The following is a 72,089-nucleotide window of genomic DNA, read 5'->3' as shown; positions in this document are numbered from 1 at the left end:
ATCAAAAGAAAATGAAATTAAAGAATTCAAAGAATGTCTTGAAAAAGATAAACAGTATTATGAAAATCTTGAGAAGAGGATAAAAGTTTTGGAAAATGATAAGAAGAAATACGAAATTGACTTGGCCAGATATGAGGAAGAAGTTGCTGATCTAAAGCGAACCTTAGAAGAAAAGGAAAACAAACTGGCCGACTTGAGAACTGTTCTTGAGCAAACTGAAAATGAGAAAGAGGAATTGATAGATGAATTAGCAGAGTTAAAAGGTGAAGTCAATAAGCTGAAGGCAGATAAGAAGAGACTGGAGTCAGAGAAAAAGACCTTGCTTGGCAGATGTGTCAAACCACAATGGAACCAGGGTCCACCTGGTACCGGGAGACGAAATATGTTTAAATAATTTTGTTAAAAAAACAGAAATGAAAATTTAACATTCACATGAGTTACAATAATATTCTTTTGTACATAAGCTCTATGACCTATGCAGCAATTTTTGCATAAAAAGGATATATTTCAAAACTTTTAAGTGTTAAAGGGACTCCACTGAGGATTTTTTTGAGCACATATTTCAAACTTTTAAGTGTTAAAGGGACTCCACTGAGGTTTATTTGAGCATATATTTCAAATTTTAAGTGTTAAAGGGACTCCACTGAGGAATTTTTTGAGCATATATTTCAAACTTTTAAGTGTTAAAGGGTCTCAACTGAGTTTTTTTTGACTTATTGGACTTGTACATTCTTTTGGTATCTGGAAACCATTTGATGTAGGTCTAGATCAACTTGTGTGCAAAATTTCAGATCATTCTATCCAGAATAATTATTGTGGAAAATGTAGACTGGCAAAATTTTCAATATTTTTTATGGTTTATATATGATTCAAAATTATCATATGTACATGTATATATACCATAAAAATTTTTTGGTTGAGAAGCTTAGGATAGACTATATTTTTTGTCTTTTCCCCACAGGTCATCAAAGAACCCAAATATGTTTCCATGATCAATTTAACCCTTTCGCTGCCAGAGGGTTATTGTTTTATTGTTCACCTATTTGCCAGAGGATTTTCTAAGAAATTACTATATTATTAATTAATATAATTATTATTATTTATTATTAGATCTAGTATTATAATAATAATATATGTTTCCAAATCTGTTAGTATAATAATAATTATTGTCGATGGTATAATTTTCTTTATATTTATTATTATCTTTATTATTATTCTTATTAATTTATTATTATTACTATTATTATTATTGAAACAGCTAAAGCCGTCCATATGGCAAATACGCCGAAAATAACAGGGACGGCTTAAGCCGTCCCTATGGCAGTGAAAGGGTTAAAACATTACAAAACCATAAAATTATCAAAATCATCGCCTCACTCACAGGCTACAAAAATGAACAAATGTTAGAAATAATTACCAATGAAAATGATTTCACTCTGAACTAATTTTGTCTAGAAATTTATTATCACTTGGAAAAAATTAATTTACAGATTTCTAAGAAACTTTAAAAACAGCAACAACAAAATTACATTACTTTTTTTTTTGAAAACAATAAACTGCTTTCTAAAATGTAATGGTAACACAAGAAATACTTTGGTATTATTGACACAATAAAGGTTAATGGATGAACTTTATCCCTGGCTAAAAAACTAATAAATATATTTAAACTTTTAAAAAATATACCTATTGGTTGATAGAAATGGAGAAAAAATATGGAATTGCTAAATACACCCAAAATGATAAAATTAAAAATGTTGCAGACTTGGTTTTATTTGGCTAGTGGTATAATAAATGTAATTGAAAGCTACAGTCTATGCCCTGACCCCTCTAGCACTAGCATCAACAGTAATTTAAACGTTTAAACCTGTAATGTTTAAACATTTTAAAGTCAAGACAAATATCTTTTGTAAAAGAGAGTAAATATACTTACTTACCTTATCTACAGGATTAGATTCTTGTTGTGTTGTTATCTTGTTTATGTTAACTATACTTTACATATGTTACTTGTTTACCTTTATACAATCATGCACTTACTTAATTTATCCAATGTTTTCATTTGATCTCAAAGTCTAATGCTTGATTCTTGTGTTTTGTTGTTTAATATATTTTTGTTTTGAAGAAAAATAAAATCTGTATAAAACCAGAATTTAATGTTTATATGATTTTTTTTCTCAATATTTTCATCAACAAAATTTGGGTCGTATGGTACCAAAACAGGAATTTGATTTTGGCTAACCTTGATTGTTACAAACTTAAAGCAACACCAGGGGTCAAAACCACCTCACCTGGTGGAGCTAAGAGATGCATAGAGGCCAGTTATTCAATCCCATTTAGTTGCCTCTAACGATCACACAGGGATAAACAGTGGCTTTTATTCTGATGCCTCAACCCTTTATGGCAACCCCTCAGCCAAAAGCGTGTATAACGCTATATATAGGCTGCCTTTAAATTACAAAAGTCATGTTTGAATTTTGCTCTTTTTTATAAGAATTAATCCCAAATATGCCCTGACCTCTCTAGCACCAGCTTTAAAAGTAATTCAAACATTTAAACATGTAATGTTTAAACATTTTGAAGTCCAGACAAATATTTTTTTTCTAAAGGAGAGCAAGTTAACTTACCTAATCTACAGGATTAGTTTCTTGTTGTGTTGTTATCTTGTTTATGTTTACTATACTTACATATGTTACTTGTTTACCTTTATACACTTACTTCATTTATCCAATGTTTTCATTTGATCTCAAAGTCTAATGCTTGATTCTTGTGTTTTCTTGTTAAACTATATATTTTTGTTTTGAAGAAAATTAAAATCTGTATAAAACCAGAATTTAATGTTTATATGATTTTTTCTCAATATTTTTATCGTCAGCCATTCAAGAAGCTGATTAGGGGATTGTCTGGGTTGCTTAGCTGGAGGCCACAGGCATGTTTGGTTAATTTACAAAGCAAAGGAGGTGTTTCAAAGTCACCTCTAGTTGACTTTAAAGCACTTGTACTGGTTCCGATAAAAGACATGCCTGATTTTTAGCCAGAAAGAGGTCATGAATCACCAATATATGAGGCATGCTCAGAGTTTACTCAGCAAGCATCTGACTTGATTTATTCATGTTTTTTATTTCATGAAGGATTTTCCAATCACTATTAATTTTCAAAATAATATGCAAAATTACATGTGTGTATGTTTATTTGAAATAATAATAAATCCACAACTTATTTCAAATTTTGAGGGCCTGGCTGAGGTCTCCGGGCAGACAAAAGATACTTGACCTGTTCTAAGAGATCGTATTCAATTCAAACATCTAAGCATTTAAATTAAACTTTATTTTCAAATGCTGTTCATCCTAATTCTAATAATTTGAACTTCGAATAGGAATAATCCCAATCATATACTTATATGTAAAAACATACACTGATAAATCAACTTTTAGAACAATTGATTAAAGACATATAAATAATAAAGTCAATCATTACAGAAGTGTTTGCTTGTCCAAATGGTTTATTCCGGTTAAGAGGGTAAAAAAAATCTCACACACGGAACTAACATGTTTGATGCAAATGTGAAACAAGCATGCAGTTATCAATTACAAAAGTCCCTTACTGTTAAGAACCTCACAAGAAGTATGTCAACAAACATTTTGAAGGGCCATTGTCTTTCAATTATTATGCCATTGTGGAAGTCATGAATGAACTTTTTTTTTTTTAAAGTTCTTAAGTAGACTTTTAGAGTTTGTATTATCGTAATGAAAGTCAAAGTCATTTAGAAATCAAGGTCATACTTAAATTATTCAACATGTAGGTGTTAACATATAGTATTGTGTGGTTTCAATATGAATCCAATCTCTCCATTATAATAAATAATAATTAATAACAAAATTATGTCAATTTAGATTTGATTTTTGGGTTTAATTTTACGTAACACCTACACAGTATAGGTCATTTGGCGATGTTCCAGGTTTACTGGTGGAGGAAGACCTCAATATGTCAATTTCAGCTAGATACAATACGACCTTGAAGGTCAAGATCATTCAAAGGTCAAGTTCACATTTAAATAAATGATCATGTCAGTTTTGTCATGAGTAGTTTTTTTTCGTTTATACATTGTCCACTTAAGTATGAAAACATTCCATTATTAAACAAGCATTTGATAGTATTGCGGGCAATACAGTAGTCCCCTACCGGTCCCTCAAAAAGTTCTTTAATTGTCATACACTCCTGTATATTGCCATTTATAATGAATTTGAGGATGAAGTCTGTATTTGAAAATATCAACCACAAAACATAATAAAATAAGTTTGTCTATATCACAGTAATGTGTTAAGTTTCCATGCTTAGTAAGGAAATTATGTTTATACAACCTTGTCATATTATTTAAAGTAAATCCTATAAGGAATGAAGAAGTTGGAGTGAAAATACCAGTTTCTCGAAAAAAATCTAAGTTCAAGGGGGACATAATTCTGGAAATAGTCTTGCTAGAGTATTTAACCTTCTCAAAAATGTCGAGTGATAATAAGAAACATATATATGAAGTTTGAAGTAGATACATTAGGAAATAAAGAAGTTATTTAAAAAAGACAACATTTTTTCCCCTAAAAAATCTAAGTTCAAGGGAGGTAATACTGATATTTTTTGTGCTAGAGTTATAAGCCTTGTCACATATGATGTGGTTGATGACCAGAAACTTATATTTAAAGTTTGAAGTAAACACCTTAAGAAATAAAGAACATATAGTGAAAAAGCTGAAAAATTTAAATCAGAAATCTTGAAATTCAGGCTATTTGTTGCCATAGCAACCAGAATTTTCAACATAGGAAGAAAAGAAAAAGATGTGCATAATCTCCAGACTGCCATCTACCAATATTTCAAGTTTCATAAAAATATTTTCAGTACTTTTTGAGTTATCACTGGATCCAGTTTATGTGCTAAATTTGCCATATTTTCAGACTATTTGTTGCCATAGCAACCAGAATTTTCAACATAGGAAGAAAAAAAAAAGACGTGCATAATCTCCATACTGCCATCTATCCATATATCAAGTTTCATAAAAATATTTTCAGTACTTTTTGCGTTATCGCGGGATCCAGTTTTGTGGATGGACGGACTGACTGACGGACTGACAGACAGACAGACAGACGGACAGACAGACGGACAGACAGACAGACGGACGGAGGGTAAACCTAAAGTCCCCTCCGGTTAAACCGGTAGGGGACTAAAAACCAAGTTATAGCCAATAAACATCCAGCAAAATCCAATACATGTATTTTGACCTTGAAGGTCAAGGTCATTGATGAGTGATGCTTTCGCTCATGTCGAAAAAAAGGTCTAGTCTAAAAGGATGAAGTATGAAGACAATCCATTTATAAATAACATGATTATAGCTAATTATAGCAAAATCAAGCAAAAAAGAAACATTTGAACTTGAAAGTAAAGGTCATTTATGAGTCAGTGTCAGCTTTATTCTAAACGATTCTTTTAGAGAAATCAATAAAAAAATAAACAAGAGGGCCATGATATCCTTTATTGCTCACCAGAGGATCTAGTCTTTATGGGCAAGCTTGAATTACATGGGCATTCCATAAATTCAGTTTTATCAATATCATCCAAGGGGTAGAGGAGATGTCATTTAAGGTTTTTTTTAGGAGATGTCATTTAAGTTTTTTTTATGTATTAAGCATGAAACCATTTCAGCAAATTTTGTATAATGGACAACCTAAAGATCATTCATTCAGAGGTTCATTAATTAATCTAAAGTATGGTTGAAGAGTAAATGTCACTAAAAGCTTATTTCAATATAAAGCAGATATAACAATAACTTCTTGCATAGAAGACTGGCATTTCCCTTAGCTTTACCCATGCCGGACATTTCATCTGGCATTTGGATGACTATGAATGTAGTTGTAATTTCAAACGCTGTTGTAAGAAAATAATCACAGTTGTAATGACATATTTCCATGGCAAGAAGAGTTTTAAATATAATGGAATATGGTAGATTATGCAAGAAAAAGTATCCGACATGTTTACAGAATATCTGTCCCTTGGGAACCAGCCTATGGGCCTTACAGGTCAACTTGTTATGGATATATAACAGCAACATATGACAGATATTGTTATAGATTTTCCTTACCTTATTAGAGTCCGGGAGGTAGTTCAGCTGTAGATCCTGGTGTTTTTTCCGTCACTTTCAATCCTTAAAATTTCAGTAGGATGGATACATAATTTACGCTCACCATCCTATTGCCTCTAAAGGTGATTTCTAGATAATATACATTGGGTTAAAATGTCAGCTGCATCCCTCCTGACAAATTTGTTTGTTTCTTTAGTTTTTATGCCAATTTATAACGTGTGATGTCATATCTCGGCAGTCAGTCCACTTACCTTGCTGTCCAGATTGACTAACCAGTTGCCTTTCCAGTTTTTTCCAGTTTTTAGCAGTGAAAACGCTTAAACCCTGCCTTTTCTGATCTTTTATAAGCCAATTGCTTACAAAAATTACATGTATTGCAAACAATAACAAGTGTTATTTAGTGTTAACCTAATGCTAACCTGAGTGACTATGTATAAATATCCAAGTGAAACAATCAGTGTGCCAGTTAACCAATTTGCATAAAATTATAAACACAATAAAAAGATCAATTAGCAACTATACCCAATATAGGCAATTTCAACTATACATTATTATAACATACAATGTGGCAAAACTTTGTTGCTTTGTTAGTGTTTTCAAGTAAAAGTGATTAAAGCTTATGTTTAGGTAAAGTTTAGTAGTTCTCTTAAAACTGCTCAAATCAAAGCTGTTGGTAGTTAAGCTCAACACTTTTTACATTGCAGAAAAAGGTCTTTAGGTCATATTGATCTTTTCATCTTACTGAAATGATATTTGCTATATTTGTAAGTACCAGCAAAATTAATGATCAGTCCTTATAAAGTTTAATCAAAATGTTGAGTGATTCTTTTATTTATTATCAGCTCACTCAGCTGACCAGAATAGAGTGTTTTGAAAAGCTGTACCAGAAAATTATTCTCATTGAGTTTCATTATATGAGGACCAAAAATACTTTGTTCCAAGAAAAGTTAGTTATTGAAATAAATGTGCTTAAATGTGCAAATTTGCCTTACAATCCTTTTCTCAGGAAATCACGTTCACATCCAAATATGATAATAAAGGGAAGCCAAAAGTGAACAATGTCGCCACCTGGTGTTGTTCAAAACACTTTCTATCAATTATCGTCTTAACCCTGAAGATGGTAAAGAGTTGAGATCTCGTGATATTGCAATTTATTCATCATATACTAGAACATCCTTAAACAGGATAGTGGCCAAACCTAAAACAAAAGGAAGAACCATTTAAACATAAAAATTACTATTATACAGGTAGGGTGAAAGTGGTTAAGTGGTGGAAACGTGGTTATTAGGTTAAAAGGTGAAAATAGAGCACTCACCCTTTAATCTAGGTCATGGGTTTACATCACACCCCAAGGCAGGGAGATTCTTGCACATCAGACTGGTATTTCTTATAGTACTGGAGATTTCATCTGGCATGGGGGTGCCAGGGGACTTGCATGCTTTGAAGTCATTTTGGTGCATCAAGGAATAAAACTGCTTAGGATCATGTAATTTAGCCATTACAAATGCCAGAAAACAGCGATAAATGACAAGAGCACGGCTAAGGCCTTGCAATATATGCCTGAATGAAAATTTGTTTGAGTAATCAAATATAATTTCAATTAGAGAAGAAACTCATTCATGAAACTTCACCATAAAATATTATATCTTAATTATCCATATTACTAAATAACCCTCTGGCGCATGGGAGCATTTTTGACCCCAAGTGCATGGTTCATGTCAAATATGTAAGGTATGAGCACTGTAACTTCCTTATATATCAATCTACATCAAGCAAGTGACCCAAAGGGCAAGGAGAATTTTGAACTCAGGGTCCTAGTTAAGAAGACTACAAATTGATGCTACAAGCCAATATCACAAGTTCTAGGCTTTTATACGAGTAAATAATTTCAGGACATAAGTCTACATAAACTAAGTGACACCAAAGGGTGGGGCCAATCTTTACCCAAGGGTTACATTTATGTAACTTTATGTAGAGGTTACATGCCAAATATCTAAGCTCTGGACATTTCAGTTTCACATAATAAAAAATGTGTTTTCATTATATGATTATAAATGAAGTGACCCCAGGCCGGGGCATAGAAAATCATTAACACATGGGAAATGATATTTATGAGGTCCACAAGGCAATGCAACATGGACATGCCAAATATCTAAGCTCTGGCCCCCGTGTTCGATCAGGATCAAAGTTAAAAACTATATTCTCCATTATTTATCCTCATAGATTAAATATTCACTATTAAATTGATAAAACTGGACTTAAAAAAGCATGTTTATAAAATTTTAGAATAAATTTATTGTTATTTTTACAAGAAATGGGCATTTTAACAGGTTGACCCCAATCCTCTAAAACTTGAGATAGGCGCATCCATTTTGATCCAGTTCTATTTTTGTATTTTGTTTTTGTTTATAAATTTGATGTTTAATGCTAAAAATAGGCTAGTTTCTTTGCAAATAACCAATTATTTACAATTTGAATATGTACTATTTAATTCTAGCAATAATTGTTACAATCAATTTAAGTTTGATACAACAATGAAAATACAATAGCGATCAGTAATCACATGGGTCGCCTCATGATGGCCAATTTCATGTTTGGACAAAGTTTGTGACAGACGGACAGACAGTGCACAACTAGACCTGATACTGATCATTCCTGTAAAGTTTGGATAAAATTGCACCAATAGTTTATGAGGAGTAGTCCGGACAAGCTTTTGTGTATCTGGCAACACACAGAAAAAACAACTTTTGATCAAAGGGCCATAACTCGGCCAAAAATCATTCAACCGGAAAGCCCGTGCAATATGCGCAAGATCTTGAGCTACAGATCAATCCTGTAAAGTTTCATTGAAATTGCTTTAGTGGTATAAGAGATGTAGTCCAGACAAACTTTAAAAATAAAAATTGTTAAAGGGCCATAACTCTGACAAAAATCATTGAACCGGATAATGCTGATAATATGCACAACTAGACTTGGTACTGATCATTCCTGTAAAGTTTGGATGAAATTGCACCAGTAGTTTATGAGGAGTAGTCCAAACAAGTTTTGTGACGGACAGACAGACGACGGAGAAGTGATCCCTATATGCCGCCACTACTCCGTAGAGGCGACACAAAAATCAGGATCACCTGCTCCTGATCTTTCTTTGTGAACACGGTGCCTGGGCATTATAGTTTCACAAAATAGGACTTAAATGTAAAGCCTATATAAATCAAGTGCTCCCCCTCCCACCTTTTTGATCTGAGGAAGTCCAAACCTGGGTTCTGCACTTTGTCTGATTTTAAGTAACATTTCTGCCAAATAGTTTTAAAGCTGCATGCATCCAGATGAGCAAAAATATTTCTATAAAATCAAACCTGAGAAAAATGTACTGAGATTTTAGGAAAGGTATAAAGATTCAAAATTTTAGTAAAAATTTACATGTTATGTGCAATTAATGACCAAATTTTTCAGTATTAATAACTATATTTCTACTGCGTTACAAATGCTGTAATGGCTATTTTTGCATATTTTGACCTCTTTAAAGTCAATGCATACGTTGTAAGAACCACTGATAATGTCTAAATTGCATGCTTTTGGTAACTTAACAATATTATACTGTTAAATACATTTTCAAATTTTCATGGTAATTATCATGAATCTGGAAGCGTGCTGCTTTAATTACCTCTGTGGGTTTAAAAGATACAGAGGGGACACAAAATTTTGAAATTCATGCATAATGACTGTGTGACCTTGACCTGAGGAAGGTATGAATGAGATAATGAATGGAGAACTTGAATAATTTCATACTTATTTTACAAAGTGACAGGGGAGCAATCAACTTCTGCCTAAAAATAATTGACAAGTCCATGACCAAAATTTGAAAACTTGAATAGCTGCCATAGATACACTATTGAAAACGTATCCATTTGTCAAGTTTGAGTTAACATGTGTTGAACCATTGGGGAGTTAATGAACGGAAACTGAAAATTTCATATTATTTTCAAAGTAAAAGGGGCATAACTCTGCCAAAAATCATCGAACCATGACCAAATTTGAACTTGACCTGTATTTTCTCATGACATATCCATATGTCAAGTTTGAATTGAATGTGTTGTACCGTTGGGGAGAGATAATGAATGGAAACTGAAAATTTCATATTATTTTCAAAGTAAAAGGGGCATAACTCTGCCAAAAATCATTGAACCATGACCAATTTCGAACTTGATCTGTATCTTCCCATGACATATCTATATGTTAAATTTGAGTTCATTATGTTCAACGGTTACTAAGATAATGAACGGAAACTGATGATGACGGAAGGACGGCTTGACGGAACAGGGTAACACTATATGCCCCTGCCATTATATGGCGGGGGCATAAAAATCTCATGATTTAAACATGTATGATCAAAGCCCAAGTACAACAGCTATTACACATACAGAACTTAAAGAGAGGAGAGATGGCCTAGTGGTTAAGTCGTCTGCCTCTCAAACCAGGGATCATGGATTTGAGCCCTAATCGGGTCACAACTATGTTTCTTCATATGACACAAGTACTGGTTGGTTCCAGAAAGCGGACTCAAAAGTGATTAATATAAGTTACAAAAACTTTTTCACCATCAAGCATGAATAAATATGTTCAAACCAAAGACAGGAAATTCTTTATGAAAAACATGAATGGTCAAATAAGTACAATGTAAATTTTTGTTCTATTATTTATTGAACTGAACATTAATGTAACAATATAATAAAATTACTAAATGTATTTCACTTGTGTTAAACTCTGGCATAAATGAGATGTTGCCAAGCACGTTTAATAAAGTCCCTATCATATTTTTGTGTTTATCAGAATGCTATGAAACACATCTATGCAATCACAGCGAAACTAGCATTGTGATCGTAGTGCATTTTAATAAATTCAATAAATCTATAGTTCGAACTTTTGTATCAAATGAACGCGATTGGATTGCACAAAACAGTACTCTATTTATTTAATACAAGTTGAAAGTCACGTTTTCGCACCAACACCAATCTGATCATTTAAAAACAACCATAATCAAAATACAAACACATTACACAAAGGATGTACTCAAATTTAAGTTACTTGACAGTAAGGTAAGATATGATACAACTTTTTAGCATTTTCTTGTATACACCATAGAAACAAGAATTAATTTGGACTAGAGGATAATAGGAGAAACTAGAAACTTATACCACTTTTAAATTGTGTAATAATACCGTGCAATATATGTCATTTGTTTTCTTGGTGACATGTATTACCATCTTAATATCAGGACCCCGCAAGACTGCCCTAAGGAAATGAGGAAGTTACTAGTAACAGAATACCTTGACCATTATATGAAGTTGTATTGAATTCCAACTACTAGTTTTCAAGTTATGCACTGGACAAGAAAAGTAACAAAGGGCAATAACTGTAATTAGTCCAAATAATAATAGTCCCCTTTAGTCTTAAGGGTAAAGCTAGGAGCAGTAGTCCAGTGGTAGGACGCGCGCTTAGAGATCGAGAGGTCCCGGGTTCGAACCCCACTAGGGGCACTGCTAATTTCCTTGAGCAAGAAATTTACCTGCGATTGCTTCACTATACCCAGGTGTAAATGGGTACCTGCGAGGGTGGTATAAATCCATTGCGCCAAAATGTCGGCTGCACTAAGAAGAGTTAAAAGACTCCCCAGGGAGATTGATAGATAGATACCAGTAGCCCCATGACCAGGGGTAATAGCTGTAAAGTCGGTGAACGTGCGTAAGCATGAAACTAAGACTATAAAATGCAATTACTTTAAAGCTAAAGTACACTGACCTAGAAGGACAACATATAGACCTCTGGGGTGTACATTATAGGTAACATGTAATTCCTTCTACTGTAAATTCAGCAGGGGACTTATGCCATTAAATGTTTTAATTTTTTCAGAACCAACCTTATAACAAAAGTTATACAAACAAAAATTTACAGAGAGATAGATGTTGCAAGACAATGTCAAAATTTGCAAAAAAACTACTCTGTAACAACTATGTATGTACTACTTACAACATTGCACTTCATCAAAATCAAACTAAAGTGATATACAAAACATGTGTTTGAATACTAATCCATCCACTAGTCTTATCATTGGTCTATTTTGAAAGAAATCAAACAAACCTCATTCTGCTTAAGTAATCACTTTAACAGCAGTTTCAGTAATTTTTTTTTGGTTGGACTTCATGTCACCAACACAGTATAGGTCATATGGCCATTTTCTAGCTTTACTAGTGGTGGAAGACCTCAGGTGCCCCTCTGTTCATTATTTCAGTCACAAACGGGCATCGGGTAGAAACATCGATGTTTCATAAACCAGTTGGATAGCTTTCTCACATGTAGAATCCACTTGCTTGACTTGAACCTACAGTGGTGACAGGCCCTCGCTTTGAATTAACAACTTTAACCCACATGGATGCTCCAGTTTCAAAATATGTACAATATAATACTCTAAATAGACATAGGATGGTTACAGCATCAAACTCACAATACAAATTTTGCAGAGTCATTGTCAATCTATACTATCCCCTCCTAAAGAAATTCTATAAAACGTCTCGGGATGGCACCAAGTATTGATTTCAGTATTCAATTATTGTTCTGATCCCAGTACCTGGTTACTCTGAAGATTTTGTAAGACTTTGTAAATGTTAAGTGTAATAATATATACCGGTATATTAACCCTAAAGAATTTTAATTATTATTTCAAACCTTGTATGACTAAAACACTGCAAAAAGTGACAAACTTCTAGCACATTTTGCTCCTATAAAACAAGAAAAGTAAAAGCCTTTAATGCATAGCACATACTTACAAATCATTTCACTTAAAAAAATTATACATATTTACGTGACGCAAAAAACAAAACAAAGAGCCATTGTGGCCCCAGATCGCTCAACTGAGATCCATTGCTATAATAGAAGAAGTATAATTGTAGAGGTGAGGCTACATACTCTTGGGACTTTAGTTTCTGAGAAAACATTTACAACATGTTTATTATATAGGTCAAAATAAACAAGATGCCCCTATCCATATGGCCAAGCAACTTTTAACCCCATAACGATGAACATCGGACATGTTCCAATCACAAAAGCTTATCTCTCAGCACTGTATTTTGTAGTGATGTTCCGATTGTCGCAAGTCGCCGATAATCAGTTACTGTTATGTAAAACGACAACAATCAATTAACAAAAAAATATTCTGCGACGTCGTCCAAAATGTTCAAAGTATTAAAGGCAAATAATTCTGACAGTAATTTTCTTTAAGGAACACATTGCCGATCGCAAAAAAATCACTCAGAGACATTTTTTTAGTTGAACAGGATCAATAAATGATGTAAACATTATAGTTATATAATGTGATGTGAATGGTTTTATTTGACATCCATTGAAAAATAAAATCTATTTCGTAAAATTTTGACTCTATATAAGGTTAAGACTATGTTGAAAAGTGGTAAATGAAGTTCATGTTACTAAATATAATCAAGTGCCTTGGTAAGAAATGTTACCTCCATATTTCTTTTTGAAGCGACTATATTCGAAAGTTATCAATTATGTCCCATCCGACTGAACCGATGATCGATTAGGAAAAAATTTCATTTGATTTCCATCATTAGTATTTTGTGCTCAGGTGAGCTAATATTACAACAATCACTATACATACAAACAGAAAGAAGAGGGAAAAAACTAGGCTTGATCATGCTACTTGTCAAAATTTGTTATCATTCAATTTTTTGCTTTGTTTTTATGATTTTAATGGTGATTGACAAATAATTAATCATTAGAAATGTTTAGGATAAATATAAAATCTGCCTTAATTAGAAAAAGACTGCCCCACTCTTTTGATCAAATGAGCATAAGATAAATTCTGAAGGATATTTACAGTAATTCCTGTATGCCACATGGGTTATTGAATATTTATTAAAAAATATAAAATTGGAAAAAAATATGGCAAAATGCCAACTGATTTATACCCTCAATATTTACACTTAGATGGATATAATATCACTTTAAAGAATGTTCCTGTTTAACAGTGGAACATTGAAGTGTAGTAAGAATTCTTAAAGCAACTTTGGCTGTATTGTGCACAATATGACAGAATTTAGCAAAATTCTTCCCAGTTACTAACAAAGTAAGAGAGTGACCATGATTATGTACACTTGACAACATGTTTAACCCATAAAAAAATAAAAATGTTCCCCTATAAATCAACACAAATGTATATAGGGGTGTAACTTCAAAAATATACATACATGTAAATAACATTCTTTGCTAAAGAATAGAACAATATTCATACCTTTAATCATGAAATTAACAAAAAGCCTAATCTTAGAAGTCTCCAGTTCTGAAACATTGAATTTAAACTGTAAAGAATTCTTCAAAAATACTGCATCTATTAAAGGATTTGAATTTGATGTTTGATTTTGCCCAAATCATTTTGAGAAATTTAAGAAGTGGAAATTGGACTAATGCACATTATTTCATATATTTTTTCTGCTAGAAGATATGTGCCAAAATAAAATTCAATACTTAAAACAAGAACTGTCGGAGGACAGTAACGCTCGACTATTCCAAAATTTGTCACAAGGGTGTTTCATGAGTATAATAATGCTTACCTACATGAATACATAAAATTGTCCGAAAAGGTACAAACTCTTCAAGTTTCAATACATTCCCTTCAGTAGTTATGGAGATACAAGCTTACATGCAAAAACTTAACCAAGAATTCATGAGTCGAAAAAGGGGCATAATTATGCAAAAAAGCAAATCAGAGTTATGGGACTTGTACCAATCATCTTAGATAATCACAGAGACCAAGTGTGTGAAGTTTCAATCCATTCCCTTCAGTAGTTATGGAGATACCAGCTTACACGCAACAACTTAACCAAGAATTTCTAAGTCGAAAAAGGGGCATAATTATGTTAAAAAGCTAATCAGAGTTATGGGACTTAAGCCAATCATCTTAGATAATCACAGAGAACAAGTGTGTGAAGTTTCAATCCATTCCCTTCAGTAGTTAAGGAGATACCAGCTTACACGCAAAAACTTAAGCAAGAATTTCTAAGTCGAAAAAGGGGCATAATTATGTTCAAAAGCAAATCAGAGTTATGGGACTTGTGCCAATCATCTAAGATAATCACAGAGAACAAGTCCATTCCCTTCAGTAGTTATGGAGATACCAGCTTACATACAAAAACTTAACCAAGAATTTCTAAGTCGAAAAAGGGGCATAATTATGAAAACAAGAGGGCCATGATGGCCCTGAGGTAGCTCACCTGTATATAGGCCCCCCAACCCCCCCATACACATATAGTTAAAAACAATGACACCCCTGGGGCCGGGCCAGTTTTGACCCCAGGGCTTTTATTTGAACAAACTTTGTAGACACTTACTAGAAGATGTTTCATGCTTAATATCTAAACTCTAGCTATTTGGGTTTTTTCAAAGAAGATTTTAAGTTTTTGCTATACACATATAAAGAAAATCAATGACCCCCGGGGCGGGGCCAATTTTGACCCCAGGGCTTTTATTTGAACAAACATGGTAGACACTTATAAGAAAATGTTTCATGCTAAATATCTTAACTCTAACTCTTTTGGTTCTTTAAAAGCAGATTTTTTAAGTTTTTACTATATGCATATAGGGAAAATCAATGACCCCCTGGGGCGGGGCCAATTTTGACCCCAGGGCTTTAATTTGAACAAACTTGGTAGACACCTATTAGAACATGTTTGATGCTCAATATCTTAGCCATAGCTCTTTGGGTTCTTTAAAAGAAGATTTTTTAAGTTTTTACTATATGCATATAGGGAAAATCAATGACCCCTGGGGCGGGGCCAATTTTGACCCCAGGGCTTTTATTTGAACAAACTTGGTAGACACCTCTTAGAACACGTTTCATTCTAAATATCTTAGCTCTAGCTCTTTGGGTTCTTTAAAAGAAGATTTTTTAAGTTTTTACTTTATGCATATAGGGAAAATCAATGACCCCCGGGGCGGGGCCAATTTTGACCCCAGGGCTTTTATTTGAACAAACTTGGTAGACACCTATTAGAACATGTTTGATGCTCAATATCTTAGCCATAGCTCTTTGAGTTCTTTAAAAGAAGATTTTTTAAGTTTTTACTATATGCATATAGGGAAAATCAATGACCCCCCGGGGCAGGGCCAATTTTGACCCCAGGGCTTTTATTTGAACAAACTTGGTAGACACCCATTAGAACATGTTTCATGCTAAATATCTTAGCTTTAGCTCTTTGGGTTCTTTAAATGAAGATTTTTTAAGTTTTTACTATATGCATATAGGGAAAATCAATGACCCCCGGGGCGGGCCAATTTTGACCCCAGGGCTTTTATTTGAACATACTTGGTAGACACTCACTAGAAGATGTTTCATGCCAAATATCTAAGCTCTAGCTCTTATGGTTTTTTAAAAGAAGATATTTAAAGATTTTTCTTTAGGTTGCCATGGCAAAGTTGACCACCAAAGGAACATTCCTGTGAAGTTTGGATGAAATTGGCTTAGTAGTTTATGAGGAGATGTTATTTAAAGTAAAAGTTAACGGACGGACGACGGACGAAAAGCGATCACAAAAGCTCACCCTGTCACTTTGTGACAGGTGAGCTAAAAAAGCAAATCAGAGTTATGGGACTTGTACCAATCATCTTAGATAATCACAGAGAACAAGTGTGTGAAGTTTCAATCCATTCCCTTCAGTAGTTATGGAGATACCAGCTTACATACAACAAGAGCTGTCCGTAAGACAGCGCGCTCGACTTTTTTATTGCTTGCCAATAAAAAAAGTTTTTGCAGTAAAAGGCAATACAAGAATCTCTGTATTTTTAAAGTGAACTAGTTGTTTGATACCCTTGAATATTACAGCAATGTTTATATGACATAATTTATGGTAAAGTGAACAAGTGGATAGGAATGAATTTTTTTAGATTTTTTAAGTTTTTTAGTGCTTGCCTATAATACAAAACATTGACAGTTAAGGGCCATAATTCAAATAAAATCTTTGACAGAATTACCTTCTCCTGGACATGTTTGGGAATCATGATTGTAAACAAGTATTCCAACTTTCAAATTAATATCTCAAACAGTTCAGTCAAAAAGTGGACTGGTACTAAAAACTTAACCAAGATTCTAAGTCGATAAAAGGCCGTAATTTTTAAAACAAATCCTTGACAGAGTTACCTTCTCTTGCGTACAGATGGGGGTAATGATGTGAAATAGCATTAAAAGTTTCAAAGCAATATCTCAAAGGGTTAAGGCAATAAGTGGATTTTACCCATATTCAATGTATTTTCTAAGTCAAAAAGGGGCATAATTCTGTCAAAAACCTTGACAGAGTTATGTCCTCTTGTCTGTTGATGAAGGTCGTGATGGTAAACAAGTATGGTCAGTTTCAAAGCAATACCTCCAATGGTTTTGAAATAAAGTGAGGTGGTACAAAAAACTTAACCAAGCTCAATACACTTTCTAAGTCAAAAAAGGGCCATAATTCTGTCAAAAACCTTGACAGAGTTATGTACTCTTGTCTGTAGATGGAGGTTATGATGGTGAACAAGTATGGTAAGTTTCAAAGCCATACTTGTAATACTTCTGAAATAAAGTGGGGTGGTACGAAAAACTTAACCAAGGTGTGACGCCGACGCCGGGGCGAGTAGGATAGCTCCCCTTTTCATAGAAAAGTCGAGCTAAAAACTTAACCACAGGGACGCCGACAAATGGGTGACTGCATTAGCTCGATTATTCTGTGAAAAGTCGAGCTAATGACTCTTTTTACAAATCTCAATGCAGAGCAACAGATAAGCTTTAAAAGTGAATTGGGTATTACTCCATCATTTCCTTTGGAATTGGGTATTAGCTCCATTTAATTGGGTTTTCTAAAACTCGATACCCTATGATTTCAAGATCAATTGGGTATTCAATTATGAAAATATGAATTTTATGGTTTCAATATCAATAAAATTCAAACTGTTTTAAAAAGAAAATAGGATTAACAATTTACTAGAACTTTTCACAATTGTTTTATTTTTATATACAATGCTCATGTTATGTTTCATAATATTTTAACAAGTTCGTTTTCTGACTGATTTTTGATTATTTACGATTGTTTTGTTTCAAATCATTTTCCCTTTTGCACGATGCCATATTGCTTTCAAAGCGTCTATTGATACAGGTGGGACCTACTTATTGACGGTCTCCGCAAAATGAACGGTCTCTGCCGGTCTGTAAAGACCGTCGACCTGAGTAGACAAATCGACGGTGTCGCGCTTTATTGATATGACTTAGTCGGTCTTTGGAGACCGGGGACCGTCGAAGACCGGAGACCATTGATTAGTGAGCATTGATTCGGGAATATTCGGATAGCATGCATATCGAAATAATTTGTCCAAAACTACGAGCGTACGATTGATTTATTTTGCGGTGATGAAAATGACAATACGCACGGGTTTTTAAGACAATTGCGTATTTTATTTTTTTTTAATGGGTTTTGATACGCATTCTTAAAAAATCAATTGCGTATTTCATAAAATTAATTGCGTAAATACGCAAATACGCACCTTATCTGTTGCTCTGTCAATGTAACATCACTTAACACAATTGTTTGACATAAAGCTTTGAAAGACCAACATACTGAAAACATTTTTTTTTGTAATAAAATAGCACCATTGGACATGCAGACATATATATTTGCTCGTTTGTTTTGATTTGTTTTATTTATCTTTTAAACAGTAACTACTCGAGTATTCTAAATATTTTCATAGACTCAATTGCAATTCATCTTTGAAATAAATGTATGAATAACGCAAAACAGCATCTTAGCAAACTTTAAATAACAAGATGTATTTCAAAAACCTGCCTTATGTCTATAAATAAATATTTAAATTTCCTAACTTTTTAAACTTACTATTAATGGAGAAGTTACATTGGGGTCCAGGTCATATCAAAATAAACAATACTCCCTATTCCTTCATTTACTGACATGGAATCATAAAAATAAAAGCATAAACTCAAGAGGTTACGACCAAATAAAGACCTCAAAAAGAGAAACATGTTATGAGTAATTTTGCACTACTTTGTACTATACTAACAAACCTATATGAAATTTCTTCAAAGTTAACTTTATAATAAGCCATACATCATACAAAGATTTGGTATTACTATAAATAACACTATAGGTTACACATTATTTGACTGATCATAATGCTGTATAATACCATGATATATATTTGGCATCAAAGGCACTATAAACCATGTATGAATTTTGTATAAAGCACTATATTCCATCATAAATTTGGTATAAAGCACTAAATTTGGTACATTTTAGATGTGCTTTATGCCATACACAAATTTAGTCATAATAGTACTATATGCTACACATAAGTTTGGTATAAAAGCACTATATGCCATACATAAATTTGGTATTAAGTCTACATTGTCGTAATACAGCAGCAACTGGAAGCTCCTGATATTGAGCTATCTCCTTGGCAACCGTTATTGCTAATCCTGGGTTAGACAATGGAAGATCATCTTTCGGAATCTAGAAATAGACATAAAACTTTGGAGTATGAAGCAATATACCTATTGTAGTTTACAATTATTGTTTATTTGAATTTCAAAAAAGAATACTTCTGAAATACCTTTATGAAAAAAATAAGTTGGTATTGTTCCTTCAGAGCAAACTGGAATAGGCACGAATCATTGCTGTGAAGACAGGCAAATAATTGCTTAACAGTTTAAAATGATGCTGAAAATTTCAGCATAATATTTGGTCCTGATATTAATACTGTTCACAGACAATATACATATATGTTAAATAACACATACATTATATCTCGCAACTATTTTGTTAATCCATCAGATTATCATCAGAACATCATATTTTTTATAAATAATATTAAAATATTTTATCAGATACAGCTTGAAACCCTTATCTATTACCTTGAATTAATGAAATAGTAATTACTATTGTAAATGATTGTTAAGACTTAAACACAAACAGCCAACAGTACTGTCTAGTCAGACTGCATAGATGTGCTATCACTTTTACAGTAGCAAGGTAAATGATTGCCCCTTTATTGATCACCTGAATGACTGAATCTACTTTTTACTGAATTTAACATAGCAAAATAGTAACACAATAAAATTTTAATGGCTCATTCTGTCTTTTCTAGACAGTGTGCCATGATACATAATGAATCAAGAGCCTTGTAACAAGAATAGAAACTAGAACTATCACTAAATGTGATTAATACCCCCACAAGTCTGCTTCGGAAATGAGGATGTTACTAGTAACAGAATACCTTGTAATAGAATTGAAACATAGAGTTATGGTTGTGGGCAATTAAAGATAATTGTGGTTCATGTATGTTGCATTTCCTTTCAATGTGGTTGGCCATTGATGAAGTTTAATTGAATTACTCTGTAATAAGTCCAGAAAGACAAAGAAAAAGAACAAAGGGCAATAACTCTATAAATACTGAAGATAGAGTTAAAGTTCTTATGCACTGCACTTCCTCTTATTGTGCTTGACCATTGTATGAAGTTGTTTTGAATTCCAACCAGTACGTTTTAAGTTATGCTCCGGACAAGAAAAAGTATCAAAGGGCAGTAACTCTGTATTTTGTCAAAATGGAGTTATGGCTCTTGTGCACTGCATTTCCTTTTAATGTCCTTGACAACTGTATGAAGTTGTACTGAATTCCAAACAGTAGTTTTCAAGTTATGCTCTGGACAAGGAAAAGTAACAAAGGGCAATAACTCTGTAATTAGTCAAGATGGAGTTATGGTTCTTGTGCACTGCACTTCCCCTTATTGTGCTTGACCATTGTATGAAGTTGTTTTGAATTCCAAACAGTAGTTTTCAAGTCATGCTCTGGACAAGGAAAAGTAACAAAGGGCAGTAACTCTGTAATTAGTCAAGATGGAGTTATGGTTCTTATGCACTGCACTTCCTCTCAATGTGCTTGACCATTGTATGTAGTTATATTGAATTCCAACCATTAGTCTTCAAATTATGGTCCGGACAAAAAAAAAGAAGGCAATGGAAAAGCAACAAAGGGCAATAACTCTGTAATTACTTTAGATAGAGTTATGGTTCTTGTGCACTGCACTTTCCCTTATTGTGTTTGACAATTGTATGAAGTTGTTTTGAATTCCAACCAGTAGTTTTCAAGTTATGCCACGGACAAGGAAAAGTAACAAAGGGCAATAACTCTGTAATTAGTTAAGATAGAGTTATGTTTCTTACGCACTGCACTTCCTCTCAATGTGCTTGACCATTGTATGTAGTTATATTGAATTCACACCATTAGTCTTCAAGTTATGCTCCGGACAAGGAAAATGCAACGGACAAAAAAAAAAGCAATGGAAAAGCAACAAAGGGCAATAACTCTGTAATTACTTTAGATAGAGTTATGGTTCTTGTGCACTGCACTTCCCCTTATTGTGTTTGACAATTGTATGAAGTTGTTTTGAATTCCAACCAGTAGTTTTCAAGTTATGCCCCGGACAAGGAAAAGTAACAAAGGGCAATAACTCTGTAACTAGTCAAGATAGAGTTATGGTTCTTGTGCACTGCACTTCCTCTCAATGTGCTGTACCATTGTATGTAGTTATATTGAATTCCAACCATTAGTTTTCAAGTTATGCTCCGGACAAGGAAAATGCAACGGACGTCTGGACCGACCGCCCGACCGACCGACCGACCACCGAGTGACTCCTATATACCCCCCCAAACTTTGTTTTTGGGGGTATAATAATATCAAAAAATGCTTTTCTTTACACCATTATCATAACAGAAGCTGGTAAAAAAGAAACACTTACACATCTTGGTACAAAGTATGGAGCATCTGTCTCCAGCAATAGTTTGTTTATAGGAATGTTACATGCCAAGTCATGGGACGGACTTGCTGTTCTGTATGTCACAAGGGGAGTAACTCCGATAAATAAATTAGGAAAGGCATCTATCCATAGCTTAGCGTTAGAGTACGCATTCGTGAAACAGTGGCAGTGGATTTTCCAGTTCCTCGGTATCATCTGTGAAAAGAAGTAAACTGAATTCATTATCAACATCATTAATGTCACAGCTTAGTAGTTTTTCTTCTTTTCTCTTAACCTGTAGTCTTTAAGTCACAAATATATTAAGGTGAAACCGTAACTTTCGAGCTTTCTTAAATATAATCGATGGCCTAAGCTAGCTAGATAGCTTCCTAAAATAAAAGACTTTGTTCTTACCACTCAGTAACAAGATGCGTAATAAGGTATGATGTATATGAAGGGAGACAACTACAACTTTGCTGTAAATTCCAAACACTGGAAATTACCTCCCCTTGACATATGCAAATTTATATCGCAAGTATTATTAACACCAGACAAAATCTTTCCTTATTTTGCGTCAACTCCTAAGCAAGCTGCACACCAGGTTATTTATATGTTGTTAAGAAATGCGAATGAATATTTTTTCTACACCTACACAGTCTTGATGAAGCATGCCATACAAACTTCAAAGTGTAAAATGGGGAAAAATTTGGTCAGATTGAATGCATTTATTTATCTTACTGTTCTTTTTTTACCTCTTTCATAATCTCAAGACAGTCTTCTTCAGCTTGTCTACAGTGTATGACCAGGACTTTCTGTAACTCGAGAGCCATTTTTAACTGTCGTCGGAAAACCTGCTTCTGCACTTCTTCATGCTGATGAAAACTACAATCAATTACACATTCATTTTATAATGTTTACAACCACAAAATATGTGTCTGTGTATACAAAATGATAATCAGGTTTACAAAATTCCATTCAAAAGGGGTAAAGGATCCCATGTCAACAATCTTTGCCATCGCTCCAAACTTTAAGTGCCACTTAAAAAAAAAAATTTTTTTCTTTGGGTATTATGTCATACCAATTCAGTGTAGGTCATATGGCGACATTCCTGCTTTATTAGTGTGGTAAGACCTCAGGTGCCCTTCCTTGCATTATTTCAGGCACTGGAGTAGAACCACTGACGTTCCGTAAGCTAGCTGGATAGCTTCCTTAATTGAAGAATCAGTTCCTGTTGGGATACAAACCCACAGTGGTAAAGGGCAAGTGGTTTGAAGGAAACTACCTTAACCATTCTGCTATGGATGCCCCATACTAATTTGCAAAACAAAACTGTTCAGTCATTCTTTTATTCAAGAGCAATGTAGAGTAAAATTGAAATAATTTTATGGAACTTTTAGCAAACAACTTGAGTGGCAAACAGCTATGCGACTACCTAATTCAGCAAATAGGGGAAACCTTGATAAACTCTTTATTATTATATAGATTAAACTTACGTTCCGGAGTAGTCTAATCCGATTTCTCCCAAAGCTATACACTTGGAATGACGTAGACATTTCTTCAATCCCATTTCAGCAGCTGCTGTAAAGTCTGTAGCCATCTTTGGATGACAACCCATGGCTATCCAAACATTTGGTTCCTTAGCAACATCCAACCACAAACCACCTTGAACAACATTCTCAAATTTAAAGCAAATTTCAATAGCAACATTTACTTGTGCAAACACACAGATAATTTCTTCACTTATTGACATAAGCACTACATGTTTACAAGACAAGCTTTTGTGTCTAGCTTTTTTTTTTAGAAAATTCAAGGAACCTGTTTGTTTCCATAACTCCTTCAATTATATATACGAAAAATAGTTTAAAAGGTTACTAAAAAGAATTAAATATATCCATTTTCATTAATTTGCAGTTCCTAAGGCCAATGCAACAATTATGACATGACAATATATGTAGTTGCAACTTTAAAGACCAATCAGATCACACAAGTATGAAACTATCTGTTACTGTTGTAAACTATAAACACATATATTTACCAGTAGGTGTAAAGGTGCTTGGGTTACAGAATACAGCTACACAGCCTTCAAACATGTCTGGAAATGACTCTGAGTGTTTATCCATGTACGCCTTAAAGCTCCCCTTGAAACCTTCCCTCGAGAATAGAAAGTCCAGATGACAGTGAGTGTCTATATACTTCACACCAAAATTGTGAAATATTTTGAAATTTGTCATCCAGTCTGACCGAGTGGATTTTGATTCACTATCCGTTTCAGACGGTGAGTTCAATCCTCCTGCTTGCCCTGGGGAAAAAGAGTACCTTTGAGAAGGATTTTTCAGTAGCCATTTCCGTTGCACCTGTTGTACTGGTGAGTTAGCAGGTTTTCCCTGATCATCATCATATTCTTTATTCTTCCCAGCCAAGGCTGAACTGCTAGGTGTGGAATACATACTCCAAAACGGACTATTAGGAAATGGTGGTAAAGGGGGTAAAGGAGGTAATGGCTTCTCTTGTTTTAAATCATGTTGTCTAAAATCTTGATTTGTGCGATCTGTTGTATCACCACCTGGTACTCTTCCCTCTGATTTTCCAGACCTGTATGAATCTGCTATGATACCAGCAAGAGTTCTCTTCTTAAACTGATCTTCTATCATTTTCTTTGGTGCGTCTTCTTTAACTTTTGAACACATTGGCTGCCTTTCTGTCCCAGAAAAAGACTTCAATGTCTTTTGTTTCAGTTTTTTAGTACATCCTCTACTTAATTTCAAGGTTGCTGTGGAGTTCAAAGGCACTGTGCCTCTATTTTCTTTCTGAGTACCGTCACAAGAATCTCCGGATGAAAAATCATCAGGTGAATCAGTTTTGAGTTTCTTTGGTATCGGTGCCAACTGATTTACTTTGAGACCAATTTCCTCATCAGTGTCACGTAAACTGTCAATATCAAATGGTTCAATTTCTGATGAACTTCCCCCACTAGAGTCATACTCAACAAGGCTTAAAGAATGTCTAGCTTTCTGAGTTGTACCAAAATTCTTTCTTTCTTCATCAGGGCTGTTCTTGGTCAATTCCATGTGGCTATCTCTCTGTTGTATATGATAATATGGTGGAAAAGGTGGAGAAAATCTTGTAAATGGTTTGGCCTCATTTTTTCCGTACATTTGATGGTTGGCTTTAGTTTCAATGTAGTCTGGTCTTTTAGGAGTTTCCCTAGCAGTTTCTGGTCCATATACTGGCCCTGGACCAAACATTTGGTAGGGTGATGATGGTGGAGGCCAATGCATTGGAGGAGGCATACGCATGGGAAGAAATCTTGGATCCATTGTCCACTTTTCCATGTGGGAGAATGAAGGTAACCGTGGACGAAACTGGCCGCCTCTGTAGGGTGGCGGAAGACTCAAATATGGTGATCTTGGTCGAAAAGACGCTCCTGGTCTATAGATATCTCTCGTAAATTGACATGATCCTACAGGTTCTTCACCTCTGTGATCTTGAGTTTCCATGATTTCATTCACTGGAATTTTTTCATCACAATCGTTATTCAATTCGTATCTAGCCCTTCTCTCAAAGTTTTGATTCTGCATTTGAGAACTTTCTGCATTTTTCTTTAATTTCGCAATTTCATTTGTATTCCAAATGCGTTCATTGTCTGAGCTGTGCGGGGATTGTGTTAGAAATGAAAATTGAGTATTTTCATCTCCACTAGTTTCACAATAATCTGCTGAACTGGATTCACATTTGGACAACTTTAAACTCGAGACTGCTGACGGCACTTTTTTCAATTGATCAGTTCTTCCTAAATACACATTTTGGAACACAGAGTCATTCACTTTATTCAGACGATTAACAGCTCCCTCGTACAACCCTTTTTCCCTTAACTTTCCAATTTGACTTGAACCAGATATTGGAAACTCTTTTCCCTTATCAGACAGTTCCCCAGTTTCATTATCCTTTGCATTTTTATCATATGTGTAGTTCTCAACATTTGCATCATTTCTCACTTTATCATTATATCCATCAAAATCTTCAGCAATATCATTATTCCCCTCCAATGAGAACTTCAATCCGGGGATTGATATAACGCTATTTTTATCTTTGTCTTTCCCTACCTCCAATGATGAAGAACCCTGTAAAAGATGATGACTGTCTATCCTACCATGACAAATGGGCAAACTTTGCTTGTTATGATGTTTCAAATTGTTATTATAATCTTCAGACAATGTACACTGTTCTTGTCTCATGTTTCCAGCATTTACACAATGTCTAGTATCAACATACTGCCCATACTGCAGACCTTTCTGCTTTATAATACTTCTCAAAGAAGGTTTAGTTGCGCCATTGTCAGATTGACCATGTAGCTCACTCTCAGCATAACATCTTTGTCTGTACTTCTCATCCTCACTTGTTCCTTTGTAATTTCTGTTATTCATGCCTGAAAAAGTAATTTTCTTAAATTTCTCTCTTTTTAAATAACACCCCTTTCCCTGATTTAAGTTCTTCCCTTCAATTAAGAAAGTTATAAATAACAAACTAGAAATGTGTCCATAGGACACGGGTGCCCCCACCGCGCCAGTGTTCAGTCAATCTTTTTACTAAGTCAAGGGAAATAACTCTACAAATACTGGACAAATCCACAAGCGAAACCCCAGGTGCAAATCTAAATATGCTGAGCAACCTGCCCATTAGGTTTAATGACTATGTCAAATCCTTTTTGAGTAGCATGCGACACAAGTTGAAAATTGCAAAAAATTTCTAAGTGAAGGGCAATAACTCTAAAAATACTAAATAAATCCAGACAAAAATACCTGGTGCACAACTGCACATGCTGATCAATATTCCTGTAAAGTTACATGACTCTAGGTCAAATACTTTTTGAGTTACATGCGACACAATTTGAAAATTGCAAAATTTTACTAAGTCAAGGGCAATAACTCTGAAATTACTAAAAATATCCAGAAGAAAATACCCAGGTGCACAACTACACATAATGATCAACATTCCTGTAAAGTTTCATGACTCTAGGTCAAATACTTTTTGAGTTACGTGCGACACAAGTTGAAAATTGCAAAATTTACTAAGTCAAGGGCAATAACTCTTAAAATACTAAAAATATCCAGACGAAAATACCCAGGTGCACAACTACACATGCTGATCAACATTATGTAAAGTTTCATGACTCTAGGTCAAATACTTTTTGAGTTACATGCGACACAAGTTGAAAATTGCAAAATTTTACTAAGTCAAGCGCAATAACTCTGAAAATACTAAAAATATCCAGACGAAAATACCCAGGTGCACAACTACACATGCTGATCAACATTCCTGTAAAGTTTCATGACTCTAGGTCAAATACTTTTTGAGTTGCGTGCGACACAAAAGTGAACGGACGGACGGACGGACGGAAGGACGCACTACCGAATAGGGATAGGGGGCCATCTAACTGTAAACAGAACAAAGGAGAACAATAGAATTCATTCTGTAACAATAGAGTAAGGGGCCATTGGCCCTCTATTAAACAATAGAAAATAACAAAAGAAAAGGCCCCTTGTTCCATTTCGGCCGGACGGACGGACGGACAAGGGTAAATCTAAATGCCCGCCACTATCATGGGGGCACAAAAAAATCTAATCAACAGAAAACTTAAACATGCAAAAATGAAGGCAAACTATTATTGACATCTGTTCACGAAATTAATCCTTTTGCCCAATAGTTAAAAGATTAGATTCTTTCTTCAAGTGATTCAAGAATGGCTATTATTTAATGTTTCTTAAAAAAAGAATTTGTCTTGAGACTTGCTTCCGGTAGAATATTCCATTTTCCCTTTAGGGATTAAATTCCTTGTATACCATCTGGTCACTTAATAGCACAAACTTATTACTTTCTATCCACACGTGTTTACCTACTGTGCCGCTATGATAATGTGAGAGTGACGTTGCAATTTTTGTGTACACAAAAGTTTACAATCTTTGTCTGAATAGGTAAAACAGGGTATTTAGAAGTGAATATGATTCAAAATCAGAAATAGAATTTGAAAAGTCTCGATGGTAAAGTTGGTTAAGTCACTAGGTTGCCATACTAATTAAATTGTATCATGAGTTCGAGCCACACAAGTTGTCAACCCTTTTTCTTTCCCTATTTTCATTTTTACATGAGATGCAAATTAATTGGAATATAAAGGCAGTTTTGTTATAATTTCGAATAACTTATATATACCGGAAATAATAATTTTTATTCTGTGTAGTGTGTAATATATATTAGTAGTACTTTTGCAGTGCATAAGTTTTTCGTGCCAACTTAACTATAGTTGAAACAATTTATGTACATGTATGCATTCCGTATCAGGTTGCACCAACTTGCTAGATATAGCAACATTTAAAAACAAAAGTGAAATTAGAAGTTAATAGAAAATAACACAGCGCTAATAATCTGTACAAGAAAAAAAGAAATTCTTAATCGATTGATAATTATACAAAAAAGTTTGGGACCGAACCTAGCTGTCTTGCATTGATATGTAACTAAATATTTTCCACACAACCATACCTACTGTGTTACGCCGCCAGTTGGTAAATTTGTCGATATTTTAATTTATATGGCAAGCCTGCTTGACTTAAGATGATAACTGTTTTACACCGTTTAAGTGGACTTGACCACCGCGTCACTAAATAATTATCCTAAACGCACAGTACTTCAATATTTTGTGTTCATTATTTACAATGTACAGGAAAGGTAAAACTACCTAGAGCTGCAGCTTTCTGACCTTTGAATAAAATTTCAGTTTTGTATTTTTTTTGTATTTTCTATTCTTACCTCTTACAACTTTTTCAAAGCCAGGTGGTGGACAGATTTCAATATTCTTCACAGCTTTTTCTCCCTCTGATTTACATACAGCCAATTTTTCTTTTTCTTTGGAAACTGAAAATTAACAAACTAAATTCAGAGATGGTATCCTATCCTGTGGCAAGTAAATGAAAGTATGAACAAAAGGGCAAAAGACAACCCATTTACTGCTAACTTACTTGAAAGTATGCAACTCTTACATTTACTGCTCAGACAAGCTGTTTGTTTGATTGGTTGGTTGAACTTTGTCACACCATCACGGTAAAGGTCATTCAGTGACTTACCAGTTATACTGGTGGAGGTTATATCTTACATGCCCCTTTGTGCAGGCAAGAGCAGACTGAGAGTAAAACCATTAGTCTTCTGCAAGCTAGCTCATGAAAGAATCCAAATCCCTGACAAGATTCAAAGCCATAACAGTGTGGGGCAAATGATTTAAAGTAGGCAAAATTAACCACTTGGCTATGAAGACATGCATAACTAAATTAAGATATGTAGATATGTACAAATTTCTAACATTCTATCAATAAATTAACACTCTAAATTTTTTTAGAAACATCTGATTTTAGCCATGCATGGTGCCCAGAAAACTAACATGAGGGCCATCATGAGGTCGCTCACCTGTATATAGCCCCCCCTCCCTTTGGCAGGGCCAATTTCAACCCGTAGGCTTTTATTTGAACAAACTTGTTAGACACCCATAAGAAGATGTTTCATGCTAAACATCTAAGCTCTAACTCATTTGGCATTTTTACTATACACATATAGTTAAAAACAATGACACCCCTGGGGCTTTTATTTGAACAAACTTTGTAGACACTTATTAGAAGATGTTCTAAACTCTAGCTGTTTGGGTTTTTTAAAAGAAGATTTTTTAAGTTTTTGCTATACACATATAAGGAAAATCAATGATCCCCCGGGCGGGGCCAATTTTGGAATTAAATTCTTTTAACAGTTTTTAAAGGTGACCACCAAAGGAACATTCCTGTGAAGTTTGGATGAAATTGGCTTAGTGGTTTAAGAGGAGATATCATTTAAAGTAAAAGTTTACGGATGAACGGACGGATGGACGCCGGACGAAAAGCGATCACAAAAGCTCACCCTGTCTCTTTGTGACAGGTGAGCCTAAAATTCATGCTCTATGCAAGATCAATTGATTTCACTCGCTTGAATTTCTTTATCTTGACTGTCATAATTCAATTCATATTTCCATTATCTCTCATAATTCCAGTTTTGGTATCTTAGAATTTTCTGCATTATCATTCTATTTCCTTATTAGTCAACTTGGACCCAGTAATTCCATGCACTTGAAGGTCTGTCTTCACTTCAAGGATTTTTTTCATGTGTGAAATAAGGTACATTGGGAAAATCTTTTAATACATCTACCAAAATACAATACCTTTTTGCCCTCAAAAAGAGAACATCAAATTATTACCTTTCTTATGCTTTGGCAAATCTATGTTTTTATTATCTGTGGCTGGCGTAGAACACAATGGCTGAATTACAAACCCAGGAGCTTTACCACCTACTTGTCTAACTCCAGATTCATCATGCTCTGCAAGAATAAATACAGTTAATAGATTAAACGTAACACAAAAGGTGATAAATCATATATGTTGCAAAAAAATGATATCATGATCAGCTAGACATTTCTTTTCCTAGATTTTCTACAAATTCAGTAAGCACAAGACAAAAATAACAAAACATTTAAAATTCTTACAAACAAATCAAAATCCATACATCAATTGGTGAAATGCCAATTTAAAAAAAAATCTTACAAAAGAAATCTTTCAATACAACAGTCCCATCCATATAACAAAAGAAAGACAAACAAAATTCATTTGTTTTATAAAAAGTTTATTACCTAATGATTCAATAGATTGGTATCCATGGTCAAGACTTCTCTCATCAAAGCCAGATGACAGGATCTTGTGCAGTCTGGTTGGGTTGCCAGCCCCACAAGCACAGGCTCGCCACACCATAAATGTCACTTGGGAAGGTTTACATGTACATGAAGGCTCATACTTTTTACCCTCATTTAAATCGCTTATCTTTTCCTCAGTATCAGAAACATTTTTTGACTTTTCCTTTTGCTCTTTAACTTTAACACTTGAAATTTCTACAGACTTGGGTATAATTTTACCACTATGGAAGCCATTTGATGAAGTGTCTTCAGACTTCCTTAAATTCCGGTTATATTCATTCAGACTATTCTTAGAGAGGGGATCAGCCTCTGTAAGGTCGAGCCTTTTATCACTTATTATCTCAGGACTATGGTTATTTACCCACTGATGCATTCTTTCACACTTGTATTCTCTTAAGTTTAACTCCTCTGCATTTTCTAGGCAGCTGGCGGTAGTTTTCAATTGATCAGTCTGTTTAGAATGGTCTTTCCTTACATGATGACTTGGCTTTTTCCTATCTAGCCTTTTATTGATATTTTTACTTTCAACTTGTTCAATAACCTTGTCTTCAGTAGCATTTACAGCACTACAACTTTCCATCTTTGACTCATCTTGGCATGAATATGAATCACCATACCAATAATAAGGATCCTGACCACCATACTGCATTTGTCTATTGTACATGTCCCAATAATATGTCATTTGAATTTGCTCATACAATCTGCAGTAGGCTTCATAGTCGTATGGATAATTATGATGCCATTGACCAAGCTGCCCTCTTTGCATATAATCTGCAGTGACCGCATCTTGACCATACCAATATCTAACATACTGCTCATAAGCATCTCGACTTGACTCATACTCTGTATTTTTTTCTCCAATATTCGCTATGGCAGACACAGTATTTCCACTTTCTTGATCAGCTTTCTCACAACAAAAACCACCGCTTCTTTCATTCTCCCAGCACTTGTTCTCATCTAAAGGTAGATCTGAAACATCAGCTTCACTAGTCATATTGTCATTGGCAGAATAAACACAAACTTGTTCCTGATTCGCATAGATAGAGCTTAATGAACAACTGTCTTCAGCAACTTCTTTTTTGTTAATGTTTCTTTCATAATTTGTAATATCTAATTTTGTTTCATGTCCAATGGTTTCAAAATTATTTTCAATATTCTCTCCTGTTGCTTTATCTTCTGATAAACCTTGCATGTTCGTACTTGCAACATCATTTTCTGAGTGCAATTTCTTACTTTCAACATATTGACAAGGACTATTTTTATTTGAAAGGCTTGTATGCTCTTCTTGAACTGTAACAAAATTTTCTGCATTTCCTTCTAAACCTTGGGGCTTGATCTGGATTTCATTGAAATTTTCACTTTTTCCCCAATTTTCCTTGTCACCTGATGCAAGAACTTCAGCAGGTATAGGTGGGAGATATACATTTGGGTTTTTTGAGGCCAACAACTCCTTTGTTGATAAGGCACTACTGATATCTTTGTCACCTTCATGCTCCTTAGAATAGACTGAACTTCCTTCCACATCTGAAACATTTTGACACAAGCTTTCTTGCTCAAACTCAAATCTTTTTGCACCAGAATCTCCTTCCAAAGCAACAATTTCTTCAGGTATTGTTCCCTTCTGTTCTAAATAGTCTACATCTGGTGCACTTTTTGGAGGCATGGGAGGGAAATATTGTTCTACATGGTTATCAATTGATACTTTTTCAACAATCACTTTTTCGTTTAATTCAAGGCAATGTTCTTCAGGAATTCTTCTACTTTTGTCATCTATTTCATCATCAGGAATAGCATTTGCATCAGCATTAATAGCATCTAAATCAAGTAATTCTGACGACCAGTCTTCTGAGGCAGGCATCTCCCAATTATTTTCAACTTCATTTCTGCAAGCACTATTCATTCTATTGAATCCACTTCTTTCAGCCTTAAACTTTACAGGTGTTTTTATTTTCAAATCAAGCAACTGCCTTCTATTCTGATTATCAAAATGTTTTACATTTTCTTCTACATGTTTGCTATTGTTGACATTTCTTAAATGCCTATGTTTCTGAGGTCTATGCCAAGAGTCATTACCCCTTGCATTCCTAAAACTTACATCGGCACTTTCTAATTTATCACCATCACCACTACCACGATTATCTCTGAAACGAGGTGGCATATCATACTCAACATGATTTCTTCGAGGTCTCTCTGATAAATTCTTTGATGGGCTATTCCTACAATGACCATCTCCTCTTTCGAATGTTCTTGAAGCATTGTGAAAATTCCTCATTTTACTTGGTCCGTCAGAGCCGTTACCTTCTTCGTGTGTCACACAGTTGTCAGAGTCAATGCTACCTGTCAATATGTTCAAATCAGCTTTTACCTTCTCTTCAATCTGCTTAACAATCTTTGGAGAAAAACTATTGTCAGATTTATTTGAAAATGAACAACTTGTATCAAACTCCTTATCTAGATCATGGAAAGAACCACTCTTCTTTGGAGTACTATGAAATGGTAAACTTTGTTTTTCAGAAGTATATTCTTCTATTCTTTTAGCCTTTTCTTTGTCAGTACAACCAACAACTTTTACTAAATCTTTAGGACATTCATTGGTATTTTCAGTATGTTTTTTCTCCTTAAGATTCTCATAACCAAGAGTTGTTTCCAATTCCGTTTTGGATTCCAGAGTTTCTGTATAATCGACTTCTTGAATATAATTGTTGTTGAAATCAGATTGAGAATTAACAATACTTTGGTTACTATCTTTTCTATCTCCTAAAATATTCTGTAGATTATCTTGTTGATATTTAAAATTATATTCATTGACAACTAAGTCTACCAAGTCATTTTCCCAATCTTCAGATTCACCCTTACTGAACTCACTTACATTGTTGTCTTTCACACTAAGGTTAAAAACATTTTTTACAGTTTCTGTTGCTTCTTTAAAATTCACAATGTCATCTCCCTCATTTCTATTTTCTCTCTTATTTTTATTTTCATCTAAAACACTCCTGTGATTGAAACCTGAAGAGGCTTTATTTCTACAAAAGTCATGATCTCTTCTCTTTCTATATAATGAAGATTTAGAATCATTCCTTTTGAAACTGCCAACATTATTATTTGGTTCCTTTTCAGACACAAAGCAATCTTTATCTCTACTTTTAAATGTAGAGAATCTCTTCACCTCTTTGTGATTATCATCTGGACTGGTTTCTTTCTTCCCACAGACAGACTTATTATCAGTTTGCTGTTTTAAAGCATCTGATTCCTTTTTAAAATGTTTAAAATCCGACTTAGGAACTCGTCCTAAATCTTTTACAGACTGTTTAAAAATACGAAAAATCCCAGGTCTGCCTTTGGCTTTATCTGAACTAGATGGGGTATCTGATAGTGACATGATCTGTCAAACAATTATCTGAAAAAGGAAACAATACAGAAGTAGCATCCAGCAATCAATTGTAAAACTCTTCTTCTAACCTTATATTAAAGAGTCCAAATACAGGCACTTACCCCAGGATTTTTTTCAAGGATTTTGGGAACATGACCCATACCCATGGAATTCAGCGATGTTTTGTTAAAAACTTGGGAAAAATGAATGACTGAAATTTTGCAGTGATTAAATGAATTCAAACAATCACTGTGTGGACTAGGATGGCATTTTCAAACATTTAAGCACTATAGCATTGAAGAAGCCCTTATTTTCAAAGATTTCGGAATTTATTCAGTATTTTTATTTTGTAACTTTCAAATAGGATTTCTTTCACGTGAATTGGGAAAATAATATACTATTTTCAATTGGGAAAATGACCGAATATTGGCTATAAAATAAGCCCAAAAAAATCCCTGTACCCATCAGCAAACATTTGCAAAAATCAAGAAGATTCTTCCTAACCAATCTAATATCTGCATCTGATCAAGATATAGAAGTTAAAGAAGCTTTACATAAACATTAACCACCTTTATAGTTACAAATTAAATTCATCCTGTAAACTGAATAAACGTGATGCTCAAATTTAATGACTATTTAAAGATAATAGTATTGCCAGGCCATTGACAAGACTTAACAGTGTACAATACAGAACACACAATTGATGTTTCATGCTAAATATCTAACGTCTAGCCTATCTCTGGGCCTTCTACTTTCAGACAAGCAGATTTTCTAAGTTTTTACTATATACATATAAGGAAAACCTATGACCCCCCGGATGAGCCAATTTTCACACCACAGGCAAAATTTGAACAACAATTGTAGAAGTTGACTAAACGGAGTTTCATGCCAAGTATCTTAGCTCTTGCCTTTGTTATTTAAACAACTTTGGAAGAGAACCTATAGATGATATCATGTAACATATATCAAAGCTCTGGGCCTTTTACTTTATAAGTTTTTACGACATGTCCATAATGAAAATCAATGAACCCAGGGAAGAACAAATTTTGACCCCAGGGCTATACCTTGAACAATCTTGGTAGAGGTCTCCTACACATTATGTTTCATGCCAAATATTTAACCTCTAGTCTTTGTCATTCCAAGGAAGAAGATTTTTTTAAAGTTTTTACTAAATACAAGGAAAACCTATGACCCCCTGGGGGGAAGGGGGGGCCAATTGTGACACTAGGAGCAAAATTTGAAAATCTTGGACCTATAGATGATATTATATACCAAATATGGAAGATCTGGGCCTTGTACTTTCAGACAATTAGATTTTTTTAGATCCTTTTCTGGCCCGGTGACCTACTTATGCAACAGACCGGAACCATTTGAACAACTTTTAAAGGAGGCCACCCAAGGATCATCAATAGTTTCACAGGAGATGATGTTTAAAGACCAAGCATGACGACGGATGTAGGGGGATCACTGTAACTCACCATGAGCATGTTGTTTTCACATAACCCTTTAGTCGATGAGAACCAGTCTGGCTATAGTCAGAGCCAATCAGTAATATGTTTGTTCTCATGTTCCCATATTCAAAGCGCGGCATATTTTAACATGGCAAAGCTGGGGAGCCAATTTTGATTTTGTCGAAAGATTTTGTAAATGGAGTAAAACGGAGATAATCTTAATGTTTATTTCACCTATCAGGGTTCGACATTTACGGGATCCCGCGAGCCCGAGGATCGTAAAAACTCGGGAGGAATCTCTGCTGCTCAGAGCTGAAGATTCCGCCGGGATCGTTGTTATTATTGCCAATAAACTAATTCTAAATAAAGTACTTGAATAAACTAGATAAAAAATTAAGAAAATTGCAATCATTCAACTGCGTTTCAATATCGGGGATAGAAAAAAAAGAATAAAAAATAAAATTAGTTGCCTCCAACCCGGTCTTGATAATCTTTATCTTTTAGACGCTTTATTTAAATGAGTCGCCAACAACGGCAAGCGCTTGCCGATTGCAATCTATTTTCGCGATGTGGCGTTACTTAAATCAAGTGACAGAACCCCCTAAAAAGAAAACTAAAACTTCTGAAGAAAGGAAAGAGACTCAGCGCGAATATGACAGGCTTCAACGTGACCGCACCTTTCAAAATACATGGCTGACGCAATTTTCTTGGTTAGTATATGACGGTGAAAAAAAAGAAATGAAATGCAATGTTTGTATAAATTATGACAAGACAGGGTCGTTTATAACGGGTTGTGATAATATGAAATTAAAAAATATAAAGAGGCATGATCAATCTGAGTGTCACATCAATAATGTTAAACGTCAAAAGGCCAGTGTTGCTCCCGGATCATCAGCTGCAAACAAGGCTGTGAAAATGTTGAATTGTGCAGCATTTTCTAAGTTAAAACTTCTATTTAGAAATGCCCACTATATTGCTAAATCTGGCAAACCATACTCTGACTTTATATATTTGTGTCAGTTGGACATTATGAAAGGGATAGATGTTGGCACAACCTACATCAATGACAAATATTGTGCCAAATTTATAAGTGCCATTGCAGCTGTTAGGAAGCAAGAGCAAGATAGGATCATCAGTGAGGCTCCATTTATGTCAGTAATTTCAGATGGAGCCACTGACAGTTCATGTAAGGAAGCTGAAATCGTACTTGTGAGGTCTTCATTCCAGTGTCAGGTACAACTTAGTGTTAAAATTACTTTATTTCAAGTATTGGTTTTAGCAATATTTGGTCAATAAATGGCAGGCTGGTGCAGTAGATTTAAGTAATTTTGTTATTATCCTTGTTACAATATTAAGAGGAAATAGGCTTGAATTCTTAAATAAAAGTTTACTATCTTAACCATTTTTCATGAAGTCCTATGAAGCCTTCATCCATTGCTAATTTAATACAGAATATCAATGGTTCTAATGATCAACATTTCAGGTTCAAACCCATTTTATAGCTATTAGAAATGTTCAAAAAGCTGACAGCACACACATAACAGAAGCCTTATCTGATGCACTTTCTGAACGTTTCGGTGAAGCTTGGAAGAAAACACTGGTAGCTATGGGGACGGATGGAGCCTCAGTTATGCTCGGTTGCAAAACAGGTGTTGTACAGAAAATGAGGGAGCTGACAAAATCTCAGATATATGCAATTCACTGCTCGGCACATAGGTATCAATCTAAACAAGTTAATAAATAAGAGTATAACCTTTTCATTTATAAGACCAAATTCAAATTGTATGAATATTTGGGAAATAAATATTATAGATAAGTATTGTTCATTTAAAACTTTTAAGGCCACAAAAGTTAAGACAATTTTTTACATCATCTTATTCTTAGATAACTAGTACTTTTATGAATCCGTAACTTATTAGTCACTTTTGATTTACACAAATGCAAATAGTTAACATATATCACCATGTTTTTCTGTAACCAACAGATTGGAGCTTGTTTACAAAGATGCTGTGAAAAAGCTTCCCAGTAAGACCCACAACAAATGTGAAGCCCTGCTCTTGAATTTGTATCTGTTTTACAAGTAAGCATTTTTTTATCATTAACTGGTAATTTGTCAGCATAAGTAAGTTTACAAAATACTGTCATTTAACTGCTAAGGCTCATCATTCATTAGTAATTGCTTAACCCTTTCACTGCCATAAGGACGGCTTAAGCCGTCCCTGTTATTATCGGCGTATTTGCCATATGGACGGCTTTAGCTGTTTTTATAATAATAATAGTAATAATAATAAATCAATAATAATAATAACTAGAAATGTGTCCATAGGACACGGGTGCCCCCACCGCGACACTGTTCTGTCAATCTTTTTACTAAGTCAAGGGAAATAACTCTACAAATACTGGATAAATCCACAAGCCAAGCCCCAGGTGCAAATCTAAACAAGGAACATCGCAATGCGATGCAACCAGGTTTTCAGCAAAATATTTCACAGAAGCTTTGTCATGAAGGGGCATTTGTTTTTTATTGAATTTTTAGGAGGAATTATGGCTTTTTTAATATTCCTCAAACAAAAATGTTTGAGAAATTTTATTTTGTCTATTCGCCTTTTTTCCCCAAATGTTTTAGAAAGGTAAACAGTACTTTATTTTTGCTTAATTTTTGAAGTTGCGCACTGTAGAAATTGTTCACTATTTATTCTGTATAAGGAAAAAATATACAAAGGGCCATAATTCGGTCAAATATTATCCAATCATAAAACCCCGGCAATATGTGCCAGGCACTTGATAACAAAGCTTCTAAGAAAGTTTGGTCAAAATCCGTTGAGAAATGTAGGAGGAGTTGCGCACAGAAGAAATTGTTCACTATATATTATGTATAAGGAAAAAATATACAAGGGCCATTATTCGGTCAAATATTATCCAATCACAAAACCCCAACAATATGTGCCAGGCACTTGATAACAAAGCTTCTAAGAAAGTTTGGTCAAAATCCGTTGAGAAATGTAGGAGGAGTTGCGCACAGAAGAAATTGTTCACTATATATTCTGTATAAGGTAAAAAAACAAAGGGCCATAATTAGGTCAAATGTATACCAATTGCAAAACCCTGGCAATATGTGTCAGGGCACTTGATGACAAAGCTTCTGAGAAAGTTTGGTCAAAACCCGTTGAGAAATGTAGGAGGAGTTGCGCACAGAAGAAATTGTTCACTATATATTCTGTATGAGGAAAAAAAACAAAGGGCCATAATTAGGTCAAATATATACCAATTGCAAAACCCTGGCAATATGTGTCAGGGCACTTGATGACAAAGCTTCTGTGAAAGTTTGGTCAAAATCCGTTGAGAAATGTAGGAGGAGTTGCACACAAAAGAAATTGTTCACTATATATTTTATATAAGGAAAAAAAACAAAGGGCCATAATTAGGTCAAATATTATGTAATCGCAAAACCCCGACAATATGCGCCAGGGCACTTGATGACAAAGCTTCTGTGAAAGTTTGGTCAAAATCCGTTGAGAAATGTAGGAGGAGTTGCGCACAGAAGAAATTGTTTACGCCCGCCCGCCCGCCCGTCCGCCCATCCGCCCGCCGACATACCTCAATCTAATAACCAGTTTTTTCCTTCGGAAAACCTGGTTAAATATGCTGAGCAACCTGCCCATAAGGTTTATTGACTATGTCAAATCCTTTTTGAGAAACTTGCGACACAATTTGAAAATTGCAAAAATTTTCTACATGAAGGGCAATAACTCTAAAAATACTAAATAAATCCAGACGAAAATACCTGGTGCACAACTGCACATGCTGATCAAGATTCCTGTAAAGTTACATGACTCTACGTCAAATACTTTTTGAGTTATGTGCGACACATGTTGAAAATTGCCAAATTTTACTAAGTCAAGGGCAATAACTCTGAAAATACTAAAAATATCCAGACGAAAATACCCAGGTGCACAACTACACATGCTGATCAACATTCCTGTAAAGTTTCATGACTCTAGGTCAAATACTTTTTGAGTTATGTGCGACACAAGTTAAAAATTGCAAAATTTTACTAAGTCAAGGGCAATAACTCTAAAAATACTAAAAATATGCACACGAAAATACCCAGGTGCACAACAACACATGCTGATCAACATTCCTGTAAAGTTTCATGACTCTAGGTCAAATACTTTTTGAGTTACATGCGACACAAGTTGAAAATTGCAAAATTTTACTAAGTCAAGGGCAATAACTCTGAAAATACTAAAAATATCCAGACCAAAATACCCAGGTGCACAACTACACATGCTGATCAACATTCCTGTAAAGTTTCATGACTCTAGGTCAAATACTTTTTGGAGTTACATGCGACACAAGTTGAAAATTGCAAAATTTTACTAAGTCAAGGGCAATAACTCTGAAAATACTAAAAATATCCAGACCAAAAATACCCAGGTGCACAACTACACATGCTGATCAACATTCCTGTAAAGTTTCATGACTCTAGGTCAAATACTTTTGGAGTTACATGCGACACAAGTTGAAAATTGCAAAATTTACTAAGTCAAGGTAATAACTCTGAAAATACTAAAAATATCCAGACGAAAATACCCAGGTGCACAACTACACATGCTGATCAACATTCCTGTAAAGTTTCATGACTGTAGGTCAAATACTTTTGGAGTTACATGCGACACAAGTTGAAAATTGCAAAATTTTACTAAGTCAAGGGCAATAACTCTGAAAATACTAAAAATATCCAGACCAAAATACCCAGGTGCACAACTACACATGCTGATCAACATTCCTGTAAAGTTTCATGACTCTAGGTCAAATACTTTTTGAGTTACGTGCGACACAAAAGTGAACGGACGGACGGACGGAAGGACGGACGGAAGGACGGACAGACGGACGGACGGAAGGACGGACGGACAAGGGTAAATCTAAATGCCCGCCACTAACATGGGGGCACAATAAAAATAATAATAAATATTAAGAAAATTATACCATCGACAATAATTATTATTATACTAACAGATTTGGAAACATATATAATTATTATAATACTTATAACAAATAATAATAATTATATTAATTAATTATATAGTAATTTCTTAGAAAATCCTCTGGCAAATAGGTGAACAACAAGAGGGCCATGATGGCCCTGAGGTCGCTCACCTGTATATAGCACCCCCCCCCCCCCCCAATTTTTTACCCAAGGGCTTTTATTTGTTTATTTGAACAGACTTGGTAGACACCCATAAGAAGATGTTTCATGCAAAACATCTAAGTTCTAGCTCATTGGGTTTTTTAAAAGAAGATTTTTTAAGTTTTTACTATACACATATAGGGCCAAAAAAAAAAAATTGTTTGTTTAGGGTAACCTTCCCAAAATTTCTAGGTAGGGTAGGTAGGGATTTTTTTTTATTTTTTTTATTTTTTTTTTTTCAAAATCAGTCGTAAGTTCAGAGTGTTTTCTTGCACATGGCAGTCTTTCCTACACTACTGACATTGCTTGACTTTGTATTATCATATTTTATCATATAAACAATAATTCTGATTAAAATCTGCATATCTTTAATGCCATTTAATGTTATTTCAATATTGAATAAAGACAATATACCCAAACATGTGTTAATTTTGATGTTTGTTTGCTACAGGCACTACTTTAAAGTTTGACTCTAACCTGAACAGCAAACATTGCAGATTCTCATCAGCTTGCATGGTTGCAATTCTGCTGATCTGAGTCTACATTTGGTTGCATGGTAGGAGTTAAGGACAATAAAAGACCTAAAATGACATGCTGTGATCTGGCTTTCAAAGTTTCAGTTAAAAAAATCTAGACTTATTCTGTTTTTCACTATTTGATATTCATGCATTAAATACTGCACATTTCATTGAATTAACAATCTTGAAGCTCTTACAGTATTACAAAGTTTATATTTTGACACTGTGGTACAATTTAACAAAATGTATAATTCTGAATTGCACTTTTGATACACTGGTTCACATAAAAAGTGCAAACACTTCTATTTGTAAAATGACACCCTTGTCAATCAAATACTATTTATTTCTATCAGATACATGTATATTCAACATATCAAAGACAATAGCCAAGCTTTTTGATGAATTGGCATTTTTGTAGATGTCATTCAAAGTGTCGTCTCATAGTTTCCATGGCCCATCTGAAAAAAAAAAGCAAAGACTAGGTCTCTCAATAACACATGGAAAATGGGATACATTTGTGACGGTATGAAACAAAATGATGCACAGTCGAGTCAGACTCCAAGTCGGGTAAAAATTTGTTTCAGTATGCAAAAGAGGATGAAAAATATACTGGAAAAGCTTTGCAGATCTCCAGAATAGCTATGTACATATGACCTGCGGCTATACTTTATACTCAAGTGCACTTAGTCTTGATTTTCAGTGGGACCAGGGTCTCATTCATTTTGAAGTGTGGCACAGGACATATCAAAACAGCTTTTCAAATTTTTAAATATTAAAAGAAAATAAAAAAAATAGTGGCATTGATTTGAACTAAATGTGTTAAACCTTGTTATTTATGCAATAAAATATCAATATACTAAAAAAAAAAGAAATTTCACTGACAGGTATGCATGATCCGAGTACGAAAATTATGGGTATGTTCGTTCTCGGTGTCAAAATTTTCCACCGGCAGGTAATATCGTCGGATTTTCGCATGGAATCAATGCAATATATATTTTCTATCAAAATTGTCTATGAACAGATCCTTATTTACACGTAAATTTACCACAGTAAAGCCAGAAAGTCAGAAATCACCCAGGTCCGAAAGATGAGATCGTCATGACATGTATACTGGTGCCTCATATTTCCGTGGTACTTAACTGTTTAACACAGACAACAAAAGTTAAGAGGATAAAATTCTGGAAAACACAGTGCATATTGTAGGATAGACATGTCAATTGCATCAGAGTTTATTCCATTTAATGTTTGCATGTAAGCAATTATGTATACAACATTGTAATAACACCCACCTTGCAGCCTTGTGAGTAAATTTGTGTTCTCATATTTCCAAGGCAATTACATTTTAAACAGTTTCAAAAGCAAAAACCAATAGTAAACTTTATTTTTAATAGTACACCTATACCTAGGCTCATCTGAAAGGGGCAATTTTCTCTTGGGCATTTATCATATACCTCAATGGTTGTTTAACAAAGAAGATTTTCTTAAAAAGGTTTGAAATCTAAAACAAAAATGGTGAAATATTAAATAACTTTGCTCTAATCTGAATAAAATAAATCTTTTTAGTTCTATTTGAAACATTTTCGATAGAAATATAATAAAATAGTAAAAGTAAAACTTACCGGAAGGTTCATTAAGTCGAGGAGGCAGCTTAGACTTTTTTAGCCTGATACCTTGGAAATATGGGTACCACGGAAATACGAGGCACCAGTATACATTATAGCCTGGTATTTACGCTTGAAATACTACATCAACAAAGAGATCAAACGGGTCGAACACACATGCTAACAACTGGATTCTACATACTTTTAAATGGTTTTATCCTCCACGAGTGACACTAAGTCCTATGTGCCTGTATTTTAAGAAAAAATCTTCATGTATAAGAAATTCCTAAATCGGAAGTGTTTTCCCGCAACACGTGCTTGGTACCCCGTTCCGCTCTATGTCAATGTATGTAAAACGGAAGCCAGAGAATACTTCCGGTAGGAATTACCTTCTAAAAATATCGTCGTCATGTAGAATTTTTGTTTCCAATAGCGTGATATTCATTGGACCGCAATACAGCACGAACCAATCAAAAACACGTATAACTAAAATGACCGATCCAAATCGTCTGAGAGTTTTACGACAGCGTCTCAAGCGTTCAATTCGCATTTATCCGCCCTTTGAAACTCTCTATTCGCTAACGAATATATTTTTTTTTGTTCAGAAACGGAAAAAAATAGTTAGGGTCGGCGCATTTTTATAGGTAGGGTCGGGTTACCCGAAACAAACATATTTTTTTTTTAGGCCTAGTTAAAAACAATGACACCCCTTGGGCAGGGACAGTTTTGACCCCTGGGCTTTTATTTGAACAAACTTTGTAGATATTTACTGAAAGATATTTCATGCTTAATATCTAAACTCTAGTTATTTGGGTTTTTTCAAAGAAGATTTTCAAGTTTTTGCTATGCATATAAGGAAAATCAATGACCCCTGGCGGGGCCAGTTTTGACCCCAGGGCTTTTATTTGAACATACTTGGTAGACACCCATTAGAACATGTCTCATGCTAAATATCTTAGCTCTAGCTCTTTGGTTCTTTAAAAGAAGATTTTTTAAGTTTTTACTATATGCATATAGGGAAAATCAATGACCCCCTGGGGCGGGGCCAAATTTGACCCCAGGGCTTTTATTTGAACAAAACTTGGTAGACATTCACTAGAAGATGTTTCATGCCAAATATCTTTTAGCTCTAGCTCTTACAGTTCTTTAAAAGAAGATTTTTTAAGTTTTTACTATATGCATATAGGGAAAATCAATGACCCCCCTGGGGCGGGGCCAATTTTTGACCCAGGGCTTTTATTTGAACAAACTTTGTAGACATTCACTAGAAGATGTTTTATGCCAAAAATCTAAGCTCTAGCTCTTACCGTTCTTTAAAAGAAGATTTTTAGGTTTTTACTATATGCATATAGGGAAAAATCAATTACCCCCCAGGGCGGGGCCAATTTGACCCAGGGCTTTTATTTGAACAAACTTGAATAGACATTCACTAGAAGATGTTTCATGCCAAATATCTTAGCTCTAGCTCTTTGGGTTCTTTAAAGAAGATTTTTTAAGTTTTTACTATATGCATATAGGGAAAAATCAATGACCCCCCTGGGGCGGGGCCAATTTTTGACCCCAGGGCTTTTATTTGAACAAACTTGGTAGACATTCACTAGAAGATGTTTCATGCCAAATATCTTAGCTCTAGCTCTTACAGTTCTTTAAAGAAGATTTTTTAAGTTTTTACTATATACATATAGGGAAAATCAATGACCCCCCGGGCGGGGCCAATTTTGACCCCAGGGCTTTTATTTGAACAAACTTGGTAGACACTCACTAGAAGATGTTCCATGCCAAATATCTTAGCTCTTAGCTCTTACAGTTCTTTAATAGAAGATTTTTAAGTTTTTACTATATGTATATAGGGAAAATCAATGACCCCCCGGGGCGGGGCCAATTTTGACCCCAGGGCTTTTATTTGAACAAACTTGGTAGACACTCACTAGAAGATGTTTCATGCCAAATATCTAAGCTCTAGCTCTTAGGGTTGTTTAAAAGAAGATATTTAAAGATTTTTCTTTCGGTTGACATGGCAACCAGAGTTCTGCATGGAATTAAATTCTTTGAACAATTTTTAAAGGTGACCACCAAAGGAACATTCCTGTGAAGTTTGGATGAAATTGGCTCAGTGGTTTATGAGGAGATGTCATTTAAAGCAAAAGTTTACGGACGGACGACGGACGGACGGACGGACGCCGGACGAAAAGCGATCACAAAAGCTCATCCTGTCACTTTGTGACAGGTGAGCTAATAAAACAATAACCCTATGGCAGCGAAAGGGTTAAATATAAAGACAAATACCTATCAATTTTGGACTGGAATACAGTTTCATATTTACATTTGGTGAAAAAGTTATTGGTATACTTTATCATGAAAATGCTATTTCCATTCACAGGTTCAGCCCACTGAACAGAGCAAACCTTACAGAGTCGTTCAAGGCTATGGGAATTTCTCCAAAGGTACCTACACGAGTTGGTGGAACAAGATGGCTGCCCCACACGAAATTGGCTTTAAAGAATTTTCTTCATAGTTACGAGGCCATAACACAGCACCTAGAACAGGTATTTTTTTTAAAAAAAAACACATGTCCTTCTAACAAAGAACATTAACAATTTATATTTTAACATAAATTAACCTATTGGCTTAACTCAAATCATAAATGTAAATTCTTCTTAACAATTTATTAGTCTAAAACAGAAACATGGAATTAAGCACTTATATAAATTTAGGATTAAATAATTTCATTTGCTTTCTAGATACAGAACCCATCTGATCCTTCACACAGGAAAGACTCGGCAGCCAAAGGAAAGCATTTTCTTAGTGTCATGAAAAGTGAAAATACCATGTTTTGGATGCATTTTCTTCTGGATGTTGTTGTATGCTTGAGTATGGCACCTGAGGCCATACAAGAGGAAAATGCTAATCTGGCAGATATCTGGAATGAACTTGAAACAGTAAAATCTACTCTGAAAAAGTTTAAGAGCAGGTACTGATTTCTGGAATATTAGACTAGTTACTATATCTCCTATTCAGCTAAACAGCTTATCTATGTCTCCTATAATAGCATGTTGTATTTGTTGTGGCAGTTTGTATTGTAGCCTGTTTCTGTTGTGCTTTTATATATTCAAATCTGCTAGCTAGTATAACACTTTCTTGTAATCCTATCACTAATCTTTACCTTTACTTATATCATTTGTGCTATGCTTTATTTACTGTTTTGCTTAACCCTTTGTATGCTCTGCTTTAACAGTTTTGCTTACTAATAACCTGCTTTTTGACAGCAATGGACCAAATCTGCGAAAATTTGAATCTGAAAAGCAACATGATGAAGTCATGATTATTGATTCGAGTAGGTCACTGTTTCTCGATGAACTAGTTAGTGCCATAGACTGAAGATTCAGTGGTGACCTTCATTTATTTCGAGGCAGTTCCTTTATTAATTTTAGGAACTGGCCACAGTCTTCAAATGATGGAATAGGTACGAAGAGATTTAGGTATTGTGATTAAACCAAGCAACTTGATTTGATGTAAGAAGTAATTAACTGATTACTATTGCAGTTCATGCACATCCTTAACATCATACATAAAAATTGCTTCACCAATAGCCAGTAAGTAAACATTTTTTGTCATTAAAAGTCAGTTGATTAACTTTAAAACTAATTTCCTGTCTTCAGATGAGTTTGGTGATGAAGACATACAGTCTGTTTTGGCAGTTTGTGAGTCAAGCCTCAAAGAAGCTAATGTTGAAGTTGACAACATAGAACATGAATGGTCAAGACTGAAAACAGAGTTGTACAACAGGTATATCCAATGTTTAAGTAGCTATTCACTGTCCTTATCATAATAATTTCAGCAGGAAAATCAATTATTGCCATAAATTTAACTTTTAAAAGTATATTATTACATTGACATCCTGATGCAATCTTTATATTGGTTAGCAATTCATTTACATATATTACATATTCGTTTTTTTTTAATAGCAACAGGGACATACATAGCTTGAAATGGAAACAACTGTGGGAACAACTGCATACAAAATACCCAAACATGTTTAGCTTAGTCACATACCTACAGACACTTCCTTCAAGCTCAGTTGATGCAGAAAGAGGGTTTTCAAGGTATGAGTTTATGTCTGTAATAAATTTCAATATCATTTTTCTTCATTGGTTTTCTGTTGTAACCAGTCTTTACTGGTTATGGTTTAAATTTTGTTAGACTGTATATATTCTTCACTATATTATAGAATGAAGATGGTAAAGAGTGACTGGCGCTCCAAACTGAGGGATGATCATTTGACTGACTTAAAGCTAGTTTGTATTGAAACAAGAGCTGTCAGAAGGACAGCGCGCTCGACTTTTTTAGTGCTTGCCTATAAAACAAAACTTTGACAGTTAAGGGCACACAAGACTTTAACTAGGAATTTCTAAGTACAAATCAAGAAACATTTTCACAGAGTTATCTTCTCTTGCTTACAGATAGGTCTCATGATGGCACATAAGAACTCCAACTTCCAAAGTAATATCTCAAATGGTTAAGTCAACAAGTGGACAAGAATGAAAATCTTAACTGAGTTTCTAAGTCAAAAAGGGCCATAATTCAAATAAAATCCTTAACAGAATTACCTTCTCCTGCCATGTTTGGGACCAATGATGGTAAACAAGTATTCAACTTTCAAATTAATATCTCAAACAGTTCAGTCAAAAAGTGGACTGGGTACTAAAAACTTAACCAAGATTCGTAAGTCGATAAAAGGCCTTAATTTTTAAAACAAATCCTTGACAGAGTTACCTTCTCTTGCGTACAGATGGGGGTAATGATGTGAAATAGCATTAAAAGTTTCAAAGCAATATCTCAAAGGGTTAAGGCAATAAGTGGATTTTACCCATATTCAATGTATTTTCTAAGTCAAAAAGGGGCATAATTCTGTCAAAAACCTTGACAGAGTTATGTCCTCTTGTCTGTTGATGAAGGTCGTGATGGTAAACAAGTATGGTCAGTTTCAAAGCAATACCTCCAATGGTTTTGAAATAAAGTGAGGTGGTACAAAAAACTTAACCAAGCTCAATACACTTTCTAAGTCAAAAAAGGGCCATAATTCTGTCAAAAACCTTGACAGAGTTATGTACTCTTGTCTGTAGATGGAGGTTATGATGGTGAACAAGTATGGTAAGTTTCAAAGCCATACTTGTAATACTTCTGAAATAAAGTGGGGTGGTACGAAAAACTTAACCAAGGTGTGACGCCAACGCTAACGCCGACGCCGGGGCGAGTAGGATAGCTCCCCTTTTCATAGAAAAGTCGAGCTAATAACAAACGACATTTCAAGCTATGACCCAGAGCCTGCTGTCCACCTATGGAATTCCTGTGCCCTAAGAGCAAGGAGGCCTTATCATAATGAGAGAAATTTAAAGGTTATCCAGGATCTTTCTATTTTTTTTTTTTATTTCTATTGAATCTTAGCATACATTAATACCAAAAAGGTAAATTTAAGGCAGACATGGTCATCACCATTAGACTCAACATAACTTATTTAAGCATGACTGTTATCTGCAGGACTTGATAATTATTTACATCAAATAAAAATAAAGTATTGAAACTTCTAACCAAATTATTTTACTTCAGTATTACTATTTTGAAATCTGTGGTAGTAATGCCCAGGTCTTATGTTTCAGAGATGTGTCAATGACAATGTTGTCAGAACGCAACCAGAGGATAAAACCATACAACATCCAGAAGTAGAGTATGATATTAATACCATTGTTCAGTCATTGGGTGAAGAAGATGATGAAGAGGAGGAGGATGATGAAGAAGAAGAAAACCGTTGCCTGCAACATGACAGAGATATATTGCAAGCAAAAGCTATGAGATTGCTATTGTCTTCTCTGTAATTGTGGTGAAAAATAAAACAAGAAATACTCTAAAATCGTGTAGTTATTGTTATAATAAAATTCATATTCATGACCAAAATCATAAATGTGGGATCCTTAAACTTGAGGAGGAATCTCTTGTCTGAGAGCTGAAGATTCCTGCTGGATCCCAAGTGATTTATGTTAAGGTTGAACCCTGCCTATTGCATTGTTTATATTTATGTCGAAGTTTAAAATTGACCATCATCGAGAAGAATTATATCTTCTTTGTTGAAGGACAAAAGGATCATGTGAAAATATTGGAAATGGAATAAAATACAAGGTGATTTTGACGGAAAGTGTGCAGATTTTTTCCGGCAAACATTTTTATCATGTGTATTATTATAGACTTTGAAATGTGAAATTTTTTTCAAAATGGCTTAAAATAAGTTTTTTATAAATATATATGATTAGTTCATGTGCTGGGATTGACAAATATACATTTTATATAGATTTTAAAGGAGTTTTGAGGTCCACACCAAAGTGTCTGTGCCTCAGATGACTTACTTTTGTGTTTCACAAAGGCTGAAATTGCTGTCAGTTGGTGGGGCTTTGCCCTTTCTAAACCATTTTTCCCCCTCTGAACCCCCAAATAGGGGTATTGCCTCCATGAGCCTACTGGGAAAGGAAGCAAAGACCCCCATTCTACTTTTCAAAATCCTACTTTAAAACAAAACTACCATCCCTTAAAAAATTTGTATTATGATTTGCATTTTCAGAGAAAGCTATTTTTAGCCATGCAATCAAAACGATTTTTACATAGGCATTAGAAGAAGTATCAAACTACCGTTATCCATGGAAGTTAAACAAATTGTTGATTTTTGTTAGAAAAAACATGTTTGGAGTAATTTTTAACAAATAAACTTGAAATAATAGTCAATTTTTAATGTGCAAGGTTATTTTGCCAGTTTACCTGTTGGCTATATGGACAACGTCATGTTCGTTCTCTTCATCGTGAAAATTTCCTATTCAGTATTGGTTTTCCCAGCATTAAAATTAGCATTCAGATTGATTTCAAAATTATGAAATCTCGTCAATGATTGGCTGTTTGAACTTTGAAGTCACCAGAAATAATTTCTTATATCGCCACACTCAGATCTAAAAGCGGAGCGTGATTTAGAGCTGATTTTAATCAGATTGCAGGTTTTTTGGTAATTTCTATTGATCAAGATTCTCAGCATATTTGAAATGATGTTCATTTAGCATCTATGTAGCCAAGTCTGACATTCCAGGTTGTGTATGTGCTATTGACTAGCACTTCATTTTTGCTTAAAAAAGCCTGTTTCACTTAAGATTTTCTAGCACTAAACATTCTCAACATAAAATAAAATCCAAGGAAACTTGGATAGAAAAATTTAAATGGTTGTTAATAAAAGTTGTTGATGAACATGTAAATTATTTTTCTACATGTTATTGTAAAGCAAATTTATTATATGATTACTTCTTATGAAAAAAGTAATAGCACAATTTTACAGTCTAGTGCAATTGATAGAAATCAAAACAACATTCCAGCAAATGCTCATCAATTCTAAACTTCCAAAAGCTACACAAAACAGCACAAAGCTCAGACTCAAGGGCCTGACTGTGTTGAATATGTCTTAATTTGTAGGAAATTAATTTTTTTTTAAAAACAAGAGGGCCATGATGGCCCTGAGATGCTCACCAGAAACAACTGCTTTTCAGTGTTGGAAATTATCCATTGTCAATATTTTCTCATATTAAATTCACAGTAGGGAATCACGTGACTTTTACGGTTACGCGTACAGACAATATGGCGGCCTAAAAACCTCGCTTTTTCATGTGTTTTTCAGGTAATTCTTTATTATATCCCTTTTACTTACATACGAGACCTGTTGCAGCCTACGCGGAATAAAGAATTGTTGCCGCCTATACCTTATTTTCCACCCCTGTGCTCATAGCTTTTACAGACACCCAAAAATTCAACAGGAATTTTCAATGTTGACAAGTATTTTTCGGGTAACATTCACGCAATCTTTGTATTTTTTATGAATTTGATTGAACTACGTAGAGTTAGCAAAGAGAAAATGTTCATAGAAGTTCTTTATTTGAAAATGTAAATATTAGGCATGTTAAATGTTGACTGGTCATTTTCTATTCCAACACACAAGAGAAAAATGATTTGGGTAACGGCCACGCAAACTTTTATTGTTGATAACTCTCACGCAATATTTTATGTCCAAGCAATATCTATGCAGGCTATAGCCTAGATATTGATTTTAATAAAATCATGATCGATGTATTTAGCCTTAAACGTTCATAGAATTTTAAATAATACAGTCTAACTTGTCCATGCGACCACGTGTATTAAGCGACTTTTGTCTTAAACGACCACTTTAAATTCCCCCCGATCATTTTCTCTCTATATCTTTAATGTATTAAGCGACTTTTGCTCAACGCGACCAGCGACCGCTAATTAGTCACCTAATTGACATCTTTTCATTAAACGACCACTTTTACCTGTCAAGTAATTGTGTTTTTAGAGAACGCCACCTCGTTATGTCACAAGTGTCAGCAATCAAAACACAACACTAAACGTGTGAAAAACTCTATTTCCCATACCGTTTTAGCGTATGCAAATGAAGTTAAGTATACGCATGATTCAATAATATCGGATAAACAATGCAACGCTCCGCCCATACTGAGATGGTGTATACGCTTCGCTTGTTGACATTTAGACTGCATTGAATTGACCTTGAACTTGATCAGCCATTAAATTAATCGTAACAAATAGATGTAGTTTGTTTATTTCAAATGAAAACAAGAGCTGTCAGTAGGACAGCAACGCTCGACTATTCTTAGTGCTTGATAGTAAAAGAGCATTGATAATGTAAAATTTTCAGAGTTAATAACAAAAGGACAAATTTTTTCTTTAAATCCATGTTAAAGTTATAGGCCTTGGACAGAGTCCTATTATGTTCTCAAAGTATAAAATATCAACTTGTTTCAATAGAATATGAAAATATCTGAGGTGGAATGCAAACCTAAAAGTAAATTCTAAGTTGAAAAAGGGGCATAATTCTGTCAAATTGCTTGATACAGTTACCTCCTCCTGTCAACAGGTTGGGGTCATGATGGTGAACATGTGTGCAAAGTTTCAAAGCCATATGTCAATGGACTTTGAAAATATTTGAGGTATTACAAAAACTTAAAACATAAATTCTAAGTCGAAAAAGGGGCATAATTCTGTCAAAATGCTGGATACAGTTACCTCCTCCTGTCTACAGGTTGGGGTCATAATGGTGAACATGTGTGCAAAGTTTCAAAGCCATATGTCAATGGACTTTGAAAATATTTGAGATATTACAAAAACTTTAACATAAATTCTAAGTCAAAAAGGGGCATAATTCTGTCAATATTGTAGGCAGAGTTATCCAACTTTTCAATCTGATGTACCTTGTTACTATAAATAAGTATTGTAAGTTTCAATTGAATATCTCAAGCAATAATTGAGATATTTGACTTTACAAAAAACTTTAACCAAAATTTCTAAGTTAAAAAGGGGCATAATTCTGTCAATAATGTAGGTAGAGTTATCCAACTTGTCAATCTGATGTACCTAGTTACTATAAATAAGTATTGTAAGTTTCAATTGAATATCTCAAGCAATAATTGAGATATTTGACTTTACAAAAAACTTTAACCAACGCAGACGCCGACGCGGACGCTGACGCCGACGCCGACGCCGGGGCGACTACAATAGCTCTCATATTCTTCGAATAGTCGAGCTAAAAATGCACAACAGAAAACATCTTCACTAATAGGGTTTTCGTGTTGGAGACAAGGAAAAACAACGGAGAAGTTAAAAAATTCTGGAAAAAATGTCAAACATGTACGTAATGGATCAAAACTGATTTTGTCAATAAATATCAGAACGTTATTTTTACATTTGCATCCGTTTAGATTATCGGAGCGTACTTATTATTCAACATTTATATAAAAATGGAGTTGAAAAACAATCCCATCGATTAAAAAAGATGTCATTTATAAATTTTGACTTTTATATCATGCTGACCGTCTTAAGAGACCGTTTCATTAAGCGACCGTTTTTGGTGTTTCCCTTGCCCGGTCGCTTGATACACGTTTGACTGTATTTAAAATACCGCCAAAAGGTCCTTGATAGAATTAAGCGCCTATGGGTAGCAGAATACATATATTAAATGAAGTTTCGATATAGAGATATAGATGAATTAATCGCAGAAATTAAAATAAAAGTCTCAAATATAAGAAGGAGGTCGATTTCAGTTTAAGCACAATTACAGTTGTCATTTTTCATAGTTTGCAGATATGGACGGTTGCAGCTCGGATATTGTTTGTGGATAATGTTGGAAAACATTTCGTTCACGGACAGGTCTTAATGACCACTTAAACTGGCTACTCGGCACAGGACCTTGTAAACGTTGTGGCAAATCGAACTGTCACAGGTATGGCATTTTACTGTTAATATTAAGATTTTAAAGACATTCAAATCATTTTATCACTTAGTCTCTTATGTAACCAATTATTTTTAAAATTAGTGTCTGTATTTAATATAATTATGTTGTTTTTTTTTTTATTCTAAAGCAAAAACAAAAAAAAAAAAACAAAAAACAAAAACAACAACAAGAGGGCCATGATGGCCCTGAGTCGCTCATCAGAAACAACTGCTTTTCAGTGTTGGATTGTCAATATATTCTAATATTAAATTTGAGCATAGAATATGTTTAAACAATAATTTGAGGAAATGCCATGACCTGGGGCATTTAAGCTTTAGCTTAAACGGGACCAATCAAATTAATATGAGCAAACTTGATAAAAGACTACCAAAGAATGCTACAGACAAAGTTTGTTGATCATCAATCAATTAGTTCTCTACAAATAGACATTTAACGGCATTTCTATTTTTAGCTTTAGTGGCCCCTAAAAGGGGCTAATCAGATTAATATAAGAGTACCCAAGAATGCTACAGACAAAGTTTGGTGATCATCCATCAATTGGTTCTGAAGTAGAAGATATTTTTAGCTATAGCAGCCCCTAAAAGGGGCCAATCAAATTAATGTGAGCAAACTTGATAAAAGATTACCTAAAAATGCTACAGACAAAGTTTGGTGATCATCAATTCATTAGTTCTATAGGAGAAGCTATTAAAACATATTTCTATTTTTAATTTTAGTGGCCCCTAAAAAGGGCTTATCAAATTCATATGAGCAAACTTGATAAAAGGCTACCCAAGAATGCTACCGACAAAGTTTGGTGATCATCCATCAATTAGTTCTGTAGAAGAAGATGTTTAAAGGTTTTTCTATTTTCAGCCCTAGAGACGCCTAAAAGGGGCCAATCAAATTAATATGAGCAAACTTGATAAAAGACTTCCCAAGAATGCTACGGACAAAGTTTGGAGATCATCCATCAATTAGTTCTGTAGAAGAAGATGTTTTAAGGTTTTTCTATTTTTAGCTCTGCTGACCCCTAAAAGGGGCCAATTGGAATGACATGTGCAAATTCAAGTATGACTGTCACAAGGATGCTACAGACCAAATTTGAAGTAAATCTGCTTTAAGTAGTTTCAGAAATGAAGACGATTGTTGACGCATGACGACGGACGATCGACGCCGGAGCATCCCCCTTTGATACTAATAGCTCACCCTGAGCCTCCGGCTCTGGTGAGCTAAAAAACAAGATTGCATTTGAGAAAAATGCTATGCCACCGCATTAATACAACACTAAATAGTAGTGTAGGAACATATTTTTTTTTGTTTCTATACAATTGAAGATTGTCATAATGCATAGATCCCTGACCTATCTAATTCTTATTATCAGATTAGTGATTAAATCTATTGTTAATCAAGTAAAAGATCAGAGCAGGAATATATCAATGCACTTGAGTCTAGTGAATTTGGTGGTGAAGGTAATATTTCACACAGCCTAAATTTCATGACTACATCAAAGGACAACACAGTAAGACACTTTGTCAAAATCTAGGTAAGCTGATATCAAAGTCCACTTTACATCTTAATCTGTGCACATGGTTCAAATTTCATAGCTGTAGATCAAAGCACAAGAAAGTAGGTCACATTATCAAAATCTAGGTCACCTGATATCAAAGTTCAATTTTACAACTAAAACTATTCACATGGTCAAAATTTCATTGCTGTACATCAAAGGACAAGAAAGTAGGTCACTGTCCCCTTGGTCAAGGAAAATTTTGACCCAAGGGTTTAATTCAAAACAATCTTGATACAGGTCCACCAAACAACATTTCAAGTCAAATATCTAAGCTGAAGTTTTCTCAAATTCAGAAAACATTTGTTTTATTTTCTGTTTTTACTATGTGTACATAATGAGAATCATGCCCCCGGGCAGGGCCAGTTTTGACACCAGATTTGAATAACTTTGGTAGAGGACCTATAGATGATATTATATAGCAAACATGAAAGCTCTATGCCTTGTACCTTCAGACAAAAATATTTTTTATTTTTTTTACTAGATGTACATAATGTAAATCAATGACCCCCGGGGCAGAACCAATTTTGACCCCAGGGCTAAAATTTGAACAATCTTGGTAGAGGTTCACTTCGCAAAGTCTCATGCCATATATTTAAACTCTAGCCTTTGTCAATTCCGAAAAGAAGATTTTTCAAATTTTTACTATATACATATAAGGAAAACCTATCGCCCCTGGGGCAGGGCAATTTTGGCATTAGGGATAAAATTTAAACAACTTTGGTAGAGGACCCATAGATGATATAATAAACCAAATATCAAAGCTCAGTAAGCCTTGAACCTTCAGACAAGAAAATTTTTTAATCTTTTTACTCTATGTTCATAGTGAAAATCAATGACCCCTAGGGGTGGGGCCAATTTTGACCCCAGGGCTATAATTTGAACAATCTTGCTAGAGCTTCACTACACAATGTTTCATGCAAAATATCTTACCTCTAGCATTTGTCAATTACTAGAAGATTTTTTTAAAAGTTTTACTGTAAGTTTTTACTATATACATATAAGGATAACCAATGACCCCCGGGGCGGGGTCGATTTTGACCCCAGGGCTATAATTTGAACAATCTGGGTAGAGGTCTACCAGACAATGCCTTATGCAAAATATCTAAGCTCTAGGCCTTTTGGGTCCTTATAAGAAGGTATTTTAAGTTTTAACTATATGTACATATAGAGAAAATCAATGACCCCTGGGGCGGGACCGATTTTGACCCCAGGGCTATAATTTGAACAATTTTGGTAAGGGTCTACCAGACAATGCCTTATGCAAAATATCTAAGCTCTAGCCTTTTTGGGTCTTTACAAGAAGGTATTTTAAGTTTTTACTATATGTACATACAGTGAAAATCAATGACCCCCGGGGCGGGGCCAATTTTGACCCCAAGGCTATAATTTGAACAATCTTGGTAAGGGTCTACCAGACAATGCCTTATGCAAAATATCTAAGCTCTAGCCTTTTTAGGTCTTTACAAGAAGGTATTTTAAGTTTTTACTATATGTACATACAGTGAAAATTAATGACCCCTGGGGCGGGGCCGATTTTGACCCCAGGGCTATAATTTGAACAATCTGGGTAGAGGTCTACCAGACAATGCCTTATGCAAAATATCTAAGCTCTAGGCCTTTTGGGTCTTTACAAGAAGGTATTTTTAGTTTTTACTATATGTACATATAGTGAAAATCAATGACCCCTGGGGCGGGGCCGATTTTGACCCCAGGGCTATTATTTGAACAATCTTGGTAGAGGTCTACAAGACAATGCCTTATGCAAAATATCTAAGCTCTAGGCCTTTTGGGTCTTTACAAGAAGATTTTTTAAATTTATTCTTATAATTCCTTTTGGTTGCCATGGCAACCAGATTTCTGCATGGAATGAAATTCTTTGAACAACTTTGGAAGCCCTTCATTCAAGGATCAATCCTGCCAAGTTTGGTTTAAATTGGACTAGTGGTTTTTCACAAGAAGATTTTTTAAGTTCACTATATAATCTATATAACACACACACACACAAACAAACACACACACAGGTGAATCGCTATATGCCACCGCATCGCAGATGCTGCGGTGGCATAAAAACCCTAAAGCATATTAGAATGGGTCTTTTTTTTTACAAACTAGGTAATAAAATCTAGAGGACTTATGTTTGAATGTTATTTTAATACTAACAGTAAAACCCGTAACGTTTCCGATTTGCTGAGCTATAAAATGTTTTACCACAAAAGTTATAAGGTCCTGTGCCGATGTGGTCATTCCGTGAATGAAATGTTTCCCACATTTATCACAATCAATATCCGAGCTGGACACTTTCATATCTGCAAAATATGAAAAATGTCAACTGTAATTATACTAAAAAAAAGAAATACAAAACCTCCTTCTATAAATATTTGATAATTTTGTATTAAAACGCGACCTAATTGAATGATTTGGGTTTGGTAGGCCTTACGCGAAGTTATTGATGTCCTTGGCAATTTGTGATTTTACAGGTCATGCCTTTTTGAAATTTATTTATCGTATTATTGTAACCTATAAGCAGATGAAGTGTTGTTCGGCCCATATCAAGAACGTCCCAAGACGATTCGTCAATCTAGCTGTATTTATATCTTAGTGATAGTAAAATTAAGCGTGAATTAGTTTGAAAAAATCATTATATTCATTGCATTATCGACACAAATATTGATTAAACTGTTCTTTAATGTTAAATTTTAAGCTTAATTGCCGTGAATTTATAGGTAATAATAAATCTATTTTTATATTCTAGATCCTGGTCCTGGCTGAAATTGAGAGTATTGCAGCTGTAGCTTGTATACCATACATTTAACATGAAAAGGACTGTCAGGTTTGTTGAATTGAAATTCTAATATTTAATATATATATATTTCTTTACAAAGTATTAATATTGCAACTACTGGACATTTATCTTGTCTTAATAATACATGTATATTATTTTCAGAATACTTGTGTAACATTATTAATATAAAATTTACATATTTGTTGTTTTCAGGATGCTGCATACAATGGTCTTAGCTAGAGCCCTTAGGAATATGCTGCAAGTAACTGAAGGGGAGCAGTTTTTCTTACCAATCATAGGTGAGACTTCTAAATAGCTTCTTTTAAAAAAAGTTTTTGTTGTTTTATGTACATAATTTGCTGTCAATATGAAACTTCAGCTGTATCTTAATTTCTATGCTGTTTTATTATGTAAATCTTAGAGATAATCATTTTAAGATAAAACATACCACTAAGTTGATTAATCATATATATATTTAACCCTTTCGCTGCCAGAGGGTTATTGTTTTATTGTTCACTTATTTGCCAGAGGATTTTCTAAGAAATTACTATATTAATAATTAATATAATTATTATTATTTGTTATTAGTATTATAATAATTATATATGTTTCCAAATCTGTTAGTATAATAATAATTATTGTCGATCGTATAATTTTCTTTATATTTGTTATTATTTTTTTATTATTATTATTAATTTATTATTATTACTATCAATATTATAGAAACGGCTAAAGCCGTCCATATGGCAAATACGCCGAAAATAACAGGGACGGCTTAAGCCTATCCAGGACCTATTGGCGGTATTTTAAATATTATTCAAAATTATTTGAAAGTCTGAGGCTAAATGCATCAATCATGATTTGTTAAATCAATATCTAGGCTTTAACCTGCATAGATATTGCTTGCACATAAAATATTGCGTGAGAGTTATCAACAATAAAAGTTTGCGTGGCCGTTACCCAAATCATTTTTCTCTTGTGTGTTGGAATAGAAAATGACCTGTCAACATTTAACATGCCTAATATTTACATTTTCAAATTAAGAACTTCTATGAACATTTTCTCTTTGCTTACTCTACGTAGTTTAATCAAATTCATAAAAAATACAAAGATTGCGTGAATGTTACCCGAAAAATACTTGTCAACATTGAAAATTCATGTTGAATTTTTGAGTGTTTGTAAAAGCTATGAGCACAGGGGTGGAAAATAAGGTATAGGCGGCAACAATTCTTTATTCCGCGTAGGCTGCAACAGGTCTCGTATGTAAGTAAAAGGGATATAATAAAGAATTACCTGAAAAACACATGTGAACCGAAGTTTTTAGGCCGCCATATTGTCTGTACGCGTAACCGTAAAAGTCACGTGATTCCCTACCATGAAATTTGAGCAAAGAATATGTTTATACAATAATTTGAAGAAATGCCATGACCTGGGGCATTTAAGCTTTAGCTTAAACATGGCCGATCAAATTAATATGAGCAAACTTGATAAAAGACTACCTAAGAATGCTACAAAGTTTGGTGATCATCTATCAATTATTTCAGTAAGAAATGACGTTCAAAGGTTTTTCTATTTTTAGCTTAAGTAGCCAGCCCCTAGAAGGGGCTTATCAAATTAATATGAGCAAACTTGATAAAAAAGTACCCAAGATTGCTACAGACAAAGTTTGGTGATCATCCATCAATTAGTTCTGTAGTAGATGTTTAAAGGTTTTTCTATTTTTAGCTTTAGCGGCCCCTTAAAGGGGCCAATCAAATTTATATGAGCCAACTTGATAACAGACTACCCAAGAATGCTATAGACAAAGTTTGGTGATCATCCATCAATTAGTGCTGAAGATTTGTTTGTTTGTTTTATTTTACGCCTTTTTCCAACAGTATTTCAGTCATATAGGCAGGTAGTTTCCTAACCATCGTTCCTGGAGAGTTTCACCAGTACTACTAGACTACCTTCCTCCGCGCTAAACTACCAAAGCATCTCCCGGGAATCGAACCCACGCCAGAGAGGTAACTGGATTACAAGTCATCGACTCTAACCCCTCGACCACAGAGGCGGTAAAGTGCTGAAGAAATAAACGTTTAAAGTTATTTTTATTTTTAGCTCAAGAGACCCCTAAAAGGGGCCAATCAAATTAATATGAGCAAACTTGATAAAAGACTACCTAAAAATGCTACAGACAAAGTTTGGTGTTCATCTATCAATTAGTTCTGTAGAAATAAACATTTAAAGTTATTTTTATTTTTAGCTCAAGAGACCCCTAAAAGGGGCCAATCATATTTATATGAGCAAAGTTTCAGCAAACTTGATAAAAGACTACCGAAATGTTGCTACAAAGTTTGGTGATCATCCATCCATTAGTTCTGTAAAAGAAAATGTTAAAAAGTTTTTCTATTTTTAGCCCAAGAGACCCCTAAAAGGGGCCAATCAAATAAATATGAGCAAACTTGATAAAAGACTACCCAAGAATGGCAATGCTACAGACAAAGTTTGGTGATCATCCATCAATTAGTTCTGTAGTAGAAGATGTTTAAATGTTGTTTTTTTTATGTTTAGCTCTGTTGACCCCTAAAAGAGGCCAATTGAAATGACATAAGCAAATTCAAATGTGACTGTCACAAGGATGCTACAGACCAAATTTGAAGTAAATCTGCCCAGCAGTTTCAGAGAAGAAGACGATTGTTGACGCATGACGACGGACGCTGGAGCATCCCCCTTTGATACTTAGATAATAGCTCACCCTCAACCTTTGGTTGCGACGAGCTAATAAAAACAACAAAATTTCACAATTTAATACTTTTCCTTATGAAATATGTTTTATACATGTGGTTGATACAAGTTGATAAATAAACTGTATAAACTTAGATCAATGATACTCAAAATATGCCGACCCTTGAATATTTGGGTTTGATGATTGATCCTTAAAAAATTTTGACCCTTGAGTTTCAGAGTCTACCAAACACCCTGTGATTTGTTATGTGCACAAGAACTGGTAAACCTGTGGAACTGGTGAAACCAATCAAATAAAATCAAGCGGTATTCTTATTACAAAGTAATAGTTAGATTTCAAGTTGAATAAAAGCAAGTACTTTGGTCTAATTTGTATGCAGACAGCGAATGTTGAATACTTGTGCAGGAACCGGTCAAACAACAGTTACTGTACGTATTTTAATGTGTAACTGTATATGGAAATTTTTGATGAGAAAACATAAAACAAAAGAAAAAGAAAAAAGAAAGAAAAGAAGAAACCTGTCAATCATTTTACTCACAGTCATAAGTCAAACCTAGACTTTTTATTTTTCACTGACATATTGTATGCTAGTACCACGAGTGTAACTTTATTGCATTCATGAATTCATAACACATTAATTAAAAGTTTGAAATATCTATAAAAACAAGAACCGGTTGAACCGGGTGATGCTCCCCGAGAAGGTTCTGGACACAGGAAAGTATAAAAAAAATGAACAAAGGGCAAAAAACTCCAAAATTAGGCAAAGCGGAGTTATGTTTTTTTGCACTGCACTTCTATTCAATGAGATCTATCTATCTATAAAGTTTCCTGATGATATCAAAGTTATGTCCCGGGTAAAATTCAAAGTGTACTAGAAATGTGTCCATAGGACACGGGTGCCCCCACCGCGCCACTGTTCTGTCAATCTTTTTACTAAGTCAAGGGAAATAACTCTACAAATACTTGATAAATCTACAAGCGAAACCCCAGGTGCAAATCTAAATATGCTGAGCAACCTGCCCATAAGGTTTAATGACTATGTCAAATCCTTTTTGAGTAGCTTGCGACACAAGTTGAAAATTGCAAAAAATTTCTAAAGTAAGGACAATAACTCTAAAAAAACTAAATAAATCCAGACAAAAATACCTGGTGCACAACTGCACATGCTGATCAATATTCCTGTAAAGTTACATGACTCTAGGTCAAATACATTTTGAGTTACATGCGACACAAGTTGAAAATTGCAAAATTTTACTAAATCAAGAGCAATAACTCTGAAAATACTAAAAATATCCAGACGAAAATACCCAGGTGCATAAAATTACACATGCTGAGGAACATTCCTGTAAAGTTTCATGACTCTAGGTCAAATACTTTTTGAGTTACATGCGACACAAGTTGAAAATTGCAAAATTTTACTAAATCAAGGGCAATAACTCTAAAAATACTAAAAATATCCAGACGAAAATACCCAGGTGCACAACTACACATGCTGATCAACATTCCTGTAAAGTTTCATGACTCTAGGTCAAATACTTTTTGAGTTACGTGCGACACAACAGTGAACGGACGGACAGACGGACGGACAGACGGACAAGGGTAAATCTAATGCCCGCAACTATTGTGGGGGCACAAAAAATGAACAAAGGGCAATAACTCCAAAATTAGACCAGGCTTTGTTTAGGTTCTTTAAGCATTGCAGTTTTATCCAATTATATCTAGCTACCTACAAAGTTTCATGTTGATATCTCTAATAATTTTAAAGTTATGTCACGGACTAAAGTAAAAAAGTAAAAATAAACAAAGGGCAATTACTTCAAAATAAGGCAAGGCAGAGTAATGCTTCTTAAGCACTGCACTTCCACCCAATGAGACCTATCTATCTACAAAGTTTCATGTTGATATCTCTTATAATTTTAGAGTAATGTCCCGGACAAAGTTCAAAGTGTCAAAATGAACAAAGGACAATAACTCCAAAAGTAGGCAAGACAGTGTTACAGTTCTTGTGCACTGCAAACTTACTCAATGAGATCTATCTACCTACAAAGTTTCATGTTGATATCTCGTATACATTTAGAGTTAGGTCCCAGAAAAAGTTCAAAGTGTAGAAATAAACAAAGGGGGATAATTCAAAAATTAGGCAAGGCAGAGTTAAGGTTCTTGTTCACTGCACACCTACTCAATGAGATCTATCTACCTACAAAGTTTCATGTTGATACCTCTTATACTTTTAGAGTTATGTCCCGGACAAATTTCAAAGTGTAAAAATAAACAAAGGGGAATAATTCAAAAATTAGGCAAGGCAGAGTAACGGTTCTTGTGCACTGCACACCTACTCAATGAGATCTATCTACCTACAAAGTTTCATGTTGATACCTCTTACACTTTTAGAGTTATGTCCCGGACAAGAAAAGGGGACGGACGGACGGAAAGACGGACGGACAAGGCGGCGACAATATGCTCCCCCGAAATTTTTCGTGGAGCATAAAAATCTATTAAATTATCCAAAACATCCCGTAAGGTGCCACAGAATAAAAATAGCCTTCTATACGGGAAACAACATACCGTTAAAATATAGACTATAATCTACAGTGTTGCCTCCATTGGTTAGAAAACAAGAGCTGTAGGTAGGACAGCAATGCTCGACTATTCTTAGTGCTTGATTATGAGTAAAAAAAGCCTTGATTAAAAGGTAAAATTTTCTCAGTAAAGAAAAAGGCAAAATTTTTCTTTAAATCCATATTACAGTTATAGGCATTGGAGAGAGTCCTATTATGCTCTCAAAGAAGAGTATAAAATTTCAACATGTTTCAAAGCCTTATGTCAATGAACTTTGAAAATATTTGAGCTATTACAAAAACTTTAACTAAATTCTAAGTCGAAAAAAGGGCATAATTCCGTCAAAATGCTTGATAGAGTTACCTCCTCCTGTCTACAGGTTGGGGTCATGATGGTGAACAAGTGTGCAAAGTTTCAAAGCCAATGTCAATGGACTTTGAAAATATTTGAGGTATTACAAAAACTTTAACATAAGTGGTTACGTCGACGCCGACGCTTGGGTGACTACAATAGCTCTACTTATTCTTATCGAATAGTCGAGCTAAAAGGAAAGATAATGTACTATTGTACTAAAAAACAACAAGCAATTATCATAGTATTGCAAGCAATCCATAAGTCCCCTACCAGTTAGAACCCCAGCCCCATTGGCCATTCAATTATACCACTAGATTGATAAACCTTGTCATATTATTATGATGTTGGAGTTTGAAGTAATGAAGAGGTTGGAGTAAAAGATATAAATTTCTCGAAAAAAATCAAAGGGGGACATAATTCTGGAAATAGTCTTGCTAGAGTATTGAACCTTCTTACAAATGTTGAGTGATAATAACAAACATATATATATGAAGTTTGAAGTAGATACATTAAGAAACAAGAGCTGTCTGTAGGACAGCAACGTTAGACTATTCTTAGTGCTTGATAGTAAAAAAAATGCTTGATACAGTTACCTCCTCCTGTCTACAACTTGGGGTCATGATGGTGAACAAGTGTGCAAAGTTTCAAAGCCATATGTCAATGAACTTTGAAAATATTTGAGGTATTACAAAAACTTTAACATAAATTCTAAGTCGAAAAAGGGGCATAATTCTGTCAAAATGCTTGATAGAGTTACCTCCTCCTGTCTACAACTTTGGGTCATGATGGTGAACAAGTGTGCAAAGTTTCAAAGCCATATGTGAATGGACTTGGAAAATATTTAAGGTATTACAAAAACTTTAACATAAATTCTAAGTCAAACAAGAGCGATCAGTAATCACATGTGTCGCCTCATGATGGCCAATTTCATGTTGGGACAAATTTTGTGACAGACAGACGGACAGTGCACAACTAGACTTGGTACTGATCATTCCTGTAAAGTTTGAATAAAATTGCACCAGTAGTTTATGAGGAGTAGTCCGGACAAGCTTTTGCGTATCTGGCAACACACAGCAACAAACACCTTTTTATCAAGGGGCCATAACTCAGCCAAAAATCATTCAACCGGAAAACCCGTGCAATACGCGCAAGGACTTGAGCTACAGATCAATCCTGTAAAGTTTCATTGAAATTGCATAAGTGGTATAAGAGAAGTAGTCCGGACAAACTTTAAAAATAAAAATTATTAAAGGGCCATAACTCTGACAAAAATCACTGAACTGGAAAATGCTGACAATATGCACAACTAGACTTGGTACTGATCATTCCTGTAAAGTTTGGATGAAATTGCACCAGTAGTTTATGAGGAGTAGTCCGGACAAGCTTTTGTGTATCTGGCAACGACAGAAAAAAACACCTTTTTGTCAAAGGGCCATAACTCTGCCAAAAATCATTCAACCGGAAAACCCGTGCAATATGCGCAAGGACTTTAGCTACAGATCAATCCTGTAAAGTTTCATTGAAATTGCATTAGTGGTATAAGAGAGGTAGTCCGGACAAACTTTAAAATTAAAAATTATTAAAGGGCCATAACTCTGACAAAAATCACTGAACTGGAAAATGCTGACAATATGCACAACTAGACTTGGTACTGATCATTCCTGTAAAGTTTGGATGAAATTGCACCAGTAGTTTATGAGCAGTAGTCCGGACAAGTTTTGTGACGGACGGACAGACGGACAGACAGACAGACAGACAGACGACGGAGAAGTGATCCCTATATGTCGCCACTACTCCGTAGAGGCGACACAAAAAGGGGCATAATTCTGTCAAAATGCTTGATAGAGTTACCTCCTCCTGTCTACAGGTTGGGGTCATGATGGTGAACAAGTGTGCAAAGTTTCAAAGCCATATGTCAATGGACTTTGAAAATATTTGAACTATTACAAAAACTTTAACATAAATTCTAAGTCAAAAAAGGGGCATAATTCTGTCAAAATGCTTGATAGTTACCTCCTCCTGTCTACAGGTTGGGGTCATGATGGTGAACAAGTGTGCAAAGTTTCAAAGCCATATGTCAATGGACTTTGAAAATATTTGAACTATTACAAAAACTTTAACATAAGTGGTTACGCCGACGCCGATGCTCGGGTGACTGCAATAGCTCTACTTATTGTTATCGAATAGTCGAGCTAAAAATGTGCCGCAGGTTTCCTATTTTCTGTCACTTTCGCTTTTATTTAAAGATGCTGATAAAAAAAAGGCAACAACCAAGGTTCCAGCTATATTTATTGACTATTATGAATGATTATTGGCGACTTTTGAAGTCGTCAAGGTGGGAAACTTGTCTTAATTTGTCTTAATGGAGCTATCCTTTGCACATGTGCAACAGTATCATGTGAAATCCCCAATGCGAAAAACACCCCTGCTTGTAAAAGGTGATAATAAGAATGATTATATCTAATGTTTACTTTAGACTGAAGAAATTCTGTGGAACGTTTCCTTCAATTATAGTGTTCTGGAAAAAAACTCACCTTCAATTTTTAAGAGCTGCAGTAAACGAAAATAACTGCAATATTGGATACTACTAGCAGTAGCCAACAGGTACTGCTTTGATACCAGTACTTCTTCACTTTTATAAAAAGGATTAACTTCAGACTTTACATTTTGGTTTCTATTCTAAATACTTTGTATGTGCCAACGTATCGACAGCTTGGTGCGAAAGGGTTGTAACTCCTTTATTTAATAGGAGTTACTGCGAATTCACTTATATTCGTGGGCATGAAATTTCGTGGTTTTATCAAAACGGGCATTTTCGTGGGTTCTTAAATTCGTGGATTTTCAATTTCTTGTAAAAAAATAAAATAAATAACCTAATGCAAAGTAATCTTACACTTAATCGCCGCGCATTTTACTTACCGCATGTACATATCTTTACGTATCACACAGCGCTTGTCAATAAATTTAATCCTTGCCTCTGGGCATTCATTACACAAAAATCGGCGGAAAAGCGCCGATGCATGTTTGTAATATATAGAATAGAGACATGGCAAGAAGTATTTGTTGGGATAAAATTTCGTCGGATCTTAAATTCGTGGATTGACCTACCCACGAAAACCACGAAAATTCGTGCCCCACGAATAATAATGATTTTACAGTATAATCCTTTCACACCAAGCCCTCCACTAACAAAGTTTCGCTATATGTATATGCAGTACTTCGATACAGCTGAAGTCAGTGCGTGAGCATGCACTTTGCCATGTCTTGTTCAGTTACCGTTCACGTTTTCTACGTGGTTTCTACAAAGGGCCATGTGTCCGACTGCTGCTACACTTAGTGTACATGGCTTTCACAACTAATATATCAGTCAAACAAATTAAACAACACCTATAAACTACATGAAGTTGTTTTCCATATTAATATTTTGCATTTTCAACTGATAGTCAAACAAATATCTCAATATTCTTTCCCATTTAATATATTGTTTACATGTGATGACAGCTAGTTAGCAGGCGAATGCTGTGTTAGATTGCTTCCGCTCCAGTCCTTTAATTATTTACCATCAAAACTCATAATATGTTTACCATAGATAGAAAATAAATTGTATAAGGTTATTGAAAAAAATGTCACTTTATCGAAAATCAAATTAATAAATACAAAGTCTTTAGAAAAAGTCCCTTCTTTGAGTTCGTTTAAAAGGGGAACAATTTGGCGGAATTTTAGACAGGGGAAACATGAGTTATCATTCGTGGCTAGGGAATATGGCCAACTGAAATCATGCAAGCAAGTTTGTAAGTGCCCTCGGTATATAATAATATGAATTTAATATTCCAAAATTTCAACGTAAAATCAATTATAGCCTCAATATCATAATCCATATGATTCTTTTTCCATATTCACTAGGATACCATACTGCAAGTAAACCAGTTTTATTCGGTCATTTTTTTTATTTTTCGTAACGTATATCGTGAAGCATCCCCCACGCTCTTAACCAGAATATATATAAAGTTCAATTCGTTTTTTTTCTAATTTATTATATACAAATGAACCCCTGAAATACACAGAAGGGATCGCCTTATTTTTGATCGCGGAATCGGGTGACAATCTGAATATTCGATTTTGTTAATTCTAAGAAATTCATAAAATCAGCACAAAATATATTCTTCTGCATGTTGCCATAGTTTTACCTACAAAATGTCCGTGTAATTGAAGAACATCTTACCGTAAAAGCGGTTTTTCCAAAATACAATCCCATCGCTAGTTTTTGGCGCGCACGTGCTGCTACGTTTCTTGCGTTCTGCAAATAAAGGGAAATAACTGTACTGTACTAGGGTACATAAAATACGAAACTGCCCAGTTCCCTGATTTTTTTCTGATGATAAATTCTTTTCAAATACTATGTCATGAAATACTGTTCTTGTCTGGAACTAAAAGTGTATCTTTCTGTCCAGTAGATCTACAGTATGCATTCATTACAATAAATAGCCAATTAACACAGACGATTTTAGTGACGTCATATCTATAGATGTACTGTCAAATTCAAGAATTACGTTTGTGTGCACTATATGCACTTTTAGTAAAAAAATAGAGTTAAGAATCATATGCTTACATGTACTTATGAATTGTCAACAAGCGTGATGAAAGTGCAAGCAGGCATTGTGTATTTTTTTACCTCAATATCATTCCATGTGTTCTGCATTATCAGTGATTGATGTATACTTGTTGTTTATCATTTGATATTGTAACAGGGTAATAATAATAATAATAATAATTCTATTTGAAACACACATGTGAAAGACCCTGATTAAATTTATACAAACTTAAATTTTTTGATAAATGTTAATCTGTAAACTGGTTTCTTTATTCTGTATAATTTTGCATAAAATGATTAACGTAATTCCTGCATCAATTTCCCAGCAAATGCAAAAGTTTAGGACTTTTTCTATAAACATACAAATTAAAAATAAAAACCTCACACACAGAGAGCTTTAAAACTTTTGCATTTAGTTCTAGTTCTGGGTTGTCGACCATATTTTTTTTTTCATTGGGGCACTTCCAAAGTACTTTAAGCGTAAAGCGCAGCCGCTAAAGCATATGACGTCACATCAAAATATATGCATCTCTTCCACCAGTGCTTTAATTGTGCCGTGCTTCTACAAAGTCGGAAGTTGAAACCCCTGTCGTGACAGAAGTTTAATATTAAAAATAAGTAATGAAACTTTACGAAATCTAGCCGTAGTCCTACTTAATAATTTATCCCATCTGTTTCATTAATGCGCTTACTTGAAGCGTATGATAAATGCAGCGTTAACGTATATATGACGTCACTTACGCATCGCTTAAGCGGCGCGTGTTTCAAAGGTGTTGTAAACACTGCCATGACACATGTATACAGATGAATTTATATTATATATTTATATTGCTCCAGACAATGATTTTTTTCTCACAATAATTCTACGCATACTATGATCAAATATATGAAAAAAAACAGCTTCAATACTAAATCTACATTGCTATGATCAAATGTATGGAAAAAAAACAGCTTCAATACTAAATCTACATTGCAAGCCTATGAGTGACATGCATATTATGTAGGCTATATAGGCACAGTACATCTTGAACACAATGGATTCAGTCCAGCATTGCCATTTTTCAAACAAATCCGTTTTTCAAACATTATTCTGACGGCAAAAATTTTACTTGGAGGGAGTGGAAGTGAGTCAAGAATTGCCTGTCCATCTAGACAGAGATTTATCTTTCATATTTCCCCATGCTTTAATAGATAGGACAGCATACGCAGTTGCAGATAAAAAAATGTAAGGCTTTCTGCTATAGTTTTCATATAGACTTACATGGCTACAGGCAAAATGAACTTATTCAAACTTTAATAGATCTTACAAGATCTTCGACCCTCAATTCATTTTGAAGTTTAAATAAATTCTACGAAATAGTTTTCATTCTGCCTGTATGAAACTGTATGTATGTAGTCTATGCTTAATGAGGGTCCATCCGCCCGTAAGGGCACAGAATGCAGCTTACACTGTCGTGTACGGACCCCAGACGTCTCACCAGTCATGCCCTTTTTAAAGTTAATTTCAAAGCACAAAGTGGTAATAAATTTACCTCCTTGCAATTTTCACGGAGTATTAGCTTAAGATATGAATTTTGAGCCAAAAGTAAGTCACTATACGGCGGTCAATGAGAACCTAAATGTACAGTAACCTGAGAGAATATGAAAGTGTAGCCCTTACAAGGACTGTTGGTGCCAGCAAAAGGAGTGCCGTTCAAGCCGTCTAACCGTGCTAGGGGCTTACGCACCCTAGCACACCATCCTCGTCGACCCGAAGCCTACTTTGTAGGTCCACTCCCCTCGGCTTTAGTCAGGACATCGGCAGCTGGTCCGCAGCACAAGTTCCGATCTTTTTCCGATGTCATGTGTCTTCTCAACGTCGTACACGTTCCAAGGGGAAGAGAGAAGAAAACCAGTAGGAAAATATGTAGCGAACGCCTATATATGACTGACTGCAAAAAAAATCAAAATAAACAAACAAAAACTTCATGCCGTCTATTACAATGTACTTTTTTAAGTCTATAGACATAATAGAGGATATCGTTCAAAAATTGAAAGATCCAAAGAGGACAAGTTCTGTCCATTTTTTTTTAAATTCTGATCGAAACCAAAGAGGACAAGTTCTGTCCATTTTTTTTTAAATTCTGATCGAAACCATGGAGTTGAATAGACGTGTATATCTGTGTCGAAACACACAAAAAAACTTAATAATAAAATATAGGTAATCTTAAATTATTGTTTTACAGTAATTAACATGACTTAACATAACAGTAAAAGTTTCTGCTTTGTTTATACAAGGACTTCTATTTGAAAACCGATCATTTTATTTTGAATAACAAATTATCCATCTTTTTTATGCTATCCAGTAAGACAATTCCAATCTGTATTCCGATCTGCTTCAAATTAAAATCCAGTTTTCAAATAAATATTGTTCTATTCACGGCCCCATCAACCAATAAGCTCCAAAAGCGAGGGCTGTACGTATTCTACCCCCTGTGTCCCCTTTTCAGGTAATCGATCGATTGCTTTTGTTTGTTGAAGTAGAGAGAATTACTTTGTTTTGTGCTAAAGAAATCTGTCAGCGGACGATTTTCAAGACTGAAATATAATAAAATATGCGGCATAGTTGTCCACATGTTGAAATTAGTACAAACTCTGTAAAGAGTACAAATAAAACGAAGCCTTTAATGTGTGTCATAAATTCAGAAAAGGGAACAAAATAAGATTAAAAAATAAAATAAATAAATAAGATAAAAAAAAACTAACAAAAACCCATTAACTCTGTTAGCAGTCGGGCACCTGTTCGGGAAGGGAGGCAATGGGATTCGTGTCAGTTTTTTTTCTGGATAAGGCAGTTATAGTCAAAACCTTTTAAGATCGGGATTTTTTTTTTATTTAATTTTCTTTTTTCATCTCAAAATTTCAAATGGTCTTAATTGTAAGTAAGTGTTTGAAAAAAACCGACTCGGTTGGATTTTTTGTAACTTTTTGTTTTCTGCATCAGAGAGTGATTTTCTTTCTTTTTTTTAAATGCACATAAACATGGGCCAAAAACTTCCTGATGACGTGTCTAATCGGAAAACATTGAATGGGGATACCCTTGCTTCCCCAACAGGAAGTGAGCACGACCGATTAAGAACGCAATAAAAATATGGTAAAACTTAAGTCACATTTCGTACAAAAAAACATAATTGAGCCGCGTCATGACAAAACCAACATAATGGGTTTGCGACCAGCATGGATCCAGACCAGCCTGCGCATCCGCGCAGTCTGATCAGGATCCATGCTGTTCGCTTACCAACTCTATTACAAGTAGAGAAATTGATAGCGAACAGCATGGATCCTGATCAGACTGCGCGGATGCGCAGGCTGGTCTTGATCCATGCTGGTCGCAAACCCATTATGTTGGTTTTGTCGTGACGCGGCTCATATTTTCTTTTTCTAATACCATATTTCAATGTTGTTGAACTTGTCAAATGTATGGAATTTAGACATGGAAATATCTTGTATGAGTTTGATGATGGTGACCATTCAGTATCGAGTATGGGCATTCACATCATTTTAAATAGTTTAAGTCTATACAATAATGTCGATCATATGTATACATATTAATTGAAGCTAGAAAAACGACTCGTGTGATTGCCAATTATAGCTACATGTATTCAGCTAGCTTGCGGGAGGCCCGTGGTTCTACTTAGGTGCCCGCTCGTGCACAAAGTGTCAACTGAGTGCTTCCTTCGTAGTAACTGAATGACCATTATCAGTCTCGGAGTGACATAAATTCCAACAACAAAACAAACTGCCATATTTATTTGTCAAAGTTACAGATTATGAAGTTTTTTGTTCTATTTCAGCATCCCGTTTATAAATGCATTCATAAAATAGCACAATATCCCAACTTAAGGTACGATTACTTACACTATCGTATATTTATATGATCTGGATCGTTTCAAATTATCCACGAATGTACAAAGTTTTCATAAAGACAAGTCAACCCGCTATCAGGAACTAGATTGAAAGGATCCTGATCAGATCGAAAGACAACTATATGTAGGCCTATATATGTGTGTTATAGGCATATCTATACAAGACTATCAAAGTCGATTTTATATGAATAAAGCACTTCATTGTCTCGACAATATAAAGGTCCGGTATTATTCTGCTTTACTTCTGTAAGTAATTTTGTATTTTTTAAAAATAATAATTTAAAGAGTCAAAATATTGCTTTAATTCATTCCACTATCAGGCATAGACCCTTATATAATCATCGCCTGATTAATTAGGCATGAAGGTTTTTGCCTATTTCTACATTGTTGTTTGAACTGTTTTAAAAGACGCAGCCTGTCAAAAAAAT

The 72,089-nt window shown here is 34.6% G+C and overlaps 4 protein-coding genes across 4 annotated transcripts in view; 3 read left to right on the top strand and 1 right to left on the bottom strand.

The window, feature by feature from the left end:
* The window catches only part of LOC132743384 (uncharacterized), a 12,303-nt gene extending 11,411 nt beyond the window's left edge, over positions 1–892 (top strand). The window contains exon 4 of the mRNA XM_060731903.1: positions 1–892. This exon is cut by the window's left edge and continues 649 nt beyond it. Coding sequence (XP_060587886.1) covers positions 1–394 — 394 coding nt within the window. The 3' untranslated portion in view covers positions 395–892.
* A 17,830-nt stretch (positions 893–18,722) lies between these two features.
* LOC132743374 (uncharacterized) lies at positions 18,723–67,534 on the bottom strand. Its single transcript, XM_060731893.1, has 9 exons — positions 67,388–67,534; positions 30,658–34,114; positions 30,229–30,348; positions 28,764–28,868; positions 23,998–26,388; positions 23,456–23,624; positions 22,715–22,844; positions 21,966–22,178; positions 18,723–19,680 (listed from the first exon to the last, which is right to left on the bottom strand). The coding sequence occupies exons 2-9, from the start codon at positions 34,094–34,096 to the stop codon at positions 19,540–19,542; spliced, it is 6,708 nt and encodes a 2,235-aa protein (XP_060587876.1). The 5' UTR covers positions 34,097–34,114; positions 67,388–67,534; the 3' UTR covers positions 18,723–19,539.
* LOC132743364 (zinc finger protein 862-like) lies at positions 35,453–46,628 on the top strand. Its single transcript, XM_060731884.1, has 5 exons — positions 35,453–36,771; positions 37,022–37,254; positions 37,523–37,618; positions 45,229–45,394; positions 45,590–46,628. Exons 1-5 carry the CDS (start codon positions 36,106–36,108, stop codon positions 45,824–45,826), a joined length of 1,398 nt encoding a protein of 465 aa, XP_060587867.1. The 5' UTR covers positions 35,453–36,105; the 3' UTR covers positions 45,827–46,628.
* LOC132743434 (uncharacterized) lies at positions 46,167–48,893 on the top strand. Its single transcript, XM_060731957.1, has 5 exons — positions 46,167–46,182; positions 46,508–46,634; positions 46,814–46,951; positions 48,127–48,244; positions 48,506–48,893. The coding sequence occupies exons 1-5, from the start codon at positions 46,167–46,169 to the stop codon at positions 48,719–48,721; spliced, it is 615 nt and encodes a 204-aa protein (XP_060587940.1). The 3' UTR covers positions 48,722–48,893.
* Positions 67,535–72,089: the final 4,555 nt, after the last annotated feature.

The sequence above is a fragment of the Ruditapes philippinarum genome, unplaced genomic scaffold (assembly GCF_026571515.1).
Source record: "Ruditapes philippinarum isolate M1 unplaced genomic scaffold, ASM2657151v2 ctg2717_1_1_1_1, whole genome shotgun sequence".
Classification (NCBI taxonomy): Eukaryota; Metazoa; Mollusca; class Bivalvia; order Venerida; family Veneridae; genus Ruditapes; species Ruditapes philippinarum.
This window is presented reverse-complemented; position numbering and strand designations above follow the sequence as displayed.

Coding starts and splice junctions, on each gene's coding strand:
- LOC132743364 (XM_060731884.1), top strand. CDS start 36,106: ATGTGGCGTTACTTAAATCAAGTGACAGAACCCCCTAAAAAGAAAACT. Junction 37,619..45,228: donor AATTTGTATCTGTTTTACAA/GTAAGCATTTTT, acceptor TTCCATTCACAG/GTTCAGCCCACTGAACAGAG. Junction 45,395..45,589: donor TAACACAGCACCTAGAACAG/GTATTTTTTTTA, acceptor TTTGCTTTCTAG/ATACAGAACCCATCTGATCC.
- LOC132743434 (XM_060731957.1), top strand. Junction 46,952..48,126: donor GCAGAAAGAGGGTTTTCAAG/GTATGAGTTTAT, acceptor CCCTTTTCATAG/AAAAGTCGAGCTAATAACAA. Junction 48,245..48,505: donor ATAATGAGAGAAATTTAAAG/GTTATCCAGGAT, acceptor CTTATGTTTCAG/AGATGTGTCAATGACAATGT.
- LOC132743374 (XM_060731893.1), bottom strand. CDS start 34,096: ATGTCACTATCAGATACCCCATCTAGTTCAGATAAAGCCAAAGGCAGA. Junction 28,869..30,228: donor TTTGCCAAAGCATAAGAAAG/GTAATAATTTGA, acceptor GTTAATTTTCAG/TTTCCAAAGAAAAAGAAAAA. Junction 23,625..23,997: donor AAGCACCTTTACACCTACTG/GTAAATATATGT, acceptor ATGTTGTTCAAG/GTGGTTTGTGGTTGGATGTT.